The sequence below is a fragment of the Trachinotus anak genome, unplaced genomic scaffold, assembly GCF_046630095.1.
Source record: "Trachinotus anak isolate AG129_WGS33_773 ecotype Australia unplaced genomic scaffold, CSIRO_AGI_Tana_v1 ptg000009l, whole genome shotgun sequence".
NCBI lineage: Eukaryota > Metazoa > Chordata > Actinopteri > Carangiformes > Carangidae > Trachinotus > Trachinotus anak.
In genome coordinates this window covers 23265010-23337098 of record NW_027273860.1, presented here as the reverse complement: position 1 = coordinate 23337098, position 72089 = coordinate 23265010, and the positions used below count along the sequence as shown (strand labels likewise).

Here is a 72089-nt window from a genome sequence, read left to right as displayed (position 1 = left end):
GGACTGTTAAAAACAAATTGATAATTTGATTTAAAAACAATAAATATTTACATTAAAATTACAATTAATTTATGAAATTTATTATTAGAGATTTAAAAGAATATTAATTAATGGGAATTAGGGATAAAAATATAATTTAAATTCATGAATTGGCTATTATAGGGTTAAAAATGGGTTCAAAAGGTTAAAAAAAGTTGAAAAGTTAAAAAGGCGAATGAACATTTAAAAAAGACGAACCAAATTGAAAAAGCGAAACTTAAGAAACCGGGCGGGTATAAAAGGCGAAGCAGGAGGGAGAAGCTCATTCTCACCCTAGCTCTCGGAGCAGCAACATCTTTTGCAGCCAGCTCTCGATTGGATATATTTTATTTTTATTTTTTGTGTGTGCCTTTGGCCTGAGGAAGACTTAAGTAGTCGAAACGTTGCCTGGAGGCGCACGTGGATTTGGTCTATGTAAGTTAAGTTAAGTTAATTTTATTTATTTTTTTATAAAAGAACAAATTTAAAAGCCTTCTTAAAGGCTAATTTTTTCGTTTATTTTGTTATTTAATCCTTCTCAATTGGAGAAGCGCTTTTTGTTTATATCTTAATTAATATAAATAAATAAATAATTCATAGACAGTTTGATTTCATATATTTTTTATTATAAATACCTACCTTAAAAACAAAATTTATGGTCATATAATTACAAAGCCTGTAAAAAAAGAAAGAAAAAGAAAGAAAAAGGAATACTTACCTGAAAAGGAAGAAAGAAGAAAGTGAGAAAGAAGAAGAAGAAAAGAGGAAGGAAAAGAAAAAAAGAAAAAAAAGGAAAAAAAAGGGAAACTTACCTGAAAATGGACGGAGGCTGGACTACGGTCCGCTACGGCCGTAGACGCCGGGAGGCCAATCGCGGCAGGGTTCGGTTTATGGATGGGGGTTACCCTGGGTGGAAGGACCGTGCACCTTCCGCTTTCTCCGGCTGGAGGGGGCGGGTTCCTAACCCCAATCCTAACCCTGCTGAGAGTCCTTTGCCATATTCACCCATATACCTACCTCTGTCTGACCCCAGCCCTAGCCCTAGAGAGCAACGCCCCCCTGTGGCCGTCCCCAGGCGCTGATCTTAACCCTAGCCACTCATATTAGGTCATATTTGTTGTAATTTATTTCTACATTTTTCCCTTGTCCTTCTCTATCTTGAAGAGGTTTTTTTTTCTTTCCATAACAAAAAAAACTCATTGGATGATGTTTTTTCTTCAGATTTCATGTATTAGAAAATATATCAGGGCTTTACATACATTTCATTAGGGAGGATTTCACAACAGAAGTGACATATAAAGCAGTTGCCAGTGCCGATACATCAAAAATATATTGGCCTTATTTTTCTTCTAGCACACAGGTTTCAATAAATCATTTTGTTCATTGCTGTGGACACACGATAGCTGCACAACCTCCAAATTGATTTGGGATCATGAAAATCACAATAAATGAGAATTAAACATTTAATTGGCACATAAAGAGTTTTAAAAAAAAGGCATGGAATACATTTTATAATCCAATAAAAAACAGCAACATGCAATACATACAATATACAACATACAACATTAAAACCTCAAAACCATTGACCTCAAGCAAATACTTGCTTTCAGGGAACCTTGCCTTCAGCTAACATTAGAGCTGGGCTTAAATTGACTGTATTTCAATTTCATGGGCTGTTTTGAGGCTAAAATGAGTGCTTTTTACTGATCTGTAACTGCAGGTTGAATGATTGCTGTTTTTTCCCAAGGTGGATGCAATGATTTGTTTTGTCCAACAGATGGAGACACGGGGCCACTAATCACAAGAGTTACCATCTCTTCAACTCTGTACAGTAACCATGTCAACACATCAGCCCCACTGAACACATTGCCTTTTCATACAAGCCTACACAACACATGAGTGGCACAGTTACTTGCTGTGTGTTTTGCATGCATTTCTTGCACTTGATGCATGTATATTGTGTTTTTCTATCCATCTTGGGCCAACACGCTCAGCAGCGCTTCTTTTTGTTGCTGCTGGCCACAACCTAGAATAATGAAAAGATGAAAAGATGAGGAATTTTACCAACATATCTCTCTCTCTCTCTCACAGACAAACACACACACACAAACACTCACTCACTCTCTGTCTCTTTCTCTCTCTCACACACACACACACACACACACACACACAAAACAATTAAAAACAAATTTAAAAACAATGAATCATATCATTTTTCTTTTGATAAAAAACGAAAACGGGTCCCTCACACCGCTGAGCCAGGACTCCTTTCAACAGCTGTGGGAGAGTGTATTAGACAGGCTCAAATAAACCTGGAGTTGACCTTTGACCTCTCCAATTGTATGGGGTATTTTATTATTTCTATTTTTATTTCTTTTGACCTCCCCAGAAACCAAGTTTCACACCTCCGCCCTGCTCCACAGAAGCTACAGCTGTTCTGACCAATCACAGGCCTAGTATGCTAATGAGAGTCAAACTGCTGAGAGTCCTTTGCCATATTCACCCATATACCTAACCCTAACCCTAACCCTAACCCTGCTGAGAGTCCTTTGCCATATTCACCCATATACCTACCTCTGTCTGACCCCAGCCCTAGCCCTAGAGAGCAACGCCCCCCTGTGGCCGTCCCCAGGCGCTGATCTTAACCCTAGCCACTCATATTAGGTCATATTTGTTGTAATTTATGTCTACATTTTTCCCTTGTCCTTCTCTATCTTGAAGAGGTTTTTTTTTCTTTCCATAACAAAAAAAACTCATTGGATGATGTTTTTTCTTCAGATATCATGTATTAGAAAATATATCAGGGCTTTACATACATTTCATTAGGGAGGATTTCACAACAGAAGTGACATATAAAGCAGTTGCCAGTGCCGATACATCAAAAATATATTGGCCTTATTTTTCTTCTAGCACACAGGTTTCAATAAATCATTTTGTTCATTGCTGTGGACACACAATAGCTGCACAACCTCCAAATTGATTTGGGATCATGAAAATCACAATAAATGAGAATTAAACATTTAATTGGCACATAAAGAGTTTTAAAAAAAAGGCATGGAATACATTTTATAATCCAATAAAAAACAGCAACATGCAATACATACAATATACAACATACAACATTAAAACCTCAAAACCATTGACCTCAAGCAAATACTCTCTTTCAGGGAACCTTGCCTTCAGCTAACATTAGAGCTGGGCTTAAATTGACTGTATTTCAATTTCATGGGCTGTTTTGAGGCTAAAATGAGTGCTTTTTACTGATCTGTAACTGCAGGTTGAATGATTGCTGTTTTTTCCCAAGGTGGATGCAATGATTTGTTTTGTCCAACACATGGAGACACGGGGCCACTAATCACAAGAGTTACCATCTCTTCAACTCTGTACAGTAACCCTGTCAGTCTAGACAACACATCAGCCCCACTGAACACATTGCCTTTTCATACAAGCCTACACAACACATGAGTGGCACAGTTACTTGCTGTGTGTTTTGCATGCATTTCTTGCACTTGATGCATGTATATTGTGTTTTTCTATCCATCTTGGGCCAACACGCTTAGCAGCGCTTCTTTTTGTTGCTGCTGGCCACAACCTAGAATAATGAAAAGATGAAAAGATGAGGAATTTTACCAGCATATCTCTCTCTCTCTCTCTCTCACAGACAAACACACACACACACAAACACTCACTCACTCTCTGTCTCTTTCTCTCTCACACACACACAGACACACACACACACACAAAACAATTAAAAACAAATTTAAAAACAATGAATCATATCATTTTTCTTTTGATAAAAAACGAAAACGGGTCCCTCACACCGCTGAGCCAGGACTCCTTTCAACAGCTGTGGGAGAGTGTATTAGACAGGCTCAAATAAACCTGGAGTTGACCTTTGACCTTTCCAATTGTATGGGGTATTTTATTATTTCTATTTTTATTTCTTTTGACCTCCCCAGAAACCAAGTTTCACACCTCCGCCCTGCTCCACATAAGCTACAGCTGTTCTGACCAATCACAGGCCTAGTATGCTAATGAGAGTCAAACTGCTGAGAGTCCTTTGCCATATTCACCCATATACCTACCTCTGTCTGACCCCAGCCCTAGCCCTAGAGAGCAACGCCCCCCTGTGGCCGTCCCCAGGCACTGATCTTAACCCTAGCCACTCATATTAGGTCATATTTGTTGTAATTTATGTCTACATTTTTCCCTTGTCCTTCTCTATCTTGAAGAGGTTTTTTTTTCTTTCCATAACAAAAAAAACTCATTGGATGATGTTTTTTCTTCAGATTTCATGTATTAGAAAATATATCAGGGCTTTACATACATTTCATTAGGGAGGATTTCACAACAGAAGTGACATATAAAGCAGTTGCCAGTGCCGATACATCAAAAATATATTGGCCTTATTTTTCTTCTAGCACACAGGTTTCAATAAATCATTTTGTTCATTGCTGTGGACACACGATAGCTGCACAACCTCCAAATTGATTTGGGATCATGAAAATCACAATAAATGAGAATTAAACATTTAATTGGCACATAAAGAGTTTTAAAAAAAAGGCATGGAATACATTTTATAATCCAATAAAAAACAGCAACATGCAATACATACAATATACAACATACAACATTAAAACCTCAAAACCATTGACCTCAAGCAAATACTTGCCTTCAGCTAACATTAGAGCTGGGCTTAAATTGACTGTATTTCAATTTCATGGGCTGTTTTGAGGCTAAAATGAGTGCTTTTTACTGATCTGTAACTGCAGGTTGAATGATTGCTGTTTTTTCCCAAGGTGGATGCAATGATTTGTTTTGTCCAACACATGGAGACACGGGGCCACTAATCACAAGAGTTACCATCTCTTCAACTCTGTACAGTAACCCTGTCAGTCTAGACAACACATCAGCCCCACTGAACACATTGCCTTTTCATACAAGCCTACACAACACATGAGTGGCACAGTTACTTGCTGTGTGTTTTGCATGCATTTCTTGCACTTGATGCATGTATATTGTGTTTTTCTATCCATCTTGGGCCAACACGCTCAGCAGCGCTTCTTTTTGTTGCTGCTGGCCACAACCTAGAATAATGAAAAGATGAAAAGATGAGGAATTTTACCAACATATCTCTCTCTCTCTCTCTCTCACAGACAAACACACACACACACAAACACTCACTCACTCTCTGTCTCTTTCTCTCTCACACACACACAGACACACACACACACACAAAACAATTAAAAACAAATTTAAAAACAATGAATCATATCATTTTTCTTTTGATAAAAAACGAAAACGGGTCCCTCACACCGCTGAGCCAGGACTCCTTTCAACAGCTGTGGGAGAGTGTATTAGACAGGCTCAAATAAACCTGGAGTTGACCTTTGACCTCTCCAATTGTATGGGGTATTTTATTATTTCTATTTTTATTTCTTTTGACCTCCCCAGAAACCAAGTTTCACACCTCCGCCCTGCTCCACATAAGCTACAGCTGTTCTGACCAATCACAGGCCTAGTATGCTAATGAGAGTCAAACTGCTGAGAGTCCTTTGCCATATTCACCCATATACCTACCTCTGTCTGACCCCAGCCCTAGCCCTAGAGAGCAACGCCCCCCTGTGGCCGTCCCCAGGCGCTGATCTTAACCCGAGCCACTCATATTAGGTCATATTTGTTGTAATTTATTTCTACATTTTTCCCTTGTCCTTCTCTATCTTGAAGAGGTTTTTTTTTCTTTCCATAACAAAAAAAACTCATTGGATGATGTTTTTTCTTCAGATTTCATGTATTAGAAAATATATCAGGGCTTTACATACATTTCATTAGGGAGGATTTCACAACAGAAGTGACATATAAAGCAGTTGCCAGTGCCGATACATCAAAAATATATTGGCCTTATTTTTCTTCTAGCACACAGGTTTCAATAAATCATTTTGTTCATTGCTGTGGACACACGATAGCTGCACAACCTCCAAATTGATTTGGGATCATGAAAATCACAATAAATGAGAATTAAACATTTAATTGGCACATAAAGAGTTTTAAAAAAAAGGCATGGAATACATTTTATAATCCAATAAAAAACAGCAACATGCAATACATACAATATACAACATACAACATTAAAACCTCAAAACCATTGACCTCAAGCAAATACTTGCCTTCAGCTAACATTAGAGCTGGGCTTAAATTGACTGTATTTCAATTTCATGGGCTGTTTTGAGGCTAAAATGAGTGCTTTTTACTGATCTGTAACTGCAGGTTGAATGATTGCTGTTTTTTCCCAAGGTGGATGCAATGATTTGTTTTGTCCAACAGATGGAGACACGGGGCCACTAATCACAAGAGTTACCATCTCTTCAACTCTGTACAGTAACCATGTCAACACATCAGCCCCACTGAACACATTGCCTTTTCATACAAGCCTACACAACACATGAGTGGCACAGTTACTTGCTGTGTGTTTTGCATGCATTTCTTGCACTTGATGCATGTATATTGTGTTTTTCTATCCATCTTGGGCCAACACGCTCAGCAGCGCTTCTTTTTGTTGCTGCTGGCCACAACCTAGAATAATGAAAAGATGAAAAGATGAGGAATTTTACCAACATATCTCTCTCTCTCTCTCACAGACAAACACACACACACAAACACTCACTCACTCTCTGTCTCTTTCTCTCTCTCACACAGACACACACACACACACACACACACAAAACAATTAAAAACAAATTTAAAAACAATGAATCATATCATTTTTCTTCTGATAAAAAACGAAAACGGGTCCCTCACACCGCTGAGCCAGGACTCCTTTCAACAGCTGTGGGAGAGTGTATTAGACAGGCTCAAATAAACCTGGAGTTGACCTTTGACCTCTCCAATTGTATGGGGTATTTTATTATTTCTATTTTTATTTCTTTTGACCTCCCCAGAAACCAAGTTTCACACCTCCGCCCTGCTCCACATAAGCTACAGCTGTTCTGACCAATCACAGGCCTAGTATGCTAATGAGAGTCAAACTGCTGAGAGTCCTTTGCCATATTCACCCATATACCTAACCCTAACCCTAACCCTCACCCTGCTGAGAGTCCTTTGCCATATTCACCCATATACCTACCTCTGTCTGACCCCAGCCCTAGCCCTAGAGAGCAACGCCCCCCTGTGGCCGTCCCCAGGCGCTGATCTTAACCCTAGCCACTCATATTAGGTCATATTTGTTGTAATTTATGTCTACATTTTTCCCTTGTCCTTCTCTATCTTGAAGAGGTTTTTTTTTCTTTCCATAACAAAAAAAACTCATTGGATGATGTTTTTTCTTCAGATTTCATGTATTAGAAAATATATCAGGGCTTTACATACATTTCATTAGGGAGGATTTCACAACAGAAGTGACATATAAAGCAGTTGCCAGTGCCGATACATCAAAAATATATTGGCCTTATTTTTCTTCTAGCACACAGGTTTCAATAAATCATTTTGTTCATTGCTGTGGACACACGATAGCTGCACAACCTCCAAATTGATTTGGGATCATGAAAATCACAATAAATGAGAATTAAACATTTAATTGGCACATAAAGAGTTTTAAAAAAAAGGCATGGAATACATTTTATAATCCAATAAAAAACAGCAACATGCAATACATACAATATACAACATACAACATTAAAACCTCAAAACCATTGACCTCAAGCAAATACTTGCTTTCAGGGAACCTTGCCTTCAGCTAACATTAGAGCTGGGCTTAAATTGACTGTATTTCAATTTCATGGGCTGTTTTGAGGCTAAAATGAGTGCTTTTTACTGATCTGTAACTGCAGGTTGAATGATTGCTGTTTTTTCCCAAGGTGGATGCAATGATTTGTTTTGTCCAACACATGGAGACACGGGGCCACTAATCACAAGAGTTACCATCTCTTCAACTCTGTACAGTAACCATGTCAACACATCAGCCCCACTGAACACATTGCCTTTTCATACAAGCCTACACAACACATGAGTGGCACAGTTACTTGCTGTGTGTTTTGCATGCATTTCTTGCACTTGATGCATGTATATTGTGTTTTTCTATCCATCTTGGGCCAACACGCTCAGCAGCGCTTCTTTTTGTTGCTGCTGGCCACAACCTAGAATAATGAAAAGATGAAAAGATGAGGAATTTTACCAACATATCTCTCTCTCTCTCTCACAGACAAACACACACACACAAACACTCACTCACTCTCTGTCTCTTTCTCTCTCTCACACACACACACACACACACACACACACAAAACAATTAAAAACAAATTTAAAAACAATGAATCATATCATTTTTCTTTTGATAAAAAACGAAAACGGGTCCCTCACACCGCTGAGCCAGGACTCCTTTCAACAGCTGTGGGAGAGTGTATTAGACAGGCTCAAATAAACCTGGAGTTGACCTTTGACCTCTCCAATTGTATGGGGTATTTTATTATTTCTATTTTTATTTCTTTTGACCTCCCCAGAAACCAAGTTTCACACCTCCGCCCTGCTCCACAGAAGCTACAGCTGTTCTGACCAATCACAGGCCTAGTATGCTAATGAGAGTCAAACTGCTGAGAGTCCTTTGCCATATTCACCCATATACCTAACCCTAACCCTAACCCTAACCCTGCTGAGAGTCCTTTGCCATATTCACCCATATACCTACCTCTGTCTGACCCCAGCCCTAGCCCTAGAGAGCAACGCCCCCCTGTGGCCGTCCCCAGGCGCTGATCTTAACCCTAGCCACTCATATTAGGTCATATTTGTTGTAATTTATGTCTACATTTTTCCCTTGTCCTTCTCTATCTTGAAGAGGTTTTTTTTTCTTTCCATAACAAAAAAAACTCATTGGATGATGTTTTTTCTTCAGATATCATGTATTAGAAAATATATCAGGGCTTTACATACATTTCATTAGGGAGGATTTCACAACAGAAGTGACATATAAAGCAGTTGCCAGTGCCGATACATCAAAAATATATTGGCCTTATTTTTCTTCTAGCACACAGGTTTCAATAAATCATTTTGTTCATTGCTGTGGACACACAATAGCTGCACAACCTCCAAATTGATTTGGGATCATGAAAATCACAATAAATGAGAATTAAACATTTAATTGGCACATAAAGAGTTTTAAAAAAAAGGCATGGAATACATTTTATAATCCAATAAAAAACAGCAACATGCAATACATACAATATACAACATACAACATTAAAACCTCAAAACCATTGACCTCAAGCAAATACTCTCTTTCAGGGAACCTTGCCTCCAGCTAACATTAGAGCTGGGCTTAAATTGACTGTATTTCAATTTCATGGGCTGTTTTGAGGCTAAAATGAGTGCTTTTTACTGATCTGTAACTGCAGGTTGAATGATTGCTGTTTTTTCCCAAGGTGGATGCAATGATTTGTTTTGTCCAACACATGGAGACACGGGGCCACTAATCACAAGAGTTACCATCTCTTCAACTCTGTACAGTAACCCTGTCAGTCTAGACAACACATCAGCCCCACTGAACACATTGCCTTTTCATACAAGCCTACACAACACATGAGTGGCACAGTTACTTGCTGTGTGTTTTGCATGCATTTCTTGCACTTGATGCATGTATATTGTGTTTTTCTATCCATCTTGGGCCAACACGCTTAGCAGCGCTTCTTTTTGTTGCTGCTGGCCACAACCTAGAATAATGAAAAGATGAAAAGATGAGGAATTTTACCAGCATATCTCTCTCTCTCTCTCTCTCACAGACAAACACACACACACACAAACACTCACTCACTCTCTGTCTCTTTCTCTCTCACACACACACAGACACACACACACACACAAAACAATTAAAAACAAATTTAAAAACAATGAATCATATCATTTTTCTTTTGATAAAAAACGAAAACGGGTCCCTCACACCGCTGAGCCAGGACTCCTTTCAACAGCTGTGGGAGAGTGTATTAGACAGGCTCAAATAAACCTGGAGTTGACCTTTGACCTCTCCAATTGTATGGGGTATTTTATTATTTCTATTTTTATTTCTTTTGACCTCCCCAGAAACCAAGTTTCACACCTCCGCCCTGCTCCACATAAGCTACAGCTGTTCTGACCAATCACAGGCCTAGTATGCTAATGAGAGTCAAACTGCTGAGAGTCCTTTGCCATATTCACCCATATACCTACCTCTGTCTGACCCCAGCCCTAGCCCTAGAGAGCAACGCCCCCCTGTGGCCGTCCCCAGGCACTGATCTTAACCCTAGCCACTCATATTAGGTCATATTTGTTGTAATTTATGTCTACATTTTTCCCTTGTCCTTCTCTATCTTGAAGAGGTTTTTTTTTCTTTCCATAACAAAAAAAACTCATTGGATGATGTTTTTTCTTCAGATTTCATGTATTAGAAAATATATCAGGGCTTTACATACATTTCATTAGGGAGGATTTCACAACAGAAGTGACATATAAAGCAGTTGCCAGTGCCGATACATCAAAAATATATTGGCCTTATTTTTCTTCTAGCACACAGGTTTCAATAAATCATTTTGTTCATTGCTGTGGACACACGATAGCTGCACAACCTCCAAATTGATTTGGGATCATGAAAATCACAATAAATGAGAATTAAACATTTAATTGGCACATAAAGAGTTTTAAAAAAAAGGCATGGAATACATTTTATAATCCAATAAAAAACAGCAACATGCAATACATACAATATACAACATACAACATTAAAACCTCAAAACCATTGACCTCAAGCAAATACTTGCCTTCAGCTAACATTAGAGCTGGGCTTAAATTGACTGTATTTCAATTTCATGGGCTGTTTTGAGGCTAAAATGAGTGCTTTTTACTGATCTGTAACTGCAGGTTGAATGATTGCTGTTTTTTCCCAAGGTGGATGCAATGATTTGTTTTGTCCAACAGATGGAGACACGGGGCCACTAATCACAAGAGTTACCATCTCTTCAACTCTGTACAGTAACCCTGTCAGTCTAGACAACACATCAGCCCCACTGAACACATTGCCTTTTCATACAAGCCTACACAACACATGAGTGGCACAGTTACTTGCTGTGTGTTTTGCATGCATTTCTTGCACTTGATGCATGTATATTGTGTTTTTCTATCCATCTTGGGCCAACACGCTCAGCAGCGCTTCTTTTTGTTGCTGCTGGCCACAACCTAGAATAATGAAAAGATGAAAAGATGAGGAATTTTACCAGCATATCTCTCTCTCTCTCTCTCTCACAGACAAACACACACACACACAAACACTCACTCACTCTCTGTCTCTTTCTCTCTCACACACACACAGACACACACACACACACACAAAACAATTAAAAACAAATTTAAAAACAATGAATCATATCATTTTTCTTTTGATAAAAAACGAAAACGGGTCCCTCACACCGCTGAGCCAGGACTCCTTTCAACAGCTGTGGGAGAGTGTATTAGACAGGCTCAAATAAACCTGGAGTTGACCTTTGACCTCTCCAATTGTATGGGGTATTTTATTATTTCTATTTTTATTTCTTTTGACCTCCCCAGAAACCAAGTTTCACACCTCCGCCCTGCTCCACATAAGCTACAGCTGTTCTGACCAATCACAGGCCTAGTATGCTAATGAGAGTCAAACTGCTGAGAGTCCTTTGCCATATTCACCCATATACCTACCTCTGTCTGACCCCAGCCCTAGCCCTAGAGAGCAACGCCCCCCTGTGGCCGTCCCCAGGCGCTGATCTTAACCCGAGCCACTCATATTAGGTCATATTTGTTGTAATTTATTTCTACATTTTTCCCTTGTCCTTCTCTATCTTGAAGAGGTTTTTTTTTCTTTCCATAACAAAAAAAACTCATTGGATGATGTTTTTTCTTCAGATTTCATGTATTAGAAAATATATCAGGGCTTTACATACATTTCATTAGGGAGGATTTCACAACAGAAGTGACATATAAAGCAGTTGCCAGTGCCGATACATCAAAAATATATTGGCCTTATTTTTCTTCTAGCACACAGGTTTCAATAAATCATTTTGTTCATTGCTGTGGACACACGATAGCTGCACAACCTCCAAATTGATTTGGGATCATGAAAATCACAATAAATGAGAATTAAACATTTAATTGGCACATAAAGAGTTTTAAAAAAAAGGCATGGAATACATTTTATAATCCAATAAAAAACAGCAACATGCAATACATACAATATACAACATACAACATTAAAACCTCAAAACCATTGACCTCAAGCAAATACTTGCCTTCAGCTAACATTAGAGCTGGGCTTAAATTGACTGTATTTCAATTTCATGGGCTGTTTTGAGGCTAAAATGAGTGCTTTTTACTGATCTGTAACTGCAGGTTGAATGATTGCTGTTTTTTCCCAAGGTGGATGCAATGATTTGTTTTGTCCAACAGATGGAGACACGGGGCCACTAATCACAAGAGTTACCATCTCTTCAACTCTGTACAGTAACCATGTCAACACATCAGCCCCACTGAACACATTGCCTTTTCATACAAGCCTACACAACACATGAGTGGCACAGTTACTTGCTGTGTGTTTTGCATGCATTTCTTGCACTTGATGCATGTATATTGTGTTTTTCTATCCATCTTGGGCCAACACGCTCAGCAGCGCTTCTTTTTGTTGCTGCTGGCCACAACCTAGAATAATGAAAAGATGAAAAGATGAGGAATTTTACCAACATATCTCTCTCTCTCTCTCTCTCTCACAGACAAACACACACACACACAAACACTCACTCACTCTCTGTCTCTTTCTCTCTCACACACACACAGACAAAACAATTAAAAACAAATTTAAAAACAATGAATCATATCATTTTTCTTTTGATAAAAAACGAAAACGGGTCCCTCACACCGCTGAGCCAGGACTCCTTTCAACAGCTGTGGGAGAGTGTATTAGACAGGCTCAAATAAACCTGGAGTTGACCTTTGACCTCTCCAATTGTATGGGGTATTTTATTATTTCTATTTTTATTTCTTTTGACCTCCCCAGAAACCAAGTTTCACACCTCCGCCCTGCTCCACATAAGCTACAGCTGTTCTGACCAATCACAGGCCTAGTATGCTAATGAGAGTCAAACTGCTGAGAGTCCTTTGCCATATTCACCCATATACCTACCTCTGTCTGACCCCAGCCCTAGCCCTAGAGAGCAACGCCCCCCTGTGGCCGTCCCCAGGCGCTGATCTTAACCCTAGCCACTCATATTAGGTCATATTTGTTGTAATTTATTTCTACATTTTTCCCTTGTCCTTCTCTATCTTGAAGAGGTTTTTTTTTCTTTCCATAACAAAAAAAACTCATTGGATGATGTTTTTTTTCAGATTTCATGTATTAGAAAATATATCAGGGCTTTACATACATTTCATTAGGGAGGATTTCACAACAGAAGTGACATATAAAGCAGTTGCCAGTGCCGATACATCAAAAATATATTGGCCTTATTTTTCTTCTAGCACACAGGTTTCAATAAATCATTTTGTTCATTGCTGTGGACACACGATAGCTGCACAACCTCCAAATTGATTTGGGATCATGAAAATCACAATAAATGAGAATTAAACATTTAATTGGCACATAAAGAGTTTTAAAAAAAAGGCATGGAATACATTTTATAATCCAATAAAAAACAGCAACATGCAATACATACAATATACAACATACAACATTAAAACCTCAAAACCATTGACCTCAAGCAAATACTTGCCTTCAGCTAACATTAGAGCTGGGCTTAAATTGACTGTATTTCAATTTCATGGGCTGTTTTGAGGCTAAAATGAGTGCTTTTTACTGATCTGTAACTGCAGGTTGAATGATTGCTGTTTTTTCCCAAGGTGGATGCAATGATTTGTTTTGTCCAACAGATGGAGACACGGGGCCACTAATCACAAGAGTTACCATCTCTTCAACTCTGTACAGTAACCATGTCAACACATCAGCCCCACTGAACACATTGCCTTTTCATACAAGCCTACACAACACATGAGTGGCACAGTTACTTGCTGTGTGTTTTGCATGCATTTCTTGCACTTGATGCATGTATATTGTGTTTTTCTATCCATCTTGGGCCAACACGCTCAGCAGCGCTTCTTTTTGTTGCTGCTGGCCACAACCTAGAATAATGAAAAGATGAAAAGATGAGGAATTTTACCAACATATCTCTCTCTCTCTCTCTCTCACAGACAAACACACACACACAAACACTCACTCACTCTCTGTCTCTTTCTCTCTCACACACACACAGACACACACACACACACACACAAAACAATTAAAAACAAATTTAAAAACAATGAATCATATCATTTTTCTTTTGATAAAAAACAAAAACGGGTCCCTCACACCGCTGAGCCAGGACTCCTTTCAACAGCTGTGGGAGAGTGTATTAGACAGGCTCAAATAAACCTGGAGTTGACCTTTGACCTCTCCAATTGTATGGGGTATTTTATTATTTCTATTTTTATTTCTTTTGACCATCACATGGCGTCTTTCCTAAACATAACCTGAGAGGAGAGAGTGCCTAATGCCAACCAATTGTGTTATTCATATTTTTATTCCTTTTAAACCTCACTCTTTCCTCATCTCAAGCAGAAATGGCCTACTCTTAACCTCATTTGATTTGTTTTTTTATGAAATCATGAACATTTCTAGCTCTTGTAAACAAACTAAACGTGCCGTGGCTCGTCTTGACCACTCACCTGTTAGGACAGAACGGTGGAGCTGGGCAAACCATCGTCGAGCTTTGCGTCGTTTTATTTTGAAGGAACACTTCCTGTGGCAGAGGAAGTCCCAACGACGCCGCCATATCTAAAGTCACTTGACCGCGCCTGTCAGATCCTGCTACAATCTGCAGACTATAGCGATTTCTGACAAGAGGACACATGACAAAGCACCGCCGCCAAACGCCACACTACCAACTCATCCCAGTCCACTCAAAGTGGCCTGAAATGTGCTCCCAAAGCCATTCTGCTGACACTTTTTTTTTTCTCTGACTTCTTTCATTGAGCATGAAATCCCCCTAAACGATCAACATTTGCATCAGGTGTCGGCAGCAGTCCGCTGGAGGTGCGCCGACCTCCCCAGAAACCAAGTTTCACACCTCCGCCCTGCTCCACAGAAGCTACAGCTGTTCTGACCAATCACAGGCCTAGTATGCTAATAAGAGTCAAACTGCTGAGAGTCCTTTGCCATATTCACCCATATACCTACCTCTGTCTGACCCCAGCCCTAGCCCTAGAGAGCAACGCCCCCCTGTGGCCGTCCCCAGGCGCTGATCTTAACCCTAGCCACTCATATTAGGTCATATTTGTTGTAATTTATTTCTACATTTTTCCCTTGTCCTTCTCTATCTTGAAGAGGTTTTTTTTTCTTTCCATAACAAAAAAAACTCATTGGATGATGTTTTTTCTTCAGATTTCATGTATTAGAAAATATATCAGGGCTTTACATACATTTCATTAGGGAGGATTTCACAACAGAAGTGACATATAAAGCAGTTGCCAGTGCCGATACATCAAAAATATATTGGCCTTATTTTTCTTCTAGCACACAGGTTTCAATAAATCATTTTGTTCATTGCTGTGGACACACGATAGCTGCACAACCTCCAAATTGATTTGGGATCATGAAAATCACAATAAATGAGAATTAAACATTTAATTGGCACATAAAGAGTTTTAAAAAAAAGGCATGGAATACATTTTATAATCCAATAAAAAACAGCAACATGCAATACATACAATATACAACATACAACATTAAAACCTCAAAACCATTGACCTCAAGCAAATACTTGCCTTTAGCTAACATTAGAGCTGGGCTTAAATTGACTGTATTTCAATTTCATGGGCTGTTTTGAGGCTAAAATGAGTGCTTTTTACTGATCTGTAACTGCAGGTTGAATGATTGCTGTTTTTTCCCAAGGTGGATGCAATGATTTGTTTTGTCCAACAGATGGAGACACGGGGCCACTAATCACAAGAGTTACCATCTCTTCAACTCTGTACAGTAACCATGTCAACACATCAGCCCCACTGAACACATTGCCTTTTCATACAAGCCTACACAACACATGAGTGGCACAGTTACTTGCTGTGTGTTTTGCATGCATTTCTTGCACTTGATGCATGTATATTGTGTTTTTCTATCCATCTTGGGCCAACACGCTCAGCAGCGCTTCTTTTTGTTGCTGCTGGCCACAACCTAGAATAATGAAAAGATGAAAAGATGAGGAATTTTACCAACATATCTCTCTCTCTCTCTCTCTCACAGACAAACACACACACACACAAACACTCACTCACTCTCTGTCTCTTTCTCTCTCACACACACACAGACACACACACACACACACACAAAACAATTAAAAACAAATTTAAAAAACAATGAATCATATCATTTTTCTTTTGATAAAAAACGAAAACGGGTCCCTCACACCGCTGAGCCAGGACTCCTTTCAACAGCTGTGGGAGAGTGTATTAGACAGGCTCAAATAAACCTGGAGTTGACCTTTGACCTCTCCAATTGTATGGGGTATTTTATTATTTCTATTTTTATTTCTTTTGACCTCCCCAGAAACCAAGTTTCACACCTCCGCCCTGCTCCACATAAGCTACAGCTGTTCTGACCAATCACAGGCCTAGTATGCTAATGAGAGTCAAACTGCTGAGAGTCCTTTGCCATATTCACCCATATACCTACCTCTGTCTGACCCCAGCCCTAGCCCTAGAGAGCAACGCCCCCCTGTGGCCGTCCCCAGGCGCTGATCTTAACCCTAGCCACTCATATTAGGTCATATTTGTTGTAATTTATTTCTACATTTTTCCCTTGTCCTTCTCTATCTTGAAGAGGTTTTTTTTTCTTTCCATAACAAAAAAAACTCATTGGATGATGTTTTTTCTTCAGATTTCATGTATTAGAAAATATATCAGGGCTTTACATACATTTCATTAGGGAGGATTTCACAACAGAAGTGACATATAAAGCAGTTGCCAGTGCCGATACATCAAAAATATATTGGCCTTATTTTTCTTCTAGCACACAGGTTTCAATAAATCATTTTGTTCATTGCTGTGGACACACGATAGCTGCACAACCTCCAAATTGATTTGGGATCATGAAAATCACAATAAATGAGAATTAAACATTTAATTGGCACATAAAGAGTTTTAAAAAAAAGGCATGGAATACATTTTATAATCCAATAAAAAACAGCAACATGCAATACATACAATATACAACATACAACATTAAAACCTCAAAACCATTGACCTCAAGCAAATACTTGCCTTTAGCTAACATTAGAGCTGGGCTTAAATTGACTGTATTTCAATTTCATGGGCTGTTTTGAGGCTAAAATGAGTGCTTTTTACTGATCTGTAACTGCAGGTTGAATGATTGCTGTTTTTTCCCAAGGTGGATGCAATGATTTGTTTTGTCCAACAGATGGAGACACGGGGCCACTAATCACAAGAGTTACCATCTCTTCAACTCTGTACAGTAACCATGTCAACACATCAGCCCCACTGAACACATTGCCTTTTCATACAAGCCTACACAACACATGAGTGGCACAGTTACTTGCTGTGTGTTTTGCATGCATTTCTTGCACTTGATGCATGTATATTGTGTTTTTCTATCCATCTTGGGCCAACACGCTCAGCAGCGCTTCTTTTTGTTGCTGCTGGCCACAACCTAGAATAATGAAAAGATGAAAAGATGAGGAATTTTACCAACATATCTCTCTCTCTCTCTCTCTCACAGACAAACACACACACACACAAACACTCACTCACTCTCTGTCTCTTTCTCTCTCACACACACACAGACACACACACACACACACACACACACAAAACAATTAAAAACAAATTTAAAAAACAATGAATCATATCATTTTTCTTTTGATAAAAAACGAAAACGGGTCCCTCACACCGCTGAGCCAGGACTCCTTTCAACAGCTGTGGGAGAGTGTATTAGACAGGCTCAAATAAACCTGGAGTTGACCTTTGACCTCTCCAATTGTATGGGGTATTTTATTATTTCTATTTTTATTTCTTTTGACCTCCCCAGAAACCAAGTTTCACACCTCCGCCCTGCTCCACATAAGCTACAGCTGTTCTGACCAATCACAGGCCTAGTATGCTAATGAGAGTCAAACTGCTGAGAGTCCTTTGCCATATTCACCCATATACCTAACCCTAACCCTAACCCTAACCCTGCTGAGAGTCCTTTGCCATATTCACCCATATACCTACCTCTGTCTGACCCCAGCCCTAGCCCTAGAGAGCAACGCCCCCCTGTGGCCGTCCCCAGGCGCTGATCTTAACCCTAGCCACTCATATTAGGTCATATTTGTTGTAATTTATTTCTACATTTTTCCCTTGTCCTTCTCTATCTTGAAGAGGTTTTTTTTTCTTTCCATAACAAAAAAAAACTCATTGGATGATGTTTTTTCTTCAGATTTCATGTATTAGAAAATATATCAGGGCTTTACATACATTTCATTAGGGAGGATTTCACAACAGAAGTGACATATAAAGCAGTTGCCAGTGCCGATACATCAAAAATATATTGGCCTTATTTTTCTTCTAGCACACAGGTTTCAATAAATCATTTTGTTCATTGCTGTGGACACACGATAGCTGCACAACCTCCAAATTGATTTGGGATCATGAAAATCACAATAAATGAGAATTAAACATTTAATTGGCACATAAAGAGTTTTAAAAAAAAGGCATGGAATACATTTTATAATCCAATAAAAAACAGCAACATGCAATACATACAATATACAACATACAACATTAAAACCTCAAAACCATTGACCTCAAGCAAATGCTTGCTTTCAGGGAACCTTGCCTTCAGCTAACATTAGAGCTGGGCTTAAATTGACTGTATTTCAATTTCATGGGCTGTTTTGAGGCTAAAATGAGTGCTTTTTACTGATCTGTAACTGCAGGTTGAATGATTGCTGTTTTTTCCCAAGGTGGATGCAATGATTTGTTTTGTCCAACAGATGGAGACACGGGGCCACTAATCACAAGAGTTACCATCTCTTCAACTCTGTACAGTAACCATGTCAACACATCAGCCCCACTGAACACATTGCCTTTTCATACAAGCCTACACAACACATGAGTGGCACAGTTACTTGCTGTGTGTTTTGCATGCATTTCTTGCACTTGATGCATGTATATTGTGTTTTTCTATCCATCTTGGGCCAACACGCTCAGCAGCGCTTCTTTTTGTTGCTGCTGGCCACAACCTAGAATAATGAAAAGATGAAAAGATGAGGAATTTTACCAACATATCTCTCTCTCTCTCTCTCTCACAGACAAACACACACACACACAAACACTCACTCACTCTCTGTCTCTTTCTCTCTCACACACACACAGACACACACACACACACACACAAAACAATTAAAAACAAATTTAAAAAACAATGAATCATATCATTTTTCTTTTGATAAAAAACGAAAACGGGTCCCTCACACCGCTGAGCCAGGACTCCTTTCAACAGCTGTGGGAGAGTGTATTAGACAGGCTCAAATAAACCTGGAGTTGACCTTTGACCTCTCCAATTGTATGGGGTATTTTATTATTTCTATTTTTATTTCTTTTGACCTCCCCAGAAACCAAGTTTCACACCTCCGCCCTGCTCCACAGAAGCTACAGCTGTTCTGACCAATCACAGGCCTAGTATGCTAATGAGAGTCAAACTGCTGAGAGTCCTTTGCCATATTCACCCATATACCTACCTCTGTCTGACCCCAGCCCTAGCCCTAGAGAGCAACGCCCCCCTGTGGCCGTCCCCAGGCGCTGATCTTAACCCTAGCCACTCATATTAGGTCATATTTGTTGTAATTTATTTCTACATTTTTCCCTTGTCCTTCTCTATCTTGAAGAGGTTTTTTTTTCTTTCCATAACAAAAAAAACTCATTGGATGATGTTTTTTCTTCAGATTTCATGTATTAGAAAATATATCAGGGCTTTACATACATTTCATTAGGGAGGATTTCACAACAGAAGTGACATATAAAGCAGTTGCCAGTGCCGATACATCAAAAATATATTGGCCTTATTTTTCTTCTAGCACACAGGTTTCAATAAATCATTTTGTTCATTGCTGTGGACACACGATAGCTGCACAACCTCCAAATTGATTTGGGATCATGAAAATCACAATAAATGAGAATTAAACATTTAATTGGCACATAAAGAGTTTTAAAAAAAAGGCATGGAATACATTTTATAATCCAATAAAAAACAGCAACATGCAATACATACAATATACAACATACAACATTAAAACCTCAAAACCATTGACCTCAAGCAAATACTTGCCTTTAGCTAACATTAGAGCTGGGCTTAAATTGACTGTATTTCAATTTCATGGGCTGTTTTGAGGCTAAAATGAGTGCTTTTTACTGATCTGTAACTGCAGGTTGAATGATTGCTGTTTTTTCCCAAGGTGGATGCAATGATTTGTTTTGTCCAACAGATGGAGACACGGGGCCACTAATCACAAGAGTTACCATCTCTTCAACTCTGTACAGTAACCCTGTCAGTCTAGACAACACATCAGCCCCACTGAACACATTGCCTTTTCATACAAGCCTACACAACACATGAGTGGCACAGTTACTTGCTGTGTGTTTTGCATGCATTTCTTGCACTTGATGCATGTATATTGTGTTTTTTATCCATCTTGGGCCAACACGCTCAGCAGCGCTTCTTTTTGTTGCTGCTGGCCACAACCTAGAATAATGAAAAGATGAAAAGATGAGGAATTTTACCAACATATCTCTCTCTCTCTCTCTCTCACAGACAAACACACACACACACAAACACTCACTCACTCTCTGTCTCTTTCTCTCTCTCACACACACACACACACACACACACACAAAACAATTAAAAACAAATTTAAAAAACAATGAATCATATCATTTTTCTTTTGATAAAAAACGAAAACGGGTCCCTCACACCGCTGAGCCAGGACTCCTTTCAACAGCTGTGGGAGAGTGTATTAGACAGGCTCAAATAAACCTGGAGTTGACCTTTGACCTCTCCAATTGTATGGGGTATTTTATTATTTCTATTTTTATTTCTTTTGACCTCCCCAGAAACCAAGTTTCACACCTCCGCCCTGCTCCACATAAGCTACAGCTGTTCTGACCAATCACAGGCCTAGTATGCTAATGAGAGTCAAACTGCTGAGAGTCCTTTGCCATATTCACCCATATACCTAACCCTAACCCTAACCCTAACCCTGCTGAGAGTCCTTTGCCATATTCACCCATATACCTACCTCTGTCTGACCCCAGCCCTAGCCCTAGAGAGCAACGCCCCCCTGTGGCCGTCCCCAGGCGCTGATCTTAACCCTAGCCACTCATATTAGGTCATATTTGTTGTAATTTATTTCTACATTTTTCCCTTGTCCTTCTCTATCTTGAAGAGGTTTTTTTTTCTTTCCATAACAAAAAAAACTCATTGGATGATGTTTTTTCTTCAGATTTCATGTATTAGAAAATATATCAGGGCTTTACATACATTTCATTAGGGAGGATTTCACAACAGAAGTGACATATAAAGCAGTTGCCAGTGCCGATACATCAAAAATATGTTGGCCTTATTTTTCTTCTAGCACACAGGTTTCAATAAATCATTTTGTTCATTGCTGTGGACACACGATAGCTGCACAACCTCCAAATTGATTTGGGATCATGAAAATCACAATAAATGAGAATTAAACATTTAATTGGCACATAAAGAGTTTTAAAAAAAAGGCATGGAATACATTTTATAATCCAATAAAAAACAGCAACATGCAATACATACAATATACAACATACAACATTAAAACCTCAAAACCATTGACCTCAAGCAAATACTATCTTTCAGGGAACCTTGCCTTCAGCTAACATTAGAGCTGGGCTTAAATTGACTGTATTTCAATTTCATGGGCTGTTTTGAGGCTAAAATGAGTGCTTTTTACTGATCTGTAACTGCAGGTTGAATGATTGCTGTTTTTTCCCAAGGTGGATGCAATGATTTGTTTTGTCCAACAGATGGAGACACGGGGCCACTAATCACAAGAGTTACCATCTCTTCAACTCTGTACAGTAACCCTGTCAGTCTAGACAACACATCAGCCCCACTGAACACATTGCCTTTTCATACAAGCCTACACAACACATGAGTGGCACAGTTACTTGCTGTGTGTTTTACATGCATTTCTTGCACTTGATGCATGTATATTGTGTTTTTCTATCCATCTTGGGCCAACACGCTCAGCAGCGCTTCTTTTTGTTGCTGCTGGCCACAACCTAGAATAATGAAAAGATGAAAAGATGAGGAATTTTACCAACATATCTCTCTCTCTCTCTCTCTCACAGACAAACACACACACACAAACACTCACTCACTCTCTGTCTCTTTCTCTCTCTCACACACACACACACACACACACACACACAAAACAATTAAAAACAAATTTAAAAACAATGAATCATATCATTTTTCTTTTGATAAAAAACGAAAACGGGTCCCTCACACCGCTGAGCCAGGACTCCTTTCAACAGCTGTGGGAGAGTGTATTAGACAGGCTCAAATAAACCTGGAGTTGACCTTTGACCTCTCCAATTGTATGGGGTATTTTATTATTTCTATTTTTATTTCTTTTGACCTCCCCAGAAACCAAGTTTCACACCTCCGCCCTGCTCCACAGAAGCTACAGCTGTTCTGACCAATCACAGGCCTAGTATGCTAATGAGAGTCAAACTGCTGAGAGTCCTTTGCCATATTCACCCATATACCTAACCCTAACCCTAACCCTAACCCTGCTGAGAGTCCTTTGCCATATTCACCCATATACCTACCTCTGTCTGACCCCAGCCCTAGCCCTAGAGAGCAACGCCCCCCTGTGGCCGTCCCCAGGCGCTGATCTTAACCCTAGCCACTCATATTAGGTCATATTTGTTGTAATTTATTTCTACATTTTTCCCTTGTCCTTCTCTATCTTGAAGAGGTTTTTTTTTCTTTCCATAACAAAAAAAACTCATTGGATGATGTTTTTTCTTCAGATTTCATGTATTAGAAAATATATCAGGGCTTTACATACATTTCATTAGGGAGGATTTCACAACAGAAGTGACATATAAAGCAGTTGCCAGTGCCGATACATCAAAAATATATTGGCCTTATTTTTCTTCTAGCACACAGGTTTCAATAAATCATTTTGTTCATTGCTGTGGACACACGATAGCTGCACAACCTCCAAATTGATTTGGGATCATGAAAATCACAATAAATGAGAATTAAACATTTAATTGGCACATAAAGAGTTTTAAAAAAAAGGCATGGAATACATTTTATAATCCAATAAAAAACAGCAACATGCAATACATACAATATACAACATACAACATTAAAACCTCAAAACCATTGACTTCAAGCAAATACTTGCCTTCAGCTAACATTAGAGCTGGGCTTAAATTGACTGTATTTCAATTTCATGGGCTGTTTTGAGGCTAAAATGAGTGCTTTTTACTGATCTGTAACTGCAGGTTGAATGATTGCTGTTTTTTCCCAAGGTGGATGCAATGATTTGTTTTGTCCAACAGATGGAGACACGGGGCCACTAATCACAAGAGTTACCATCTCTTCAACTCTGTACAGTAACCATGTCAACACATCAGCCCCACTGAACACATTGCCTTTTCATACAAGCCTACACAACACATGAGTGGCACAGTTACTTGCTGTGTGTTTTGCATGCATTTCTTGCACTTGATGCATGTATATTGTGTTTTTCTATCCATCTTGGGCCAACACGCTCAGCAGCGCTTCTTTTTGTTGCTGCTGGCCACAACCTAGAATAATGAAAAGATGAAAAGATGAGGAATTTTACCAACATATCTCTCTCTCTCTCTCTCTCACAGACAAACACACACACACACAAACACTCACTCACTCTCTGTCTCTTTCTCTCTCACACACACACAGACACACACACACACACACACACACAAAACAATTAAAAACAAATTTAAAAAACAATGAATCATATCATTTTTCTTTTGATAAAAAACGAAAACGGGTCCCTCACACCGCTGAGCCAGGACTCCTTTCAACAGCTGTGGGAGAGTGTATTAGACAGGCTCAAATAAACCTGGAGTTGACCTTTGACCTCTCCAATTGTATGGGGTATTTTATTATTTCTATTTTTATTTCTTTTGACCTCCACAGAAACCAAGTTTCACACCTCCGCCCTGCTCCACAGAAGCTACAGCTGTTCTGACCAATCACAGGCCTAGTATGCTAATGAGAGTCAAACTGCTGAGAGTCCTTTGCCATATTCACCCATATACCTAACCCTAACCCTAACCCTAACCCTGCTGAGAGTCCTTTGCCATATTCACCCATATACCTACCTCTGTCTGACCCCAGCCCTAGCCCTAGAGAGCAACGCCCCCCTGTGGCCGTCCCCAGGCGCTGATCTTAACCCTAGCCACTCATATTAGGTCATATTTGTTGTAATTTATTTCTACATTTTTCCCTTGTCCTTCTCTATCTTGAAGAGGTTTTTTTTTCTTTCCATAACAAAAAAAACTCATTGGATGATGTTTTTTCTTCAGATTTCATGTATTAGAAAATATATCAGGGCTTTACATACATTTCATTAGGGAGGATTTCACAACAGAAGTGACATATAAAGCAGTTGCCAGTGCCGATACATCAAAAATATATTGGCCTTATTTTTCTTCTAGCACACAGGTTTCAATAAATCATTTTGTTCATTGCTGTGGACACACGATAGCTGCACAACCTCCAAATTGATTTGGGATCATGAAAATCACAATAAATGAGAATTAAACATTTAATTGGCACATAAAGAGTTTTAAAAAAAAGGCATGGAATACATTTTAAAATCCAATAAAAAACAGCAACATGCAATACATACAATATACAACATACAACATTAAAACCTCAAAACCATTGACCTCAAGCAAATACTTGCCTTTAGCTAACATTAGAGCTGGGCTTAAATTGACTGTATTTCAATTTCATGGGCTGTTTTGAGGCTAAAATGAGTGCTTTTTACTGATCTGTAACTGCAGGTTGAATGATTGCTGTTTTTTCCCAAGGTGGATGCAATGATTTGTTTTGTCCAACAGATGGAGACACGGGGCCACTAATCACAAGAGTTACCATCTCTTCAACTCTGTACAGTAACCATGTCAACACATCAGCCCCACTGAACACATTGCCTTTTCATACAAGCCTACACAACACATGAGTGGCACAGTTACTTGCTGTGTGTTTTGCATGCATTTCTTGCACTTGATGCATGTATATTGTGTTTTTTATCCATCTTGGGCCAACACGCTCAGCAGCGCTTCTTTTTGTTGCTGCTGGCCACAACCTAGAATAATGAAAAGATGAAAAGATGAGGAATTTTACCAACATATCTCTCTCTCTCTCTCTCTCACAGACAAACACACACACACACAAACACTCACTCACTCTCTGTCTCTTTCTCTCTCTCACACACACACACACACACACACACACAAAACAATTAAAAACAAATTTAAAAAACAATGAATCATATCATTTTTCTTTTGATAAAAAACGAAAACGGGTCCCTCACACCGCTGAGCCAGGACTCCTTTCAACAGCTGTGGGAGAGTGTATTAGACAGGCTCAAATAAACCTGGAGTTGACCTTTGACCTCTCCAATTGTATGGGGTATTTTATTATTTCTATTTTTATTTCTTTTGACCTCCCCAGAAACCAAGTTTCACACCTCCGCCCTGCTCCACATAAGCTACAGCTGTTCTGACCAATCACAGGCCTAGTATGCTAATGAGAGTCAAACTGCTGAGAGTCCTTTGCCATATTCACCCATATACCTAACCCTAACCCTAACCCTAACCCTGCTGAGAGTCCTTTGCCATATTCACCCATATACCTACCTCTGTCTGACCCCAGCCCTAGCCCTAGAGAGCAACGCCCCCCTGTGGCCGTCCCCAGGCGCTGATCTTAACCCTAGCCACTCATATTAGGTCATATTTGTTGTAATTTATTTCTACATTTTTCCCTTGTCCTTCTCTATCTTGAAGAGGTTTTTTTTTCTTTCCATAACAAAAAAAACTCATTGGATGATGTTTTTTCTTCAGATTTCATGTATTAGAAAATATATCAGGGCTTTACATACATTTCATTAGGGAGGATTTCACAACAGAAGTGACATATAAAGCAGTTGCCAGTGCCGATACATCAAAAATATGTTGGCCTTATTTTTCTTCTAGCACACAGGTTTCAATAAATCATTTTGTTCATTGCTGTGGACACACGATAGCTGCACAACCTCCAAATTGATTTGGGATCATGAAAATCACAATAAATGAGAATTAAACATTTAATTGGCACATAAAGAGTTTTAAAAAAAAGGCATGGAATACATTTTATAATCCAATAAAAAACAGCAACATGCAATACATACAATATACAACATACAACATTAAAACCTCAAAACCATTGACCTCAAGCAAATACTATCTTTCAGGGAACCTTGCCTTCAGCTAACATTAGAGCTGGGCTTAAATTGACTGTATTTCAATTTCATGGGCTGTTTTGAGGCTAAAATGAGTGCTTTTTACTGATCTGTAACTGCAGGTTGAATGATTGCTGTTTTTTCCCAAGGTGGATGCAATGATTTGTTTTGTCCAACACATGGAGACACGGGGCCACTAATCACAAGAGTTACCATCTCTTCAACTCTGTACAGTAACCCTGTCAGTCTAGACAACACATCAGCCCCACTGAACACATTGCCTTTTCATACAAGCCTACACAACACATGAGTGGCACAGTTACTTGCTGTGTGTTTTGCATGCATTTCTTGCACTTGATGCATGTATATTGTGTTTTTCTATCCATCTTGGGCCAACACGCTCAGCAGCGCTTCTTTTTGTTGCTGCTGGCCACAACCTAGAATAATGAAAAGATGAAAAGATGAGGAATTTTACCAGCATATCTCTCTCTCTCTCTCTCTCACAGACAAACACACACACACACAAACACTCACTCACTCTCTGTCTCTTTCTCTCTCACACACACACAGACACACACACACACACACACACACACACACACACACACAAAACAATTAAAAACAAATTTAAAAACAATGAATCATATCATTTTTCTTTTGATAAAAAACGAAAACGGGTCCCTCACACCGCTGAGCCAGGACTCCTTTCAACAGCTGTGGGAGAGTGTATTAGACAGGCTCAAATAAACCTGGAGTTGACCTTTGACCTCTCCAATTGTATGGGGTATTTTATTATTTCTATTTTTATTTCTTTTGACCTCCCCAGAAACCAAGTTTCACACCTCCGCCCTGCTCCACATAAGCTACAGCTGTTCTGACCAATCACAGGCCTAGTATGCTAATGAGAGTCAAACTGCTGAGAGTCCTTTGCCATATTCACCCATATACCTACCTCTGTCTGACCCCAGCCCTAGCCCTAGAGAGCAACGCCCCCCTGTGGCCGTCCCCAGGCGCTGATCTTAACCCTGGCCACTCATATTAGGTCATATTTGTTGTAATTTATGTCTACATTTTTCCCTTGTCCTTCTCTATCTTGAAGAGGTTTTTTTTTCTTTCCATAACAAAAAAAACTCATTGGATGATGTTTTTTCTTCAGATTTCATGTATTAGAAAATATATCAGGGCTTTACATACATTTCATTAGGGAGGATTTCACAACAGAAGTGACATATAAAGCAGTTGCCAGTGCCGATACATCAAAAATATATTGGCCTTATTTTTCTTCTAGCACACAGGTTTCAATAAATCATTTTGTTCATTGCTGTGGACACACGATAGCTGCACAACCTCCAAATTGATTTGGGATCATGAAAATCACAATAAATGAGAATTAAACATTTAATTGGCACATAAAGAGTTTTAAAAAAAAGGCATGGAATACATTTTATAATCCAATAAAAAACAGCAACATGCAATACATACAATATACAACATACAACATTAAAACCTCAAAACCATTGACCTCAAGCAAATACTCTCTTTCAGGGAACCTTGCCTTCAGCTAACATTAGAGCTGGGCTTAAATTGACTGTATTTCAATTTCATGGGCTGTTTTGAGGCTAAAATGAGTGCTTTTTACTGATCTGTAACTGCAGGTTGAATGATTGCTGTTTTTTCCCAAGGTGGATGCAATGATTTGTTTTGTCCAACAGATGGAGACACGGGGCCACTAATCACAAGAGTTACCATCTCTTCAACTCTGTACAGTAACCCTGTCAGTCGAGACAACACATCAGCCCCACTGAACAAATTGCCTTTTCATACAAGCCTACACAACACATGAGTGGCACAGTTACTTGCTGTGTGTTTTGCATGCATTTCTTGCACTTGATGCATGTATATTGTGTTTTTCTATCCATCTTGGGCCAACACGCTCAGCAGCGCTTCTTTTTGTTGCTGCTGGCCACAACCTAGAATAATGAAAAGATGAAAAGATGAGGAATTTTACCAGCATATCTCTCTCTCTCTCTCTCTCACAGACAAACACACACACACAAACACTCACTCACTCTCTGTCTCTTTCTCTCTCACACACACACAGACACACACACACACACACACACAAAACAATTAAAAACAAATTTAAAAAACAATGAATCATATCATTTTTCTTTTGATAAAAAACGAAAACGGGTCCCTCACACCGCTGAGCCAGGACTCCTTTCAACAGCTGTGGGAGAGTGTATTAGACAGGCTCAAATAAACCTGGAGTTGACCTTTGACCTCTCCAATTGTATGGGGTATTTTATTATTTCTATTTTTATTTCTTTTGACCATCACATGGCGTCTTTCCTAAACATAACCTGAGAGGAGAGAGTGCCTAATGCCAACCAATTGTGTTATTCATATTTTTATTCCTTTTAAACCTCACTCTTTCCTCATCTCAAGCAGAAATGGCCTACTCTTAACCTCATTTGATTTGTTTTTTTATAAAATCATGAACATTTCTAGCTCTTGTAAACAAACTAAACGTGCCGTGGCTCGTCTTGACCACTCACCTGTTAGGACAGAACGGTGGAGCTGGGCAAACCATCGTCGAGCTTTGCGTCGTTTTATTTTGAAGGAACACTTCCTGTGGCAGAGGAAGTCCCAACGACGCCGCCATATCTAAAGTCACTTGACCGCGCCTGTCAGATCCTGCTACAATCTGCAGACTATAGCGATTTCTGACAAGAGGACACATGACAAAGCACCGCCGCCAAACGCCACACTACCAACTCATCCCAGTCCACTCAAAGTGGCCTGAAATGTGCTCCCAAAGCCATTCTGCTGACACTTTTTTTTTTCTCTGACTTCTTTCATTGAGCATGAAATCCCCCTAAACGATCAACATTTGCATCAGGTGTCGGCAGCAGTCCGCTGGAGGTGCGCCGACCTCCCCAGAAACCAAGTTTCACACCTCCGCCCTGCTCCACAGAAGCTACAGCTGTTCTGACCAATCACAGGCCTAGTATGCTAATGAGAGTCAAACTGCTGAGAGTCCTTTGCCATATTCACCCATATACCTAACCCTACCTATCCTACCTCTCTCTGACCCCAGCCCAACTGTGCCCCCCTGTGGCCTTCCCCCAGGAGCTGATCTTCAGGGCTTTACATACATTTCATTAGGGAGGATTAAACAACAGAAGTGACATATAAAGCAGTTGCCAGTGGTGATACATCCAAATATATTGGTGTTGTTTTTCTTCTAGCACACAAGTTTCAGTAAATCATTTTGTTCATTGTTAACCTCTGGTGTTTAAAATATTATAATGAAGTGAATGTGTATTGAATTAGTTTATGGCCACACACACTTGGTAAATTGAATGTAGTGTAAGTCAGTGCTGCAGCGGGACCTTGTGTGGGTAAGTGATCAAAAACAGTCTCGTATTTCATGCTGGAAAAATCTGGAAAATGTTTGTGTTACATTTACAAAATCAGACAAACACACCGGAACAAAAGTTAAAAAAACAGGCTGGCCAGTATTTCCATAAAGTCCCCTCCTGGAACAAAACAAGCAGAGCTGGAATACACTGAAATCAGCCCTGTTCCTCACTGTCAATCTGCAGATGTAGAGTGAAGGTGACTTTTACCAGATGTTTGTTAAATTGTTGAAATGACTACATAAAAGACAAAAAGCATCTCATTCATTTATCAGCCGTTGTCTTTATTTCTTGTTCTCACTGACAGGTCACAATGTCAGATGAGAGCGGGGTAGGCAGTGGGGACCACAGTCCTGTAAGTCCACCTTAAATGAATTCCCTCATCTGTGTTGTCTCACCTGAATTGGTTTGTATTCTGTGAAACACATGTAAGAACACACCTTTTGCTTTGTGCACTTGTTTTCTGCACAGACTGACACCTTCATATATGTTAGTGAAGTGATTTTACACCATGTATAAAGAACTCAGACATACAGTATATATTTCAGTGAGTTTTTGATGCTGTTTCCCTTACAGGCCTCCACCATATGGCTCAGCCGGACTGTGAGTTGAGAACACCTGTCTATAAGCTGTGCCTGTGTTTCTACACTGTGGTTTTCCCCTGTCAGCTTTCTTCTGTACCATTTTACAGGACAGTGATTACAGGGTGACGTCCGTGGAGGACGTCCCTCCTTCACCACCTCCAAGTCCTTCACCCCCTCCACCTCCTTCACCACCTTTATCTCCTTCTCCACCTCCACCTCCTTCTCCACCACCACCTCCTTCTCCACCACCTCCACCTCCTCCACCTCATGGGGACACAGAGAACGAGAATGTAATGATGCATAATAAAATAACATGTTTCATTCACTTATCTGTTTAATTCAGAAATATACTGAGTAACACATGTTCCAATCAATAATATTGTTTTGGCAATATAATGTTGAACCTTGAATAATTAATTGTTGTGTTTTATCTCAAGTACTTTGCAGATGATGAAGATGATGATGATGATGATGATGAGGAGTAGAAAGGCCAGGACCTTATTGTTCGATTAATTGTTTCATTTTCTGTGTTTTTAATATTAAATAAATTAGTTTTGTTCTAAATTGGTATCATTGCTTTTTCATTATTTATAAGCTTATTTGTCTTTTTGGTGTATAAAAGCACAACATTAGGACCTGGTGACTTATCAAATGATCACTACTGGAGAGGCACTTCATCAGTGTCCATGACGTAGTGCGAAACAGAGTTAAAGTTACTGGTAACAGCTGTAACTTGGTTCTATCTATAACACAAGTTACAGCCATTTCCAGGAACTTCATCTACTGTCACACTCTGATGTACACAACAGCAGCAGCAGCAGCAGCAGCCTTTAACCTAGAAGAACACGTGAAGTTTGACTTAAATTATTTCTAAAAAAATATACACAAGGAAAAAAACTACTTACCCAGGAACTGTGGATTAGAACCTCTCTATTCTGCTTCCCTGTGACCTTTCCAACATACTATTTTACAGGACAGTGATTACAGTGAGGACGTCCCCCGACCCCCTTCACCTCCTTCATCACCTCCACCTCCTTATCGACCTCAATCACCTCCACCTAATCGAACTCGTTCATGTCCACCATCTCGTTAAATGGAGAGGATGAACAGGGGTCTTCCTAATGTACACAGATTAGCCCTGTTTTTAAACAGAAACAACTTGTTTACCTCAGGCAGGAATAATGTAAGGATTCTTCTTTGGTTTTCTTCTTTTTAAACTAATTATTATTGAATAAATTATATATAACTAAATATAATTTATAAAAGGCACCTTTGTCCTGTTTCATTTCATACATCCTGGCTATTTGAAAGAATCCAAATTAGATATCTGCTCACCTATTTGAGAATGGGAGGATGTATTTCATGCTGGTATGAAACAGAGTTAAAGTTCCTGGTGACAGCTGTAACTTAGTCCTATCTATAACACAAGTTACAGCCAGTCCCAGGTACTTCACCTGCTGTCACACTCTGATGTACACAGCAGCAGCACCAGCCTTTAACCTAGAAGAACACATGGGAGGATAAATGATAAATGATTTCTAACAAAAATACACACAAGGAAAAATACTTACCCAGGAACTGTGGATTAGGACCTCTCTTTCTGCTGACCTCTGACCTTTGTATTCTTGGTAATGTTGAACATGTCTTCCTGATTTACCTTTACCCTGATTTACTTCTGAACTGGGGCCATCACTTATTTTAATGCCAATAACTGCATCCTCGTGAGTCTCTCAGGTGAGATTAAAATGGTCCTTTCCCAGAACTAAAAAATAACACACGACTTAAACTGAGCTGGTGATGAAAAAAAATATATATATATTTTGGAAAATTTAATTTGAAAACAATTACAAAGAATTAAATTAAGCAGTAAGATTAAAGTTAACGTATAAAAAACAGAAGAAGGATAAATACGTGAAATTGAACTATTTACAACATAAAATCAGTCAAACAAAATAACAATAAAATGAAACTTACCAAACTGAATTATATACAAGAAATATTAAAGAAGATTTAATTAAAAAAAAAAACACACAACAAGAATAAATAAATGAATCAGTCAAGGAATAAGGAATATATTAAAATATAGTTTTTGCCATGTCAGATTATGTGGGAAATGGCAGGTTGCTCTCAGTGTTGCACAGACCACAACATAAAATCAGTCAAATCAAATCAAATAAATACAGGTGTGCCGTCCACTGACCTCCTAAAAAAAACATAATGTGTATTAAAAAATGAATGAAATTAAACTTAAAAACACACAAACATACTATATATTCAAAATAAAAAAACAATTTACAAAGTAAAATAAAAATAAACCACAATTTAATGAAGGGTGGAGGTAGGGGGGTGGTGACAGTCCCCAGTGAGGGAGTCCTGACTAAGAGGTAGGTTCTGACTCAGCTCAGACAAATTCATCTTTGGCTGTTTGGTGCTCTGACAGAAAAAAGGGCCAGGGTTGTGGCAGGCAGCAGGGTTCCAGTATGGACCTGAAACACAAGGAAGACAGGGCCTGGGTCAGAGGTCAAATCATGCCTTTAAATGTAGCCACTTCTTTCAGTCCAGCATTGTCTGATTTAGTTGAGTGACATATCAAAATAAACCTTAGATCCAACCTTCTATGAATGTAATGAAAACAAAATCTAAATAAAAACACTGAACACTGAACTATTTACAGAGAACTATTTACTTACCTTGTTTTATTTACTCCTTACCTGCTTCAAGCCAAGAATGCTGCACATCAAATGAAAGCTTCGAACATCTTGGATTCAATACGCGTTACATGCGCGTCTTGCGTAGCAGCAGTTGAATGAAGTGCAGTCAGTGCTGCAGCGGGACCTTGTGTGGGTAAGTGATCAAAAACAGTCTCGTATTTTGTGCTGGAAAAATCTGAATTATTGACGTCATACATCAAACTAAGCCTCACATTTTGTACTTTCCAACAAGCACAAACCTTCTAAGCTAACAAAACTTGTAAAATCTGGAACTAAATCAGACAAAGTCAAAGGAAACACCCTGAACAAAATCTCTTTTTCTTCTCATTCACAGCTAATGATGTCTCACAGCAGTGGACAACCATGGACTGTAATTATACTTTCAAGTAGTTCAGTTTACTTTGAAAACTACCAGGTACACAGGTTTTACACACTGACTTTTTCACTCTTTTAATGCAGCCGTTTCCTCCTCCAACCTCACCACCTCCACCTCCACCTCCTCCACCAAACTTGGTAAGAATTATGCAGGAGACATTTGTACTTTATATGAAACATGTTGAAACTTGTTTTTTCATTTACCACCGATGATAAAGATAATAGATAAAGGTAAAAAAAAACAACTTTATCCCTCTATACAGTAATTGGACAATGCTGGACAGGACTGTTCAATGAATTCAACCGACTTTTAAAAACCACTTGGCCTCATTCACACAAACTGTGTGCTAAAAGGTTGTAAAACAAACTGAGTTTTTGCCTCTTTGTACTGTTTCATTAGTTTCTCATGTTCTTCTGGGTTAAAGGCTGCTGCTCCTGCTATTCCTGCTGCTCCCGCTGCTCCTCCTGCTGCTGCTCCTGCTGCTGCTGCTCCTCCTGCTGCTGCTCCTGCTGCTCCTTCTGCTCCTGCTCCTGCTACTGCTATTGATTATCTATGTATCGATTCCGGACTCTGCGCTGGAGCTGGCCGGCTTCCAACTCTTCAGAGCTTTCCGGCAAAACGAAAGGTGGGGGAATGTGTTTTTATGCTAACAGTGGCTGGTGCAAAGATGTGACAGTGATCCTGCAGCACTGCTCTCCTGACCTGGAAACTTTGACCATAAACTGCAGGCCCTTCTACTCACCCCGTGAGTTCACCTCATTCATCCTGGTCGGCGTTTACATCCCACCACAGGCCACAGCAGATACTGTGTGTGGAGCGGACCAACCCGGACTCCTTAGTTATTGTCCTTGGTGACTTTAACAAAGGTGACCTCAGCCACGAACTGCCCAAATACAGACAGTTTGTTAATTGCCCGACCAGAGAGGGGAACACTCCGGACCACTGTTACCCCACAATCAGTGGTGCTTATCACACCGTCCCCCGGGCTGCACTGGGCCACTCTGACCATGTCATGGTCCACCTGATTCCCACATACAGGCAGAAACTAAAATCTGTGTAAACCTGTTGTTTACAAGAACCTCCAAGAACCTCCAACTGCATCAATCACCAGAACAAATTCCTTGTATGTGAAACATAGTTGGCAATAAAATTGATTCTGATTCTGATTCTGATGTTCTTTCTTTCTTTCTTCTGATGTTTTGCCTTAAAGTGCAGCCACATTACCTGTGCAGTCAGCAGAACTGCCCCATACCCAGACCTAGTATAGGATGTGGTGTCAGGAGAGTCTGTTAGTGTCATATTATACAAAACTGTCATTGGAATCACTAAGCATGAGTGGGGGCCTGCCGCTGCTGGCCGAGCTGTGTATAAACCCACTCAGTGACCATAGGAGAGTCTCCCGGCAGGGCACTGGTCAGGAGGGCGATAGGGGGCGCCGGTGGGGCCAGCACCCTGGGGTGCAGGTGGCTTTTTGCCAATATCTTTTGACAGGAAGGTGGCAGAGCCATGAAACCAAGTCCTACCCCCTATAAGTGTATAAGTGTATAAAATACAATTAATTAAGGAAGGTGTGCCAAAATAAAATGAAAAAAAGACTTCACTTTCATGACCTTTATTTAATAAATCTTTGTTTTCATCTTCAGATAGAAACGATCCTGGTCACGTGTCAGCCCTGACACTGACACAAGCTGTGATCACTTTACACACTGTCGCCTCCTCTGGTACAACCTCTTATAGATCTTCCTCAGGTCTGGCACACAAAAAACTAGAAAGGCCAGCTTGATTGGCTGGTGCAAAAAACCAGGTAGGTAGACTCTCAGCTTCTTCTCACAGTGTTCCACCTTTGGCAATCCCTCCCACCGCGACTCATAGGAGAAGATACTGGGTACAAGAGAAGGGCTGGAGATTGTCCAGGTTGCCTAGAACAGTCCTGATGATGTCCTCCAGTTCCTCATTGAAGCAGCCCATCATGTCCTCCCCATCTAGGTCGTTATCCCTGAATAAAGGCAGACTCATCCTGTGGGACCTAAAATCCTCTGTAGGTGCCGCCCCCTCTGATCCTGAACACGAAGACCAAACTTCCAGCTTTGAATAATCTTGTTCCAGGCAAGGGGAAGTCTGCAGTGTCACGCGTGACGCGATGAAGCGTCCATTGCGTCCATCGCGTCATCGCGTGTATCGCTTGAAGTTGAAAAATTTGAACTTTTCAAGCGACATCGCGTGACGCTGTGCCGCGACATCCAATCAGCGTTGATGTCCAAACCATGCCACTGACGTAGTTACGTCAGACGCACATTTCAAAAAATGGAGGAGAAAATTACTGTGGCTGTCTGTGGATACCGTGGATGTATTATAAGACCTTATTCTTATAATACATCCACGGTGGATACACGGAGCTATACGACACAACGTCCCACTTTTACCGGGACAGAAACAAAAAAGATAATGCCTGGAAGAAGGTTAGCAAGGAGGTACAGCTGGACTGTGGACGTCTTAATTAAATCAGACATCCACAACAGATAAAGCGCAGCTACGGTTGTTAACTCAGCCATGGTTGACGAGAGAAAGAAATAAAACAGCGGGATGTGAAGAAAATAGCGGGAGGTGGGTTGCGTCATCGCGCGATGAAGCGATGATCACAAATGTGACACAAATGTGTTGAGCGACGTGATACTCGCGTTACGGGCGATGACATCGCGTCCATCGCGTTTGGTGTGAACGCACGGTAAGTGTCATGGTGGGGTTACCTCATCTTGGGGTTCTCACGCAGCGGGTGATGGTCTTGGACAGTAGGCCAAGGTCAATCTGGGACCAGCGAGGTCCAGTCCAGGCACGGGCCTTTTAATTTTCAGTCATCTGTGCGTTAATTTTTCACAGTCATCGAGACGATAAGTTCTTCCCAGGTTGTACTTAAGCTAACGTTACCTCTCCAGGCTTTAGCTATGAGCTCTTCGCCGCGGCTGCATGTGACAAACATGTATATGTGTAGTTTATTTCGCTCCGCCAGGTATTAACAGGTTTAGGATAGGAGGTCTTAGCAGAAGGTGCACCCGGGTGCAGTAGGTGTTTTGCCAAAACCAATGGGACAAAACAGGTGAGTGAAAATTGACCAAGTGTGGTTGCCAAAAGGGATGTTGTAGGAAGTGTTTAGGAAAAAAGGTTGGAGCCTGACCCCTTATTGGGCCAGGAGGTGCACGGGCCTTCCCCAAGTTTCCTCCATGCCCTTGGTCCCAAGTGCGTGGTCTTTGACCTCCCTTGCGTCTTCCGTAGCGTACTATGGTCCACATATGGAGAACAAATGAATGAAGATGGAGAAGTAACTGAAGAAGATTTTTGTAACATTTGACAAGAGGGCAGCTGTTAAAGAGAGACTCAGTAGTCCATTAATGTCCACTGAGGGTTAGGGTTAGTATAGGGGGTCTTAGCAGAAGGTGCACCCGGGTGAGTGGTCAAGACGAGCCACGTTACGTTTAGTTTGTTTACAAGAGCTAGAAATGTTCATGATTTCTTTCTTTCTTGCAACTTAAAATAAACGCAGCAAACAGAAATCTACCAAAATCATTGGTCGCAGGCCACTTGAGTTAACACTTGTGTGGTGTTCATATTTTTGTTATTCAGCCAGTGTTTGTGGGTCTGGTGGACCCCCTGCATTTTGGGGTTTTTAATTCAACACAATCAAACAATTTTACACTAAAATACTCAACAGATGTTTACTTCATTCCAATTACAAGCAATATAAACAGCATAAATGGTTAATATTTGCCCTTTACCTTTGTTAGATCATATTTATGAATTAAAGTGCTACTTGTTTTTTGTTTGTTTTTTAATAAAATGTGATAAAAAAAAGGAAATCAATTATTATCAAGATATGAGTGGTCCTGGAGCTGGCTGCTGATGGGCTGGTCCTGTTTCTCTTCTTTGTTTTGGAACTAGCTGATGCTCAATCTCATCCTCTTCTTCAAAGTCACTGTCAGACTCTGAATTTTCAGAAATGTGATCCTCACATTCTGAAACCCCTTCCTCTACATCATCATCAAAAGCTTCTGTCTCTTCCAAAATCAATTGCAAGGCCCTGTGAGCAGAGAATCCTTTGGCCATCTTGATCAGTTGTGATAAGTAACAACACTGGCAAAGCTATATCTATTGTGTCCCGCTCCCAATTTGCAGCTGGGATAGGGTATGAGAAAATAAAGATTGGTTCCCGCAAGACAGAGGGTAAAATGTGCGGGAATGTGAGAGCAGAAGGTGTTGGTGAACAACTTCTCTCCAGGACTTTCAAGCAGGGAAAATCAAGAGCACTATAGTATTACAAACATTGTTATTATCGTAGATCTTTTCAAATGCTGTTGACTATTTTGTTGAAGTATGGCACACCCAGTCAAGGCGATTGAATGGGTGAATAATATCAGTGAAAATTAGGGGTTTTTTTTAAGTGGCACAGTTACTTGCTGTGTGTTTTGCATGCATTTCTTGCACTTGATGCATGTATATTGTGTTTTTCTATCCATCTTGGGCCAACACGCTCAGCAGTGCTTCTTTTTGTTGCTGCTGGCCACAATCCTAGAATAATGAAAAGATGAAAAGATGAGGAATTTTACCAACATATCTCTCTCTCTCTCTCTCACAGACACACACACACACAAACACTCACTCACTCTCTGTCTCTTTCTCCCTCACACACACACACACAGACACACACACACACACAAAACAATTAAAAACAAATTTAAAAAACAATGAATCATATCATTTTTCTTTTGATAAAAAACGAAAACGGGTCCCTCACACCGCTGAGCCAGGACTCCTTTCAACAGCTGTGGGAGAGTGTATTAGACAGGCTCAAATAAACCTGGAGTTGACCTTTGACCTCTCAAATTGTATGGGGTATTTTATTATTTCTATTTTAATTTCTTTAAGTCCAATCAGGAAATTTGACACTAACTACAATCTCAGGACCATAACCCTAAACACAACCATCCCCCTGACCATTGACTAACACCAACCACTATTTCTACTTGGACTGTTAACCCTATCAGGCCTTCTGAAAATTAATTATTTATTTATTTTCCTCCTTTTGTTTTTTTTTAGGGGGGCTGGGTGACACTCTTTCAGGGGGACTGTGATGGAGAGAGCATAACTCGGCCACTGCTAGTCAGTGGCTGGGTAAACTTTTATCTTCCCTCATATTAGGTCATATTTGTTGTAATTTATTTCTACATTTTTCCCTTGTCCTTCTCTATCTTGAAGAGGTTTTTTTTTCTTTCCATAACATAAAAAAAACAAAAACTCATTGGATGATGTTTTTTTTTCAGATTTCATGTATTAGAAAATATATCAGGGCTTTACATACATTTCATTAGGGAGGATTACACAACAGAAGTGACATATAAAGCAGTTGCCAGTGCCGATACATCAAAAATATATTGGCCATATTTTTCTTCTAGCACACACGTTTCAATAAATCATTTTGTTCATTGCTGTGGACACACGATAGCTGCACAACCTCCAAATTGACTTGGGATCGTGAAAATCACAATAAATGAGAATTAAACATTTAATTGGCACATAAAGAATTTTTTAAGAAAAAGGCATGGAATACATTTTATAATCCAATAAAAAACAGCAACATGCAATACATACAATATACAACATACAACATTAAAACCTCAAAACCCAGTATACTTACCATTGACCTCAAGCAAATACTTGCCTTCAGGGAACCTTGCCTTCAGCTAACATTAGAGCTGGGCTTAAATTGACTGTATTTCAATTTCATGGGCTGTTTTGAGGCTAAAATGAGTGCTTTTTACTGATCTGTAACTGCAGGTTGAATGATTGCTGTTTTTTCCCAAGGTGGATGCAATGATTTGTTTTGTCCAACAGATGGAGACACGGGGCCACTAATCACAAGAGTTACCATCTCTTCAACTCTGCACAGTAACCATGTCAACACATCAGCCCCACTGAACACATTGCCTTTTCATACAAGCCTACACAACACATGAGTGGCACAGTTACTTGCTGTGTGTTTTGCATGCATTTCTTGCACTTGATGCATGTATATTGTGTTTTTCTATCCATCTTGGGCCAACACGCTTAGCAGCGCTTCTTTTTGTTGCTGCTGGCCACAACCTACAATAATGAAAAGATGAAAAGATGAGGAATTTTACCAACATATCTCTCTCTCTCTCTCACACACACACACACACACACACAAAACAATTAAAAACAAATTTAAAAAACAATGAATCATATCATTTTTCTCAGACCGCTGAGCCAGGACTCCTTTCAACAGCTGTAGGAGAGTGTATTAGACAGGCACTTATGTGTTTATTTCTTTTCATTTTAGATATTATTCATTTTCATTGATATTATTCACCCATTCATTGGCCTCGACTGGGTGTGCCATACTTCAACAAAATAGTCAACGGCATTTGAAAAGATCTACCCTAATAACAATGTTTGCGATACTGCTACTGACTTTAAAAGGGACAGGTTTAAAGAGTCCAAGTGCAGGTTTAGCAGGGCGGTGAGAGAAGCTAAACGACTGTACTCTGAGAAACTTCAGCTCCAGTTCTCAGCCAACGACTCTGCTTCCGTCTGGAAAGGGCTCAGACAGATCACTAACGACAAACCTCCCCCCCACCCCCCCCCCACCCCCCCCACCCCACCCCATTAACGACTTCCGCCTGGCCAACGATCTGAATGAGTTCTACTGCCGCTTTGAAAGACATTGCTCTTGTAAGTGATGTGTGTGCATCCCCTTCCACTAAGGACTGAATTCACAGACAGATGTGGTACTTTACAATTATTTATTTAACTCGGCACACACCAAACCACACAGAAAAAATACAAAACAGAATAAATAGAATAAAAAACCTGAAACATATAAACCAATAAAAACGTTTTGCTTATGTACATTTAAAGTGTCAGTGCCACCAGTGCAACATTCTGACCACCGTGAATCCCCATCAACAGTGTCCCTCTGTGCTTTTTCGAGCCTTTTTGGCTGACATCCTCAGCTCCTCCATCACCTGCGAAGCCCTTGTCTTCTTTTTTAACTTGCTCTTGATCTTCTCTGCCAGAAAGTCCTGGAGAGATCTTGTTTCCCGGGGTTTCCAACCAGGAGGCCAGATGTTGTCCTTCACGCCATCCCTCTGGATCCGGAGAGCCTTTAAATGCAGATGCTTTGCATCTGAAAATGAATATTTGGATTGAGAATTACACACGGCATGTCACCTCATTTCACTCATTCACTGGACACAAGCAACCCACGTCCATTTGTCTCTGTGATTTACCTTGGATGGCGAGTTGTTCAAACTTGTAGCTGAAGAAGGCACACTGGAGAGCAGACAGCTTCTCTTGAAGGGAATGGCGCGTGGGCATGTGTGGCTCCAGAGCCGTCGCCATGGCGGGCTCCAGGTCATCCAGGCTGGTGGCGACCTTTGCCGGGGTGGTGCACGGTGGAGGTGTAGCGTCTGGGCTGGTCGGCGGCACCGTTCCGGCCTTCTGCTCAGGAGCATCTGCCGTGGCCTCGGGCATGGAAACCTCACTCATGAGTTCTAAGAATCTTTCAAGTGCGTCCATATCAGGGCCGGTCTGCAGCGGCGCTGCTCCCGCTGCGGGCTGGGGCTGTTGTGAGGCCGGCGAGGGAAGGGAGGAAGGGAAAGCACCGGGATCCACGGGTGACGCAGGCGTGCCTGCGGGCCGCAGGTCGGTCGCTGGCCCAGCCCCAGCTAACTGTCCACCCTTTTGCTCAAGGGCCTGCAGCCTGGTTGAGAGGCATCCCCCCATGTCCGTCATCCTCTCCTCCATCACCATCATCCCGCTGCTGTGGGCTTCATACAGGCTGCGCAGGTCTGCCGCAAACTTCCTCTCCAGCTCCTCCCTCGTGGCTTGCAACCTCTGGCCAACGTCTGCTATGAGCTCGGCCCTCAGTCCATCCAGGTGGTGTCGGAGGTCCTGCTTGAAAGCACCAAGCACAGATTCGAAGCTGGCAAGCTCTTGTGTGAGGTAGTCGGTCAGCACCTGCTGCCACACCTCCACCTCCTCCGCCAAGTCCAAAGAGGAGCTCATGGAGATTTCCTCCCCAGGGGTACTACCGCCGCTGTGCATGTTTCCTGTGAAAAATATGGAGAAGTTAAAAGTGAGCTTGTTGTTGTGCAGTGGGTGCTGGCTGTAAACGTTTTGGCTCTAACAGGAGGCAGCACAGGTGGGCTTCATAAACCAGAGTGAGGGACTCCTCTGACTCTAGGAGGAGGGGGACCCCTCTTGTATCAATAACGAAGAGTGTGCATTGTTGACAATTTGAAGAGCATAAAGCATTACTGCATTGCCACTGCCGTTAATACACTCAATTCTATTTCTTCAATTGCTGTAGCGCTTTGATAACAGTTGTATTACACTCATTTGTTGCAAAATGTAAATACCAATGCCATCAGATTTTAGATTTAGACCCAATTGAAGACAGTGTCTTGAGTGAGAACAAATTTGACAAAAAACTAACCTGGCTGGACACGACAGAATTCTCCGAGCTGTGGACGCTCCGGGGACGGGGGATGCAGTGTTGTTTAACACATCTCAGACTTTTTTTTCAACCTGTCCCCAGGTGCCTTATCCTGATTGGTTAACGCCATCAGCCAATCATGGGCCTAACCCTAACCCTAGGGGCTGGGTTGAGGGGCAGGGGATGGAAGATTACTGACTGTATGGGGCCGCAATGTCGTCTCATAAATAAGAAAGAATGAGAAAACACAGGAATGACCTTCACTCAAATAGCCTGCGACCAATGATTGTGGTTGATACATTTCTGTTTTCTGTGTTTATTTTAAGTTTCAAATGTAAAAAAGAATTAATGTGGCAGAGGAAGTCCGAACGACGCCGCCATATCTAAAGTCACTTGACCGCGCCTGTCAGATCCTGCTACAATCTGCAGACTATAGCGATTTCTGACAAGAGGACACATGACAAAGCACCGCCGCCAAACGCCACACTACCAACTCATCCCAGTCCACTCAAAGTGGCCTGAAATGTGCTCCCAAAGCCATTCTGCTGACACTTTTTTTTTTCTCTGACTTCTTTCATTGAGCATGAAATCCCCCTAAACGATCAACATTTGCATCAGGTGTCGGCAGCAGTCCGCTGGAGGTGCGCCGACCTCCCCAGAAACCAAGTTTCACACCTCCGCCCTGCTCCACAGAAGCTACAGCTGTTCTGACCAATCACAGGCCTAGTATGCTAATGAGAGTCAAACTGCTGAGAGTCCTTTGCCATATTCACCCATATACCTAACCCTACCTCTGTCTGACCCGAGCCCTAGCCCTAGAGAGCAACGCCCCCCTGTGGCCGTCCCCAGGCGCTGATCTTAACCCTCGCACCTCATATTAGGTCATATTTGTTGTAATTTATTTCTACATTTTTCCCTTGTCCTTCTCTATCTTGAAGAGGTTTTTTTTTCTTTCCATAACAAAAAAAAACTCATTGGATGATGTTTTTTTTTCAGATTTCATGTATTAGAAAATATATCAGGGCTTTACATACATTTCATTAGGGAGGATTACACAACAGAAGTGACATATAAAGCAGTTGCCAGTGCCGATACATCAAAAATATATTGGCCTTATTTTTCTTCTAGCACACAGGTTTCAATAAATCATTTTGTTCATTGCTGTGGACACACGATAGCTGCACAACCCCCAAATTGATTTGGGATCGTGAAAATCACAATAAATGAGAATTAAACATTTAATTGGCACATAAAGAGTTTACAACAAAGGCATGGAATACATTTTATAATCCAATAAAAAACAGCAACATGCAATACATACAATATACAACATACAACATTAAAACCTCAAAACCATTGACCTCAAGCAAATACTTGCCTTCAGCTAACATTAGAGCTGGGCTTAAATTGACTGTATTTCAATTTCATGGGCTGTTTTGAGGCTAAAATGAGTGCTTTTTACTGATCTGTAACTGCAGGTTGAATGATTGCTGTTTTTTCCCAAGGTGGATGCAATGATTTGTTTTGTCCAACAGATGGAGACACGGGGCCACTAATCACAAGAGTTACCATCTCTTCAACTCTGCACAGTAACCATGTCAACACATCAGCCCCACTGAACACATTGCCTTTTCATACAAGCCTACACAACACATGAGTGGCACAGTTACTTGCTGTGTGTTTTGCATGCATTTCTTGCACTTGATGCATGTATATTGTGTTTTTCTATCCATCTTGGGCCAACACGCTCAGCAGCGCTTCTTTTTGTTGCTGCTGGCCACAACCTAGAATAATGAAAAGATGAAAAGATGAGGAATTTTACCAACATATCTCTCTCTCTCTCTCTCTCTCACAGACAAACACACACACACAAACACTCACTCACTCTCTGTCTCTTTCTCTCTCACTAACACACAGACACACACACAGACACACACACAAACACAAAACAATTAAAAACAAATTTAAAAAACAATGAATCATATCATTTTTCTTTTGATAAAAAACAAAAACGGGTCCCTCACACCGCTGAGCCAGGACTCCTTTCAACAGCTGTGGGAGAGTGTATTAGACAGGCACTTATGTGTTTATTTCTTTTCATTTTAGATATTATTCATTTTCATTGATATTATTCACCCATTCATTGGCCTCGACTGGGTGTGCTATACTTCAACAAAATAGTCAACGGCATTTGAAAAGATCTACCGTAATAACAATGTTTGTGATACTACTACTGACTTTAAAAGGGACAGGTTTAAAGAGTCCAAGTGCAGGTTTAGCAGGGCGGTGAGAGAAGCTAAACGACTGTACTCTGAGAAACTTCAGCTCCAGTTCTCAGCCAACGACTCTGCTTCCGTCTGGAAAGGGCTCAGACAGATCACTAACTACAAACCCAAACCCCCCCACTCCATTAACGACTTCCGCCTGGCCAACGATCTGAATGAGTTCTACTGCCGCTTTGAAAGACAATGGGACAGGCCTGACACCAACCCCTGCGTGTCAGTTCGTGTTCGCACCTGTTATTATTATATTATTCACCCATTCATGGGCCTCGACTGGGTGTGCCATACTTCAACAAAATAGTCAACGGCATATGAAAAGATGTACCCTAATAACAATGTTTGCAATACTGCTACTGACTTTAAATAGGCTTCCATGTGGCGCCTCTACTTCTAACACCCCTTGCTCTTGTAAGTGATGTGTGTGCATCTCCTTCCACTAAGGACTGAATTCACAGACAGATGTGGTACTTTACAATTATTTATTTAACTCGGCACACACCAAACCACACAGAAAAAATACAAAACAGAATAAATAGTCAATCTGTACAAAGGGTCAAAGTCAAATGTGAAAAACAAAAACAACAAACAAAAGGTCTGCAAATCCTTGCTTTAAAAAAAAAAAAAACAAAAAACATATCAACCAATAAAAACATTTTGCTTATGTACATTTAAAGTGTCAGTGCCACCAGTGCAACATCCTGACCACCGTGAATCCCCATCAACAGTGTCCCTCTGTGCTTTTTCGAGCCTTTTTGGCTGACATCCTCAGCTCCTCCATCACCTGCGAAGCCCTTCTCTTCTTTTTTAAAGTGGTTTTGATCTTCTCCGCCAGAAAGTCCTGGAGAGATGTTGTTCCCCGGGGTTTCCAACCAGGAGGCCAGATGTCGTCTTTCGCGCCATCCCTCTGGATCCGGAGAGCCTTTAAATGCAGGTCCTTTGCATCTGAAAATGAATATTTGGATTGAGAATTACACACGGCATGTCACCTCATTTCACTCATTCACTGGACACAAACAACCCACGTCCATTTGTCTCTGTGATTTACCTTGGATGGCGAGTTGTTCAAACTTGTAGCTGAAGAAGGCACACTGGAGAGCAGACAGCTTCTCTTGAAGGGAATGGCGCGTGGGCATGTGTGGCTCCAGAGCCGTCGCCATGGCGGGCTCCAGGTCATCCAGGCTGGTGGCGACCTTTGCCGGGGTGGTGCACGGTGGAGGTGTAGCGTCTGGGCTGGTCGGCGGCACCGTTCCGGCCTTCTGCTCAGGAGCATCTGCCGTGGCCTCGGGCATGGAAACCTCGCTCTCCGCCCTCACCAGTTCTAAGAAGCTTTCAAGCGATTCAGCACTATAGCGATTTCTGACAAGAGGACACATGACAAAGCACCGCCGCCAAACGCCACACTACCAACTCATCCCAGTCGACTCAAAGTGGCCTGAAATGTGCTCCCAAAGCCATTCTGTTGATTTTTTTCTCTTTTTTTTAACCTTTAAGTCTTGACCATGAAATCCCCCTAAGGTCGGAATTCTCCGAGCTGTGGACGCTCCGGGGACGGGGGATGCAGGGCTGTTTACCACATCTAAGATTTTTTTTTTTTCTCCCCGTCCCCAGGTGACTTATCCTGATTGGTTAAGACCGCAACGCCATCAGCCAATCATGGGCATAGGGGCTGGGTTGAGGGGCAGGGGATGGAAGATTACTGATTATATGGGGCAGCAATGTCATAAATAAGAAAGAAAGAGAAAACACAGGAATGACCTTCACTCAAGTAGCCTGCGACCAATGATACTGGTAGGTAGATTTGTTTTCTATGTTTATTTTACGTTGCAACTGCAAAAAACAAAAAAGAAAGAAAGAAAGGAAGAAAGAAATCATGAACATTTCTAGCTCTTGTAAACAAACTAAACGTGCCGTGGCTCGTCTTGACCACTCACCTGTTAGGACAGAACGACAAACCATCGTCGAGCTTTGCGTCGTTTTATTTTGAAGGAACACTTCCTGTGGCAGAGGAAGTCCCAACGACGCCGCCATATCTAAAGTCACTTGACCGCGCCTGTCAGATCCTGCTACAATCTGCAGACTATAGCGATTTCTGACAAGAGGACACATGACAAAGCACCGCCGCCAAACGCCACACTACCAACTCATCCCAGTCCACTCAAAGTGGCCTGAAATGTGCTCCCAAAGCCATTCTGTTGATTTTTTTTTTTTTTACCTCTTAGTCTTGACCATGAAATCCCCCTAACCCCAACCCTGACACTTGTCATGGGGTTACACAGAGCAAGCCACCGGCGACTGGTAAAATCAGCAGGAGATCCTGCTGTGGACACATCAAACAAGAGAATTCTGAAACACGCAAGTGCCATTTTCTTTACAGTAGATTTGCATTTATTGCTGCATAAATACCAGTGTTTCCCACAGACCAGGTAGCAATATGTGGCGCTCCACTGACACACGGCATATGCGCGCTTGTCTGTGTCTGTGTGTGTCCGCGTGTGTCCGAGAATGACAGAGAAAGAGCGCTATGCGGAGATGAATGAACGGAACGATATTACGTTGAGAGCACAGACGAGGGAAAACAACAACAACGAAAAAAAAAACCAAAACAGAATCATTCTGTGGCGGTTGGTCTCCATTCTGTGGCGGTGCGCACACAGAATGGTCTATGTATGGGAAACACTGAATACGTTAATTTATGTGATGAGAGTTTGTTATTCCACTGATGACCTGACTTTGCAACACGCAAATTAGTATTTGGAAACAACACATGCCAACCGACAAGTTAGAGAATAAATGTTTTTATATGTATTCACTGTACACCATGTTCATTGTTTTAGTGGAAGAAAAAAAACACACTCACTCACGCACACACACACACACACACACACACACACACACACACACATAAATAAATAAGATAAATGAAAAATAAAAATGTTATTCTCCTAATGATATGATGCTTCTCCCCATATTGATAGATTTGTCATTGTTAACCAAAGCAGTGATGAGCCATATGGAGAGAAACAGCGTCTACTGCCTGCTTTGCAACAAGCCCCAACAATCCATTGCAACTCATCTGAAGAGGGTGTGTATGAAAAACAACACCCCAGAGGAAAGGGAGCAAGAAGCATCCAGAGCAATTACCTCCCAGAAAATCTTTGCCAGAGAGGGCAGAGTGTGGGACTTTTCGGAGCTTGAAGAGTATTGCAAAGATGCAGCATCTTGTGTCAACCTATGCCATCGCCTTCAGAGTCGAGGATTTATAGTGACTAACACTCCTCAAATCTGCCTGACAATTCAGCCAACACAGAGGTATGATTATCTTATTACCACTGCACTATCAGTTGCACTGATGTAGTAATGCATAGACCCCTTCTACACTGTGTTATCTTTTGCAATAGGTCTCAAAAGAAGGACGTCCTTGCCGTTGCAAAGAAGGAAATTGATTACATCCAGCAAAGGATAGTCAGCGGAGATTACATTCCTAACACTGCAGCTACAACCTTCAGACATTACTGTGAGGCCATCCTGCTGTTAGAGCATCGGCTGACAGGAAATGCAGTGATGGAACTCTGTGTAAGCACCTCCACAATAATAATAATCATAATAATCATAATAATGCAAATGTTAGTAAATCTATATTACTTTAAGTTGGAAGAGTTTCATCATGATCCCACATGCATATACGCAGGTACAAGACTGGATTGACCGAAAGCCAGTTGCAGACGGTGTTTGCATTCAGTTGAGTTCCACAGCACAATGTAAGAGCTTCACGCTAACCAAAGAAGAGGAAGGAGTAAGTCATTCATTCTCAACATGCATTTCCTTTATGGAGATGGTTTTATATGTATGTGTTGAATGGATTTATACTATAATAATTATTTTTTCTTTGTTTCTCTGGAGTTGTTTGAATGCTACTTCAACAATATCAGGCCAGTTTCCTTAGAACAACAAAGTGTAAACAAAGATGACAAGAGCAAGTTCTTCCTTGGAGAGGGTGGGGTCCCACTGTCCAACCCAGCATCAGATTTACAACGTCTGAAGGCCAAGTGAGTGCTTGGCATTACTACATCAAAAGTGTGCTCTAAAAAGCTTGCAAGACTTTGATTTGACAATGTACTCATAACAATCAAACAAACTAGGACATGTAGCAATTTTTTTTTCTGCTTTCTAATTGGCCTACACACATGTAAACCACAGGTACTTGCCACTTGAATCTGAGGATGCCGTGGCTGCATCAGCATCACAATCAGAGGCGCTGAAAGGACAACCAACCCCGGGACAGGCCAGGTATGCATTCTAAAATGCCACCTATTGTTGGAAGTAATCCCCCATTTCAGGTTTCAACAGGAAAGTGTGATAGATTCTTTTTTTCTTTTGTGCAGTGCATCATTGCCAACTGCGCCCGCATCCATGCAAGACTGGGATGCTTTCTGCAAGACCTTCCCTGTTACACTAAATGGTGACCCGCCTTCAAAAAAGCAGTCCATACAGGCTGGTTTTCCACACTACCGACCCTACTACCACAAGTGGAGGGATCTTCAGCTTGGGCAGCGAACTCAATACATTCTGAGTAAGCACTGTGCATGTCTTGTAAATGGAGGCAGTTGTGTTGCATTGAAGTTTTTTGTTTTTTTTCCCCATGCACTCATCACTGGCATTATTTATATTATATTACTTACCTTTTGCACTCCATCGTACAGGTCATTCTGTTGGCAGGAAATTCAACCCACCTCAAGCAGCCAGAGTACAGATGATATTAGATAAGGAGGCAACGTGGACCACCAACAAACCCACCGTTGATGACGTTTTGAAGGCCTGGGTTCCTCACCAACAAAAAATTGAGGACAAAGATTCCCTCATCTGCTCAATAACTGAGCAGAAATGGAAGGGCCTGGCCTTGAAAGATTTTGGAGAGGAAAAGGGCAAAGGTAAATGCACTCAGAATTTGGATTCCAATAATCTTTTAAAAGGGAGTGAATATTTCTGTGTGCATATAATGACTGATGCTTTTCTATTCATTGTTTCACAGGTGTTATCGCACTTATGCCCTTCAGTAAAGGAGATGTCATCTGCGATTATCACGGGACAACCATTTCAGAAGCTGAAGGGAAACAGAGGCCACAATCAGGGTATCTGTTCTTCTTTAAGGGAGAGAGCGCCCGGGGTATGTGCATTGACGCTACTGCATTCCCCTGTGTATGTCATCCAGACAGGGACACTTATGGCAGAAGGATGAACCATTCAAGGAAAAATCCTAACGTCAAACCCAAGAAGTACACCATTAACTTTCCTGAAGGCCCACAAGAAACAATACTCTTTATCGCCCAAAGAGACATCAGGGTTGGTGAGGAACTGTTGTGGGACTATGGAGTCACAAGGAAAGCCTTCGGAGGGGAAGGACAAGATTTGGAGTGGCTCGACAGTTGAGGTTGTCCTGTCAGCAGGTCTGTTGCTGTCAGCAGCCCAGGATCCTTATGTGAAGCATTGTCCTCAAATAGAATATATTTTCACCTAATATTGTATTTATTGTTTATTCTTGTATTTTAGCATTTATGTCATTTAATTGTCTGTTGGAGTGGTTGTACTGTTGTATTTTTTGCATTCTAGCACACAAGTTTCAATAAATCTTTTTGTTCATTGTTTTTGGACACATGATAACTGCAGAACCTCCAAATTGCTAATAGTGTGCAAAAAAAAAAAACAAAACTTGATTATAGTGTAATGTCATATGTTTTAAAAGTGATATTCCTATATACTTGTGGATGCTTAATGCGAGCCATGAAGATACATTACCTTGCACATGCAGCGGTGAAGATTAGAATTTGACGCTGATCATGCACACAGTCCAGGGATAACAGAAATGAGGCAAGGACAATATCAATTCATAGTACATCACTTTATTTGAAAACAATGCGTGAGCTATTCAAAACTATATTTGTCTGTCTCCTCATCCTCGTTACCTGCAAAACACTGGAGAGGAAATGAAATAGCAAAACAGCTACTTATGAGCTTCTGAATTGCATCACATTATAGGGGATCCACTACTTCTCGCCATTCAATGGCAGTTAAACCTAGCATAGCCTACAATGATTGATCTCAAAACACATGCAGTGCATAGAAGTTAGACAACTTACAATGTGACTCAAGAATAATGTGGAGGCACGGACAAAGTCATGGATTATTAACTTACAACCAAGTCAGGTCAGGTCAGGGCTATGGACACTCGACTCAATTATCAAATTAAGACCAATAAATCACAAATCACTTTCTAAACCTTGTGTTTAAACTCTTAAACAGTGACTTCAAAAAAAGATAAATGAAGAAATAATACCAAAATTGTTCCGTTGGTCCTATAGTTCCATTATTGCATACTTCAACAAAATAATACATGGCATCTTAAAAGATCTATAATAACAACAATAATGATAATAATAACGAAGGGGTATTGCATCTAGGTTTTAGCAGTTTAAAAGCACCGTACATTTCAGGTCTTTTTTACATAAAACATTGTGACTTTAGAGAAATATATTTCATTCAGTTACTACTGACGTTATTACTCAATCACATCCACACACTCACACTCACACACTCACACACATGCGGGTGCTGGCATGCAGCTGCAGCTGCTGTACTTGTAGGAAGACAGAAACAGATATACGTCCCAGGCAATGCTGCTGGCAACAAATGAAATCCTCATTCCTTTGGCATATTCTGCTTTTGTGACTGAGGCAGCATTTGGACTTTTGACCAGTAGATGGAGATATATGATAAGGTTTGGCAGCTGGGGGACACTGACAGACACACAGCAAAGTTCTCATGCTGGCCCTGCTCATCCTTCATTTGGAACGATAGAAATCAGGTAAAATACCAACCCGATTAGCCACCTGCACATGCTGTCACAGAAGAAGAGAGCCACCGGTACCAGCTGCAGTATTATTGCCTCCCTGATTGTAACCCAGCACATTATTGTGGAGGGTGCCGTGCTGCATTTTTGTGCTCCTGTTGCTTGTGTGTTGTATTTTTTGGATGGAGGCCTTTTGCATCTAAGCAAGGTTTTGACTACAGTGCTCTTTCTTGGAACAGAGCATCGTTTACTCTGAGGCTTTGCTACTCTTACACTTGAAGGGAAATGCCACTGCCAACTGGAACATTAAAGGTGAACACAATATTGCATCCGTCAGTGTGGCTGCTTTATAATGTTCTTCTTACTTTATTTATCCACTTATGTGTTTATTTCTTTTCATTTTGGATATTATTCATTTTCATTGATATTATTCACCCATTCATGGGCCTCGACTGGGTGTGCCATACTTCAACAAAATAGTCAACGGCATATGAAAAGATCTACCCTAATAACAATGTTTGCAATACTGCTACTGACTTTAAATAGGCTTCCATGTGGCGCCTCTACTCCTAACACCCCTTGCTCTTGTAAGTGATGTGTGTGCATCTCCTTCCACTAAGGACTGAATTCACAGACAGATGTGGTACTTTACAATTATTTATTTAACTCGGCACACACCAAACCACACAGAAAAAATACAAAACAGAATAAATAGTCAATCTGTACAAAGGGTCAAAGTCAAATGTGAAAAACAAAAACAACAAACAAAAGGTCTGCAAATCCTTGCTTTAAAAAAAAAAAAAACCCAAAACATATCAACCAATAAAAATATTTTGCTTATGTACATTTAAAGTGTCAGTGCCACCAGTGCAACATCCTGACCACCGTGAATCCCCATCAACAGTGTCCCTCTGTGCTTTTTCGAGCCTTTTTGGCTGACATCCTCAGCTCCTCCATCACCTGCGAAGCCCTTCTCTTCTTTTTTAAAGTGGTTTTGATCTTCTCCGCCAGAAAGTCCTGGAGAGATGTTGTTCCCCGGGGTTTCCAACCAGGAGGCCAGATGTCGTCTTTCGCGCCATCCCTCTGGATCCGGAGAGCCTTTAAATGCAGGTCCTTTGCATCTGAAAATAAATATTTGGATTGAGAATTACACACGGCATGTCACCTCATTTCACTCATTCACTGGACACAAGCAACCCACGTCCATTTGTCTCTGTGATTTACCTTGGATGGCGAGTTGTTCAAACTTGTAGCTGAAGAAGGCACACTGGAGAGCAGACAGCTTCTCTTGAAGGGAATGGCGCGTGGGCATGTGTGGCTCCAGAGCCGTCGCCATGGCGGGCTCCAGGTCATCCAGGCTGGTGGCGACCTTTGCCGGGGTGGTGCACGGTGGAGGTGTAGCGTCTGGGCTGGTCGGCGGCACCGTTCCGGCCTTCTGCTCAGGAGCATCTGCCGTGGCCTCGGGCATGGAAACCTCGCTCTCCGCCCTCACCAGTTCTAAGAAGCTTTCAAGCGATTCAGCACTGGGGCTGGTCTGCAGCGGCGCTGCTCCCGCTGCGGGCTGGGGCTGTTGTGAGGCCGGCGAGGGAGGGGAGGAAGGGAAAGCACCGGGATCCACGGGTGACGCAGGCGTGCCTGCGGGCCGCAGGTCGGTCGCTGGCCCAGCCCCAGCTAACTGTCCACCCTTTTGTTCAAGGGCCTGCAGCCTGGTTGAGAGGCATCCCCCCATGTCCGTCATCCTCTCCTCCATCACCATCATCCCGCTGCTGTGGGCTTCATACAGGCTGCGCAGGTCTGCCGCAAACTTCCTCTCCAGCTCCTCCCTCGTGGCTTGCAACCTCTGGCCAACGTCTGCCATGAGCTCGGCCCTCAGTCCATCCAGGTGGTGTCGGAGGTCCTGCTTGAAAGCACCAAGCACAGATTCGAAGCTGGCAAGCTCTTGTGTGAGGTAGTCAGTCAGCACCTGCTGCCACACCTCCACCTCCTCCGCCGCGTCCAAAGCGGAGCTCACAGAGATTTCCTCCCCAGGGGTACTACCGCCGCTGTGCATGTTTCCTGTGAAAAATATAGAGAAGTTAAAAGTGAGCTTGTTGTTGTGCAGTGGGTGCTGGCTGTAAACGTTTTGGCTCTAACAGGAGGCAGCACAGGTGGGCTTCATAAACCAGAGTGAGGGACTCCTCTGACTCTAGGAGGAGGGGGACCCCTCTTGTATCAATAACGAAGAGTGTGCATTGTTGACAATTTGAAGAGCATAAAGCATTACTGCATTGCCACTGCCGTTAATACACTCAATTCTATTTCTTCAATTGCTGTAGCGCTTTGATAACAGTTGTATTACACTCATTTGTTGCAAAATGTAAATACCAATGCCATCAGATTTTAGATTTAGACCCAATTGAAGACAGTGTCTTGAGTGAGAACAAATTTGACAAAAAACTAACCTGGCTGGACACGACAGAATTCTCCGAGCTGTGGACGCTCCGGGGACGGGGGATGCAGTGTTGTTTAACACATCTCAGACTTTTATTTTCTCCCCGTCCCCAGGTGCCTTATCCTGATTGGTTAAGACCGCAACGCCATCAGCCAATCATGGGCCTAACCCTAACCCTAGGGGCTGGGTTGAGGGGCAGGGGATGGAAGATTACTGACTGTATGGGGCCGCAATGTCATCTCATAAATAAGAAAGAATGAGAAAACACAGGAATGAACTTCACTCAAAAAGCCTGCGACCAATGATGTTTATTTTAAGTTTCAAATGTAAAAAAGAATTAATGAATGAAAGAAAGAATGAAATAAAGAAATGAAGAATGAATGAAAGAAAGATAGAAAGAAAGAAAGAAAAAATGAAAGAAAGAAAGAGATCATGAATATTTCTAGCTCTTGTAAACAAACTAAACGTGCCGTGGTTCGTCTTGACCACTCACATTTTAAACGAACACTCTCTCTGACCCGAGCCCTAGAGAGCATCGCCCCCCTGTGGCCGTCCCCAGGCGCTGATCTTAACCCTAGCACCTCATATTAGGTCATATTTGTTGTAATTTATTTCTACATTTTTCCCTTGTCCTTCTCCATCTTGAAGAGGTTTTTTTTTCTTTCCATAACAAAAAAAACTCATTGGATGATGTTTTTTTTTCAGATTTGATGTATTAGAAAATATATCAGGGCTTTACATACATTTCATTAGGGAGGATTTCACAACAGAAGTGACATATAAAGCAGTTGCCAGTGCCGATACATCAAAAATATATTGGCCTTATTTTTCTTCTAGCACACAGGTTTCAATAAATCATTTTGTTCATTGCTGTGGACACACGATAGCTGCACAACCTCCAAATTGATTTGGGATCATGAAAATCACAATAAATGAGAATTAAACATTTAATTGGCACATAAAGAGTTTTAAAAAAAAGGCATGGAATACATTTTATAATCCAATAAAAAACAGCAACATGCAATACATACAATATACAACATACAACATTAAAACCTCAAAACCATTGACCTCAAGCAAATACTTGCTTTCAGCTAACATTAGAGCTGGGCTTAAATTGACTGTATTTCAATTTCATGGGCTGTTTTGAGGCTAAAATGAGTGCTTTTTACTGATCTGTAACTGCAGGTTGAATGATTGCTGTTTTTTCCCAAGGTGGATGCAATGATTTGTTTTGTCCAACAGATGGAGACACGGGGCCACTAATCACAAGAGTTACCATCTCTTCAACTCTGTACAGTAACCATGTCAACACATCAGCCCCACTGAACACATTGCCTTTTCATACAAGCCTACACAACACATGAGTGGCACAGTTACTTGCTGTGTGTTTTGCATGCATTTCTTGCACTTGATGCATGTATATTGTGTTTTTCTATCCATCTTGGGCCAACACGCTCAGCAGCGCTTCTTTTTGTTGCTGCTGGCCACAACCTAGAATAATGAAAAGATGAAAAGATGAGGAATTTTACCAACATATCTCTCTCTCTCTCTCTCTCACAGACAAACACACACACACACAAACACTCACTCACTCTCTGTCTCTTTCTCTCTCACACACACACAGACACACACACACACACACACACACACAAAACAATTAAAAACACATTTAAAAAACAATGAATCATATCATTTTTCTTTTGATAAAAAACGAAAACGGGTCCCTCACACCGCTGAGCCAGGACTCCTTTCAACAGCTGTGGGAGAGTGTATTAGACAGGCTCAAATAAACCTGGAGTTGACCTTTGACCTCTCCAATTGTATGGGGTATTTTATTATTTCTATTTTTATTTCTTTTGACCTCCCCAGAAACCAAGTTTCACACCTCCGCCCTGCTCCACATAAGCTACAGCTGTTCTGACCAATCACAGGCCTAGTATGCTAATGAGAGTCAAACTGCTGAGAGTCCTTTGCCATATTCACCCATATACCTACCTCTGTCTGACCCCAGCCCTAGCCCTAGAGAGCAACGCCCCCCTGTGGCCGTCCCCAGGCGCTGATCTTAACCCTAGCCACTCATATTAGGTCATATTTGTTGTAATTTATGTCTACATTTTTCCCTTGTCCTTCTCTATCTTGAAGAGGTTTTTTTTTCTTTCCATAACAAAAAGAACTCATTGGATGATGTTTTTTCTTCAGATTTCATGTATTAGAAAATATATCAGGGCTTTACATACATTTCATTAGGGAGGATTTCACAACAGAAGTGACATATAAAGCAGTTGCCAGTGCCGATACATCAAAAATATATTGGCCTTATTTTTCTTCTAGCACACAGGTTTCAATAAATCATTTTGTTCATTGCTGTGGACACACGATAGCTGCACAACCTCCAAATTGATTTGGGATCATGAAAATCACAATAAATGAGAATTAAACATTTAATAGGCACATAAAGAGTTTTAAAAAAAAGGCATGGAATACATTTTATAATCCAATAAAAAACAGCAACATGCAATACATACAATATACAACATACAACATTAAAACCTCAAAACCATTGACCTCAAGCAAATACTTGCCTTCAGCTAACATTAGAGCTGGGCTTAAATTGACTGTATTTCAATTTCATGGGCTGTTTTGAGGCTAAAATGAGTGCTTTTTACTGATCTGTAACTGCAGGTTGAATGATTGCTGTTTTTTCCCAAGGTGGATGCAATGATTTGTTTTGTCCTACAGATGGAGACACGGGGCCACTAATCACAAGAGTTACCATCTCTTCAACTCTGTACAGTAACCATGTCAACACATCAGCCCCACTGAACACATTGCCTTTTCATACAAGCCTACACAACACATGAGTGGCACAGTTACTTGCTGTGTGTTTTGCATGCATTTCTTGCACTTGATGCATGTATATTGTGTTTTTCTATCCATCTTGGGCCAACACGCTCAGCAGCGCTTCTTTTTGTTGCTGCTGGCCACAACCTAGAATAATGAAAAGATGAAAAGATGAGGAATTTTACCAACATATCTCTCTCTCTCTCTCTCTCTCTCTCTCACAGACAAACACACACACACACAAACACTCACTCACTCTCTGTCTCTTTCTCTCTCACACACACACAGACACACACACACACACAAAACAATTAAAAACAAATTTAAAAACAATGAATCATATCATTTTTCTTTTGATAAAAAACGAAAACGGGTCCCTCACACCGCTGAGCCAGGACTCCTTTCAACAGCTGTGGGAGAGTGTATTAGACAGGCTCAAATAAACCTGGAGTTGACCTTTGACCTCTCCAATTGTATGGGGTATTTTATTATTTCTATTTTTATTTCTTTTGACCTCCCCAGAAACCAAGTTTCACACCTCCGCCCTGCTCCACAGAAGCTACAGCTGTTCTGACCAATCACAGGCCTAGTATGCTAATGAGAGTCAAACTGCTGAGAGTCCTTTGCCATATTCACCCATATACCTACCTCTGTCTGACCCCAGCCCTAGCCCTAGAGAGCAACGCCCCCCTGTGGCCGTCCCCAGGCACTGATCTTAACCCTAGCCACTCATATTAGGTCATATTTGTTGTAATTTATTTCTACATTTTTCCCTTGTCCTTCTCTATCTTGAAGAGGTTTTTTCTTCTTTCCATAACAAAAAAAACTCATTGGATGATGTTTTTTCTTCAGATTTCATGTATTAGAAAATATATCAGGGCTTTACATACATTTCATTAGGGAGGATTTCACAACAGAAGTGACATATAAAGCAGTTGCCAGTGCCGATACATCAAAAATATATTGGCCTTATTTTTCTTCTAGCACACAGGTTTCAATAAATCATTTTGTTCATTGCTGTGGACACACGATAGCTGCACAACCTCCAAATTGATTTGGGATCATGAAAATCACAATAAATGAGAATTAAACATTTAATTGGCACATAAAGAGTTTTAAAAAAAAGGCATGGAATACATTTTATAATCCAATAAAAAACAGCAACATGCAATACATACAATATACAACATACAACATTAAAACCTCAAAACCATTGACCTCAAGCAAATACTTGCTTTCAGGGAACCTTGCCTTCAGCTAACATTAGAGCTGGGCTTAAATTGACTGTATTTCAATTTCATGGGCTGTTTTGAGGCTAAAATGAGTGCTTTTTACTGATCTGTAACTGCAGGTTGAATGATTGCTGTTTTTTCCCAAGGTGGATGCAATGATTTGTTTTGTCCAACACATGGAGACACGGGGCCACGAATCACAAGAGTTACCATCTCTTCAACTCTGTACAGTAACCCTGTCAGTCTAGACAACACATCAGCCCCACTGAACACATTGCCTTTTCATACAAGCCTACACAACACATGAGTGGCACAGTTACTTGCTGTGTGTTTTGCATGCATTTCTTGCACTTGATGCATGTATATTGTGTTTTTCTATCCATCTTGGGCCAACACGCTCAGCAGCGCTTCTTTTTGTTGCTGCTGGCCACAACCTAGAATAATGAAAAGATGAAAAGATGAGGAATTTTACCAACATATCTCTCTCTCTCTCTCTCTCACAGACAAACACACACACACAAACACTCACTCACTCTCTGTCTCTTTCTCTCTCACACACACACAGACACACACACACACACACAAAACAATTAAAAACACATTTAAAAAACAATGAATCATATCATTTTTCTTTTGATAAAAAACGAAAACGGGTCCCTCACACCGCTGAGCCAGGACTCCTTTCAACAGCTGTGGGAGAGTGTATTAGACAGGCTCAAATAAACCTGGAGTTGACCTTTGACCTCTCCAATTGTATGGGGTATTTTATTATTTCTATTTTTATTTCTTTTGACCATCACATGGCGTCTTTCCTAAACATAACCTGAGAGGAGAGAGTGCCTAATGCCAACCAATTGTGTTATTCATATTTTTATTCCTTTTAAACCTCACTCTTTCCTCATCTCAAGCAGAAATGGCCTACTCTTAACCTCATTTGATTTGTTTTTTTATGAAATCATGAACATTTCTAGCTCTTGTAAACAAACTAAACGTGCCGTGGCTCGTCTTGACCACTCACCTGTTAGGACAGAACGGTGGAGCTGGGCAAACCATCGTCGAGCTTTGCGTCGTTTTATTTTGAAGGAACACTTCCTGTGGCAGAGGAAGTCCCAACGACGCCGCCATATCTAAAGTCACTTGACCGCGCCTGTCAGATCCTGCTACAATCTGCAGACTATAGCGATTTCTGACAAGAGGACACATGACAAAGCACCGCCGCCAAACGCCACACTACCAACTCATCCCAGTCCACTCAAAGTGGCCTGAAATGTGCTCCCAAAGCCATTCTGCTGACACTTTTTTTTTTCTCTGACTTCTTTCATTGAGCATGAAATCCCCCTAAACGATCAACATTTGCATCAGGTGTCGGCAGCAGTCCGCTGGAGGTGCGCCGACCTCCCCAGAAACCAAGTTTCACACCTCCGCCCTGCTCCACAGAAGCTACAGCTGTTCTGACCAATCACAGGCCTAGTATGCTAATGAGAGTCAAACTGCTGAGAGTCCTTTGCCATATTCACCCATATACCTACCTCTGTCTGACCCCAGCCCTAGCCCTAGAGAGCAACGCCCCCCTGTGGCCGTCCCCAGGTGCTCATCTTAACCCTAGCCACTCATATTAGGTCATATTTGTTGTAATTTATTTCTACATTTTTCCCTTGTCCTTCTCTATCTTGAAGAGGTTTTTTTTTCTTTCCATAACAAAAAAAACTCATTGGATGATGTTTTTTCTTCAGATATCATGTATTAGAAAATATATCAGGGCTTTATATACATTTCATTAGGGAGGATTTCACAACAGAAGTGACATATAAAGCAGTTGCCAGTGCCGATACATCAAAAATATATTGGCCTTATTTTTCTTCTAGCACACAGGTTTCAATAAATCATTTTGTTCATTGCTGTGGACACACGATAGCTGCACAACCTCCAAATTGATTTGGGATCATGAAAATCACAATAAATGAGAATTAAACATTTAATTGGCACATAAAGAGTTTTAAAAAAAAGGCATGGAATACATTTTATAATCCAATAAAAAACAGCAACATGCAATACATACAATATACAACATACAACATTAAAACCTCAAAACCATTGACCTCAAGCAAATACTTGCCTTCAGCTAACATTAGAGCTGGGCTTAAATTGACTGTATTTCAATTTCATGGGCTGTTTTGAGGCTAAAATGAGTGCTTTTTACTGATCTGTAACTGCAGGTTGAATGATTGCTGTTTTTTCCCAAGGTGGATGCAATGATTTGTTTTGTCCAACAGATGGAGACACGGGGCCACTAATCACAAGAGTTACCATCTCTTCAACTCTGTACAGTAACCCTGTCAGTCTAGACAACACATCAGCCCCACTGAACACATTGCCTTTTCATACAAGCCTACACAACACGAGTGGCACAGTTACTTGCTGTGTGTTTTGCATGCATTTCTTGCACTTGATGCATGTATATTGTGTTTTTCTATCCATCTTGGGCCAACACGCTCAGCAGCGCTTCTTTTTGTTGCTGCTGGCCACAACCTAGAATAATGAAAAGATGAAAAGATGAGGAATTTTACCAACATATCTCTCTCTCTCTCTCTCTCACAGACAAACACACACACACACAAACACTCACTCACTCTCTGTCTCTTTCTCTCTCACACACACACAGACACACACACACACACACACACAAAACAATTAAAAACAAATTTAAAAAACAATGAATCATATCATTTTTCTTTTGATAAAAAACGAAAACGGGTCCCTCACACCGCTGAGCCAGGACTCCTTTCAACAGCTGTGGGAGAGTGTATTAGACAGGCTCAAATAAACCTGGAGTTGACCTTTGACCTCTCCAATTGTATGGGGTATTTTATTATTTCTATTTTTATTTCTTTTGACCTCCCCAGAAACCAAGTTTCACACCTCCGCCCTGCTCCACATAAGCTACAGCTGTTCTGACCAATCACAGGCCTAGTATGCTAATGAGAGTCAAACTGCTGAGAGTCCTTTGCCATATTCACCCATATACCTAACCCTAACCCTAACCCTAACCCTGCTGAGAGTCCTTTGCCATATTCACCCATATACCTACCTCTGTCTGACCCCAGCCCTAGCCCTAGAGAGCAACGCCCCCCTGTGGCCGTCCCCAGGCGCTGATCTTAACCCTGGCCACTCATATTAGGTCATATTTGTTGTAATTTATTTCTACATTTTTCCCTTGTCCTTCTCTATCTTGAAGAGGTTTTTTTTTCTTTCCATAACAAAAAAAACTCATTGGATGATGTTTTTTCTTCAGATTTCATGTATTAGAAAATATATCAGGGCTTTACATACATTTCATTAGGGAGGATTTCACAACAGAAGTGACATATAAAGCAGTTGCCAGTGCCGATACATCAAAAATATATTGGCCTTATTTTTCTTCTAGCACACAGGTTTCAATAAATCATTTTGTTCATTGCTGTGGACACACGATAGCTGCACAACCTCCAAATTGATTTGGGATCGTGAAAATCACAATAAATGAGAATTAAACATTTAATTGGCACATAAAGAGTTTTAAAAAAAAGGCATGGAATACATTTTATAATCCAATAAAAAACAGCAACATGCAATACATACAATATACAACATACAACATTAAAACCTCAAAACCCAGTATACTTACCATTGACCTCAAGCAAATACTTGCTTTCAGGGAACCTTGCCTTCAGCTAACATTAGAGCTGGGCTTAAATTGACTGTATTTCAATTTCATGGGCTGTTTTGAGGCTAAAATGAGTGCTTTTTACTGATCTGTAACTGCAGGTTGAATGATTGCTGTTTTTTCCCAAGGTGGATGCAATGATTTGTTTTGTCCAACAGATGGAGACACGGGGCCACTAATCACAAGAGTTACCATCTCTTCAACTCTGTACAGTAACCCTGTCAGTCTAGACAACACATCAGCCCCACTGAACACATTGCCTTTTCATACAAGCCTACACAACACATGAGTGGCACAGTTACTTGCTGTGTGTTTTGCATGCATTTCTTGCACTTGATGCATGTATATTGTGTTTTTCTATCCATCTTGGGCCAACACGCTCAGCAGCGCTTCTTTTTGTTGCTGCTGGCCACAACCTAGAATAATGAAAAGATGAAAAGATGAGGAATTTTACCAACATATCTCTCTCTCTCTCTCTCTCACAGACAAACACACACACACACAAACACTCACTCACTCTCTGTCTCTTTCTCTCTCACACACACACAGACACACACACACACACAAAACAATTAAAAACAAATTTAAAAACAATGAATCATATCATTTTTCTTTTGATAAAAAACGAAAACGGGTCCCTCACACCGCTGAGCCAGGACTCCTTTCAACAGCTGTGGGAGAGTGTATTAGACAGGCTCAAATAAACCTGGAGTTGACCTTTGACCTCTCCAATTGTATGGGGTATTTTATTATTTCTATTTTTATTTCTTTTGACCTCCCCAGAAACCAAGTTTCACACCTCCGCCCTGCTCCACATAAGCTACAGCTGTTCTGACCAATCACAGGCCTAGTATGCTAATGAGAGTCAAACTGCTGAGAGTCCTTTGCCATATTCACCCATATACCTAACCCTAACCCTAACCCTAACCCTGCTGAGAGTCCTTTGCCATATTCACCCATATACCTACCTCTGTCTGACCCTAGCCCTAGCCCTAGAGAGCAACGCCCCCCTGTGGCCGTCCCCAGGCGCTGATCTTAACCCTAGCCACTCATATTAGGTCATATTTGTTGTAATTTATTTCTACATTTTTCCCTTGTCCTTCTCTATCTTGAAGAGGTTTTTTTTTCTTTCCATAACAAAAAAAACTCATTGGATGATGTTTTTTCTTCAGATTTCATGTATTAGAAAATATATCAGGGCTTTACATACATTTCATTAGGGAGGATTTCACAACAGAAGTGACATATAAAGCAGTTGCCAGTGCCGATACATCAAAAATATATTGGCCTTATTTTTCTTCTAGCACACAGGTTTCAATAAATCATTTTGTTCATTGCTGTGGACACACGATAGCTGCACAACCTCCAAATTGATTTGGGATCATGAAAATCACAATAAATGAGAATTAAACATTTAATTGGCACATAAAGAGTTTTAAAAAAAAGGCATGGAATACATTTTATAATCCAATAAAAAACAGCAACATGCAATACATACAATATACAACATACAACATTAAAACCTCAAAACCATTGACCTCAAGCAAATACTTGCCTTCAGCTAACATTAGAGCTGGGCTTAAATTGACTGTATTTCAATTTCATGGGCTGTTTTGAGGCTAAAATGAGTGCTTTTTACTGATCTGTAACTGCAGGTTGAATGATTGCTGTTTTTTCCCAAGGTGGATGCAATGATTTGTTTTGTCCAACACATGGAGACACGGGGCCACTAATCACAAGAGTTACCATCTCTTCAACTCTGTACAGTAACCCTGTCAGTCTAGACAACACATCAGCCCCACTGAACACATTGCCTTTTCATACAAGCCTACACAACACGAGTGGCACAGTTACTTGCTGTGTGTTTTGCATGCATTTCTTGCACTTGATGCATGTATATTGTGTTTTTCTATCCATCTTGGGCCAACACGCTCAGCAGCGCTTCTTTTTGTTGCTGCTGGCCACAACCTAGAATAATGAAAAGATGAAAAGATGAGGAATTTTACCAACATATCTCTCTCTCTCTCTCTCTCACAGACAAACACACACACACACAAACACTCACTCACTCTCTGTCTCTTTCTCTCTCACACACACACAGACACACACACACACACACACACAAAACAATTAAAAACAAATTTAAAAAACAATGAATCATATCATTTTTCTTTTGATAAAAAACGAAAACGGGTCCCTCACACCGCTGAGCCAGGACTCCTTTCAACAGCTGTGGGAGAGTGTATTAGACAGGCTCAAATAAACCTGGAGTTGACCTTTGACCTCTCCAATTGTATGGGGTATTTTATTATTTCTATTTTTATTTCTTTTGACCTCCCCAGAAACCAAGTTTCACACCTCCGCCCTGCTCCACATAAGCTACAGCTGTTCTGACCAATCACAGGCCTAGTATGCTAATGAGAGTCAAACTGCTGAGAGTCCTTTGCCATATTCACCCATATACCTAACCCTAACCCTAACCCTAACCCTGCTGAGAGTCCTTTGCCATATTCACCCATATACCTACCTCTGTCTGACCCCAGCCCTAGCCCTAGAGAGCAACGCCCCCCTGTGGCCGTCCCCAGGCGCTGATCTTAACCCGAGCCACTCATATTAGGTCATATTTGTTGTAATTTATTTCTACATTTTTCCCTTGTCCTTCTCTATCTTGAAGAGGTTTTTTTTTCTTTCCATAACAAAAAGAACTCATTGGATGATGTTTTTTCTTCAGATTTCATGTATTAGAAAATATATCAGGGCTTTACATACATTTCATTAGGGAGGATTTCACAACAGAAGTGACATATAAAGCAGTTGCCAGTGCCGATACATCAAAAATATATTGGCCTTATTTTTCTTCTAGCACACAGGTTTCAATAAATCATTTTGTTCATTGCTGTGGACACACGATAGCTGCACAACCTCCAAATTGATTTGGGATCGTGAAAATCACAATAAATGAGAATTAAACATTTAATTGGCACATAAAGAGTTTTAAAAAAAAGGCATGGAATACATTTTATAATCCAATAAAAAACAGCAACATGCAATACATACAATATACAACATACAACATTAAAACCTCAAAACCCAGTATACTTACCATTGACCTCAAGCAAATACTTGCTTTCAGGGAACCTTGCCTTCAGCTAACATTAGAGCTGGGCTTAAATTGACTGTATTTCAATTTCATGGGCTGTTTTGAGGCTAAAATGAGTGCTTTTTACTGATCTGTAACTGCAGGTTGAATGATTGCTGTTTTTTCCCAAGGTGGATGCAATGATTTGTTTTGTCCAACAGATGGAGACACGGGGCCACTAATCACAAGAGTTACCATCTCTTCAACTCTGTACAGTAACCCTGTCAGTCTAGACAACACATCAGCCCCACTGAACACATTGCCTTTTCATACAAGCCTACACAACACATGAGTGGCACAGTTACTTGCTGTGTGTTTTGCATGCATTTCTTGCACTTGATGCATGTATATTGTGTTTTTCTATCCATCTTGGGCCAACACGCTCAGCAGCGCTTCTTTTTGTTGCTGCTGGCCACAACCTAGAATAATGAAAAGATGAAAAGATGAGGAATTTTACCAACATATCTCTCTCTCTCTCTCACAGACAAACACACACACACAAACACTCACTCACTCTCTGTCTCTTTCTCTCTCTCACACAGACACACACACACACACACACACACAAAACAATTAAAAACAAATTTAAAAACAATGAATCATATCATTTTTCTTTTGATAAAAAACGAAAACGGGTCCCTCACACCGCTGAGCCAGGACTCCTTTCAACAGCTGTGGGAGAGTGTATTAGACAGGCTCAAATAAACCTGGAGTTGACCTTTGACCTCTCCAATTGTATGGGGTATTTTATTATTTCTATTTTTATTTCTTTTGACCTCCCCAGAAACCAAGTTTCACACCTCCGCCCTGCTCCACATAAGCTACAGCTGTTCTGACCAATCACAGGCCTAGTATGCTAATGAGAGTCAAACTGCTGAGAGTCCTTTGCCATATTCACCCATATACCTAACCCTAACCCTAACCCTCACCCTGCTGAGAGTCCTTTGCCATATTCACCCATATACCTACCTCTGTCTGACCCCAGCCCTAGCCCTAGAGAGCAACGCCCCCCTGTGGCCGTCCCCAGGCGCTGATCTTAACCCGAGCCACTCATATTAGGTCATATTTGTTGTAATTTATTTCTACATTTTTCCCTTGTCCTTCTCTATCTTGAAGAGGTTTTTTTTTCTTTCCATAACAAAAAAAACTCATTGGATGATGTTTTTTCTTCAGATTTCATGTATTAGAAAATATATCAGGGCTTTACATACATTTCATTAGGGAGGATTTCACAACAGAAGTGACATATAAAGCAGTTGCCAGTGCCGATACATCAAAAATATATTGGCCTTATTTTTCTTCTAGCACACAGGTTTCAATAAATCATTTTGTTCATTGCTGTGGACACACGATAGCTGCACAACCTCCAAATTGATTTGGGATCATGAAAATCACAATAAATGAGAATTAAACATTTAATTGGCACATAAAGAGTTTTTAAAAAAAAGGCATGGAATACATTTTATAATCCAATAAAAAACAGCAACATGCAATACATACAATATACAACATACAACATTAAAACCTCAAAACCATTGACTTCAAGCAAATACTTGCCTTCAGCTAACATTAGAGCTGGGCTTAAATTGACTGTATTTCAATTTCATGGGCTGTTTTGAGGCTAAAATGAGTGCTTTTTACTGATCTGTAACTGCAGGTTGAATGATTGCTGTTTTTTCCCAAGGTGGATGCAATGATTTGTTTTGTCCAACAGATGGAGACACGGGGCCACTAATCACAAGAGTTACCATCTCTTCAACTCTGTACAGTAACCATGTCAACACATCAGCCCCACTGAACACATTGCCTTTTCATACAAGCCTACACAACACATGAGTGGCACAGTTACTTGCTGTGTGTTTTGCATGCATTTCTTGCACTTGATGCATGTATATTGTGTTTTTCTATCCATCTTGGGCCAACACGCTCAGCAGCGCTTCTTTTTGTTGCTGCTGGCCACAACCTAGAATAATGAAAAGATGAAAAGATGAGGAATTTTACCAACATATCTCTCTCTCTCTCTCTCTCACAGACAAACACACACACAAACACTCACTCACTCTCTGTCTCTTTCTCTCTCACACACACACAGACACACACACACACACACACACAAAACAATTAAAAACAAATTTAAAAAACAATGAATCATATCATTTTTCTTTTGATAAAAAACGAAAACGGGTCCCTCACACCGCTGAGCCAGGACTCCTTTCAACAGCTGTGGGAGAGTGTATTAGACAGGCTCAAATAAACCTGGAGTTGACCTTTGACCTCTCCAATTGTATGGGGTATTTTATTATTTCTATTTTTATTTCTTTTGACCTCCCCAGAAACCAAGTTTCACACCTCCGCCCTGCTCCACAGAAGCTACAGCTGTTCTGACCAATCACAGGCCTAGTATGCTAATGAGAGTCAAACTGCTGAGAGTCCTTTGCCATATTCACCCATATACCTACCTCTGTCTGACCCCAGCCCTAGCCCTAGAGAGCAACGCCCCCCTGTGGCCGTCCCCAGGCGCTGATCTTAACCCTAGCCACTCATATTAGGTCATATTTGTTGTAATTTATGTCTACATTTTTCCCTTGTCCTTCTCTATCTTGAAGAGGTTTTTTTTTCTTTCCATAACAAAAAAAACTCATTGGATGATGTTTTTTCTTCAGATTTCATGTATTAGAAAATATATCAGGGCTTTATATACATTTCATTAGGGAGGATTTCACAACAGAAGTGACATATAAAGCAGTTGCCAGTGCCGATACATCAAAAATATATTGGCCTTATTTTTCTTCTAGCACACAGGTTTCAATAAATCATTTTGTTCATTGCTGTGGACACACGATAGCTGCACAACCTCCAAATTGATTTGGGATCATGAAAATCACAATAAATGAGAATTAAACATTTAATTGGCACATAAAGAGTTTTAAAAAAAAGGCATGGAATACATTTTATAATCCAATAAAAAACAGCAACATGCAATACATACAATATACAACATACAACATTAAAACCTCAAAACCATTGACCTCAAGCAAATACTTGCCTTCAGCTAACATTAGAGCTGGGCTTAAATTGACTGTATTTCAATTTCATGGGCTGTTTTGAGGCTAAAATGAGTGCTTTTTACTGATCTGTAACTGCAGGTTGAATGATTGCTGTTTTTTCCCAAGGTGGATGCAATGATTTGTTTTGTCCAACACATGGAGACACGGGGCCACTAATCACAAGAGTTACCATCTCTTCAACTCTGTACAGTAACCCTGTCAGTCTAGACAACACATCAGCCCCACTGAACACATTGCCTTTTCATACAAGCCTACACAACACATGAGTGGCACAGTTACTTGCTGTGTGTTTTGCATGCATTTCTTGCACTTGATGCATGTATATTGTGTTTTTCTATCCATCTTGGGCCAACACGCTCAGCAGCGCTTCTTTTTGTTGCTGCTGGCCACAACCTAGAATAATGAAAAGATGAAAAGATGAGGAATTTTACCAACATATCTCTCTCTCTCTCTCTCTCACAGACAAACACACACACAAACACTCACTCACTCTCTGTCTCTTTCTCTCTCACACACACACAGACACACACACACACACACACACAAAACAATTAAAAACAAATTTAAAAAACAATGAATCATATCATTTTTCTTTTGATAAAAAACGAAAACGGGTCCCTCACACCGCTGAGCCAGGACTCCTTTCAACAGCTGTGGGAGAGTGTATTAGACAGGCTCAAATAAACCTGGAGTTGACCTTTGACCTCTCCAATTGTATGGGGTATTTTATTATTTCTATTTTTATTTCTTTTGACCTCCCCAGAAACCAAGTTTCACACCTCCGCCCTGCTCCACATAAGCTACAGCTGTTCTGACCAATCACAGGCCTAGTATGCTAATGAGAGTCAAACTGCTGAGAGTCCTTTGCCATATTCACCCATATACCTACCTCTGTCTGACCCCAGCCCTAGCCCTAGAGAGCAACGCCCCCCTGTGGCCGTCCCCAGGCGCTGATCTTAACCCTAGCCACTCATATTAGGTCATATTTGTTGTAATTTATTTCTACATTTTTCCCTTGTCCTTCTCTATCTTGAAGAGGTTTTTTTTTCTTTCCATAACAAAAAAAACTCATTGGATGATGTTTTTTCTTCAGATTTCATGTATTAGAAAATATATCAGGGCTTTACATACATTTCATTAGGGAGGATTTCACAACAGAAGTGACATATAAAGCAGTTGCCAGTGCCGATACATCAAAAATATATTGGCCTTATTTTTCTTCTAGCACACAGGTTTCAATAAATCATTTTGTTCATTGCTGTGGACACACGATAGCTGCACAACCTCCAAATTGATTTGGGATCATGAAAATCACAATAAATGAGAATTAAACATTTAATTGGCACATAAAGAGTTTTAAAAAAAAGGCATGGAATACATTTTATAATCCAATAAAAAACAGCAACATGCAATACATACAATATACAACATACAACATTAAAACCTCAAAACCATTGACCTCAAGCAAATACTTGCTTTCAGGGAACCTTGCCTTCAGCTAACATTAGAGCTGGGCTTAAATTGACTGTATTTCAATTTCATGGGCTGTTTTGAGGCTAAAATGAGTGCTTTTTACTGATCTGTAACTGCAGGTTGAATGATTGCTGTTTTTTCCCAAGGTGGATGCAATGATTTGTTTTGTCCAACAGATGGAGACACGGGGCCACTAATCACAAGAGTTACCATCTCTTCAACTCTGTACAGTAACCCTGTCAGTCTAGACAACACATCAGCCCCACTGAACACATTGCCTTTTCATACAAGCCTACACAACACATGAGTGGCACAGTTACTTGCTGTGTGTTTTGCATGCATTTCTTGCACTTGATGCATGTATATTGTGTTTTTCTATCCATCTTGGGCCAACACGCTCAGCAGCGCTTCTTTTTGTTGCTGCTGGCCACAACCTAGAATAATGAAAAGATGAAAAGATGAGGAATTTTACCAACATATCTCTCTCTCTCTCTCTCTCACAGACAAACACACACACACACAAACACTCACTCACTCTCTGTCTCTTTCTCTCTCACACACACACAGACACACACACACACACACACACACACAAAACAATTAAAAACAAATTTAAAAAACAATGAATCATATCATTTTTCTTTTGATAAAAAACGAAAACGGGTCCCTCACACCGCTGAGCCAGGACTCCTTTCAACAGCTGTGGGAGAGTGTATTAGACAGGCTCAAATAAACCTGGAGTTGACCTTTGACCTCTCCAATTGTATGGGGTATTTTATTATTTCTATTTTTATTTCTTTTGACCTCCCCAGAAACCAAGTTTCACACCTCCGCCCTGCTCCACATAAGCTACAGCTGTTCTGACCAATCACAGGCCTAGTATGCTAATGAGAGTCAAACTGCTGAGAGTCCTTTGCCATATTCACCCATATACCTAACCCTAACCCTAACCCTAACCCTGCTGAGAGTCCTTTGCCATATTCACCCATATACCTACCTCTGTCTGACCCCAGCCCTAGCCCTAGAGAGCAACGCCCCCCTGTGGCCGTCCCCAGGCGCTGATCTTAACCCTAGCCACTCATATTAGGTCATATTTGTTGTAATTTATTTCTACATTTTTCCCTTGTCCTTCTCTATCTTGAAGAGGTTTTTTTTTCTTTCCATAACAAAAAAAAAACTCATTGGATGATGTTTTTTCTTCAGATTTCATGTATTAGAAAATATATCAGGGCTTTACATACATTTCATTAGGGAGGATTTCACAACAGAAGTGACATATAAAGCAGTTGCCAGTGCCGATACATCAAAAATATATTGGCCTTATTTTTCTTCTAGCACACAGGTTTCAATAAATCATTTTGTTCATTGCTGTGGACACACGATAGCTGCACAACCTCCAAATTGATTTGGGATCATGAAAATCACAATAAATGAGAATTAAACATTTAATTGGCACATAAAGAGTTTTAAAAAAAAGGCATGGAATACATTTTATAATCCAATAAAAAACAGCAACATGCAATACATACAATATACAACATACAACATTAAAACCTCAAAACCATTGACCTCAAGCAAATACTTGCTTTCAGGGAACCTTGCCTTCAGCTAACATTAGAGCTGGGCTTAAATTGACTGTATTTCAATTTCATGGGCTGTTTTGAGGCTAAAATGAGTGCTTTTTACTGATCTGTAACTGCAGGTTGAATGATTGCTGTTTTTTCCCAAGGTGGATGCAATGATTTGTTTTGTCCAACAGATGGAGACACGGGGCCACTAATCACAAGAGTTACCATCTCTTCAACTCTGTACAGTAACCCTGTCAGTCTAGACAACACATCAGCCCCACTGAACACATTGCCTTTTCATACAAGCCTACACAACACATGAGTGGCACAGTTACTTGCTGTGTGTTTTGCATGCATTTCTTGCACTTGATGCATGTATATTGTGTTTTTCTATCCATCTTGGGCCAACACGCTCAGCAGCGCTTCTTTTTGTTGCTGCTGGCCACAACCTAGAATAATGAAAAGATGAAAAGATGAGGAATTTTACCAACATATCTCTCTCTCTCTCTCACAGACAAACACACACACACACAAACACTCACTCACTCTCTGTCTCTTTCTCTCTCACACACACACAGACACACACACACACACAAAACAATTAAAAACAAATTTAAAAACAATGAATCATATCATTTTTCTTTTGATAAAAAACGAAAACGGGTCCCTCACACCGCTGAGCCAGGACTCCTTTCAACAGCTGTGGGAGAGTGTATTAGACAGGCTCAAATAAACCTGGAGTTGACCTTTGACCTCTCCAATTGTATGGGGTATTTTATTATTTCTATTTTTATTTCTTTTGACCTCCCCAGAAACCAAGTTTCACACCTCCGCCCTGCTCCACATAAGCTACAGCTGTTCTGACCAATCACAGGCCTAGTATGCTAATGAGAGTCAAACTGCTGAGAGTCCTTTGCCATATTCACCCATATACCTAACCCTAACCCTAACCCTAACCCTGCTGAGAGTCCTTTGCCATATTCACCCATATACCTACCTCTGTCTGACCCCAGCCCTAGCCCTAGAGAGCAACGCCCCCCTGTGGCCGTCCCCAGGCGCTGATCTTAACCCTAGCCACTCATATTAGGTCATATTTGTTGTAATTTATTTCTACATTTTTCCCTTGTCCTTCTCTATCTTGAAGAGGTTTTTTTTTCTTTCCATAACAAAAAAAACTCATTGGATGATGTTTTTTCTTCAGATTTCATGTATTAGAAAATATATCAGGGCTTTACATACATTTCATTAGGGAGGATTTCACAACAGAAGTGACATATAA

At 40.7% G+C, this 72089-nt stretch overlaps 2 protein-coding genes and 1 long non-coding RNA gene across 3 annotated transcripts; all 3 read left to right on the top strand.

Annotated features, from left to right (window-relative positions):
• The first annotated feature begins 30023 nt into the window (after positions 1–30023).
• Positions 30024–31312, top strand: LOC139625740 (uncharacterized). The gene is made up of 5 exons (XM_071485917.1): positions 30024–30031; positions 30357–30404; positions 30626–30652; positions 30741–30923; positions 31071–31312. Exons 2-5 carry the CDS (start codon positions 30363–30365, stop codon positions 31116–31118), a joined length of 300 nt encoding a protein of 99 aa, XP_071342018.1. The 5' UTR covers positions 30024–30031; positions 30357–30362; the 3' UTR covers positions 31119–31312.
• A 1641-nt stretch (positions 31313–32953) lies between these two features.
• On the top strand, positions 32954–33298 carry LOC139625741 (uncharacterized). Its single transcript, XR_011692003.1, has 2 exons — positions 32954–33105; positions 33239–33298. It is a non-coding gene; the product is annotated as an uncharacterized lncRNA (long non-coding RNA).
• Positions 33299–47453: 14155 nt separating this feature from the next.
• LOC139625749 (uncharacterized) lies at positions 47454–49262 on the top strand. The gene is made up of 7 exons (XM_071485925.1): positions 47454–47817; positions 47907–48081; positions 48197–48301; positions 48409–48554; positions 48706–48795; positions 48891–49078; positions 49225–49262. The coding sequence occupies exons 1-7, from the start codon at positions 47459–47461 to the stop codon at positions 49260–49262; spliced, it is 1101 nt and encodes a 366-aa protein (XP_071342026.1). The 5' UTR covers positions 47454–47458.
• Positions 49263–72089: the final 22827 nt, after the last annotated feature.

Bases quoted from the DNA above. Each gene is read 5' to 3' on its own strand.
- LOC139625740 (XM_071485917.1), top strand. From the start codon at position 30,363: ATGTCAGATGAGAGCGGGGTAGGCAGTGGGGACCACAGTCCT. The intron at 30,405-30,625 runs GTAAGTCCACCT...TTTCCCTTACAG, and splicing joins GCAGTGGGGACCACAGTCCT to GCCTCCACCATATGGCTCAG. The intron at 30,653-30,740 runs GTGAGTTGAGAA...ACCATTTTACAG, and splicing joins CCATATGGCTCAGCCGGACT to GACAGTGATTACAGGGTGAC.
- LOC139625749 (XM_071485925.1), top strand. From the start codon at position 47,459: ATGATGCTTCTCCCCATATTGATAGATTTGTCATTGTTAACCAAAGCA. The intron at 48,302-48,408 runs GTAAGTCATTCA...GTTTCTCTGGAG, and splicing joins TAACCAAAGAAGAGGAAGGA to TTGTTTGAATGCTACTTCAA. The intron at 48,555-48,705 runs GTGAGTGCTTGG...TGTAAACCACAG, and splicing joins TTACAACGTCTGAAGGCCAA to GTACTTGCCACTTGAATCTG.